General features: G+C 41.0%; 1 protein-coding gene across 1 annotated transcript; it reads left to right on the forward strand.

Moving 5' to 3' along the window:
• The first annotated feature begins 7,102 nt into the window (after window positions 1–7,102).
• LOC139375983 (phospholipid phosphatase related 5a) lies at window positions 7,103–49,764 on the forward strand. Its single transcript, XM_071117988.1, has 6 exons — window positions 7,103–7,553; window positions 20,580–20,712; window positions 23,203–23,453; window positions 32,389–32,565; window positions 37,954–38,094; window positions 47,489–49,764. The coding sequence occupies exons 1-6, from the start codon at window positions 7,350–7,352 to the stop codon at window positions 47,516–47,518; spliced, it is 936 nt and encodes a 311-aa protein (XP_070974089.1). The 5' UTR covers window positions 7,103–7,349; the 3' UTR covers window positions 47,519–49,764.
• The last annotated feature ends 22,325 nt before the right edge of the window (window positions 49,765–72,089 follow it).

A 72,089-nucleotide genomic window follows, 5' to 3' on the forward strand; every position in this document is an offset into this window, starting at 1 on the left:
TAGCTGGTTTTCACAATCTCAAACTCCAGCTTGTGTTTGCGTCCCTGAATAACACATTCGGTCTCAAAGGTGCCCATAGAGCTCATTAGCTCTCCTGAGTAGAGCTTTAGTTTAGTATCGCTGGGCAATAGTTGTGTGTCAGGTGCCAGATTGATTTTGTCTTTGTAGCTCATTACGTTGCATGTAGCACTGGAATCCAGTTGACATTGTTGTTGCTTGTTGTGTAATCGTAGTGTCACAAACCATTTCTTTCCTCTTGAGTGTACAGCCCCAATTGATTCATGCATGTAAATGTCACTTTCAGTGTTCTGCTCTGAACATTGAGTGACATCATCAACAGTGAATCTTGCCCTCACTCACCCTTCTTTTGCTTTTGAGACACACAAAGTGATTATTAGTTCCACAAGCACTGCATGGTGTTCCGTAGGCAGGGCAGTGCTCTTTGCCACGGTTGTGTGTATTCCCAAAGTATTTACATGCTACGGGGCTCTCTGTGTTCACCGTTCGTGGTGTATTACTCTGCCTCGATTGGTTTTGTCTGAATGTCTGCCTAGCAACAGCGTGAACAGTATCAACGTCGGAGCGTGGGGTTTCCATTTCCATTGCTCTCATTCTCATGTCAGTGACTTCAGCAGTGCAGCACATTTCAATGGCAGTTACTAATGTTAAGCCTCTCTCTCTCAGTAGACGCCGGCGCGTATTCTCATTTGCAATTCCCAGTACTATTTTGTCATGAATCAATTCATCTTTCAATCCCCCGTATTCACAAGTGGCGGATTTTTCTCTCAAACGGGTTACAAAGTTGTGTACGGACTCACCCTCTTCCTGTTTGCAGCTTCAGAAAACGAACCACTCGTAAATGACGTTTCTGGCGGGTTTGAAGTTCTTTAATCAGCTGTGCTAACATAATTGCAAAAGGGTTTTCTCATGATCAATTAGCCTTTTAAAATTATAAACTTGGATTAGCTAACCCAACGTGCCATTGGAACACAGGAGTGATGGTTGCTGATAATGTGCCTCTGTACGCCTATGTAGATATTCCATTAAAAATCAGCCGTTTCCAGCTACAATAGTCATTTACAACATTTACAATGTCTACACTTTATTTCTGATCAATTTGATGTTAGTTTAAATGGACAAGAAATGTGCTTGTCTTTAAAAAACAAGGAAACGTCGAAGTTTCATGCCTGTTTTGCATGTTATTTTAGCATTAATATCAGTATGCAAACAATGTAAAAAAATATATATATATCATTCAGTTAATAAAGCCGCATACAAACAGGCAGCTCCAAGATGCAGGTGTTTCACCCTAGCTCAGTGCTTTCTGTGGTGGTGGGACAGGCCAGCAGAAAATAGGAGCATTGCACCATGATTGGCTCAGCATTGCACCGTGATCGGCTCAGCATTGCACCGTGATCGGCTCAGCATTGCACCGTGATTGGCTCAGCATTGCACCATGATTGGCTCAGCATTGCACCGTGATCGGCTCAGTGTTAAGTCACCTTTGGGGACATTGCGTCACCCGCCTTTAGTAAGGGTAGACATAAAAAATGTGAGCCCTTTTGGTGCTGCCGTAGAGTTACATAACAAGTTCCCTTCCAAGATGGCTCAAGGTCATTGGCCACAGAAATTACATCAAATCACGCTATATGTACAGTAGCTTTGACTGGGCTGATCATGTCAATATCTTACTTTCACAATCTTAGCTAGTAGTCATCATCATGAATCAAGTCTACTGGCAAATCATTTTTAATCCTTGTCATATGAAGAGAAATAATGAAGAGAAAATATAGATAAAACATATCAGTGCTCATCGGCCATTGGACATAAACATTACACAACAGTTTGGATATCTCAAATTCAACTGAGTGCTTTGTAATTAATCAGTGACAGTGGCTAACTGCAAGCATTGCAACTGGGAAGTCTGGAATAAACAGCTCAAACTGGGAAAATATGTTTTGAGTGGTCATTCAACTCGGAATTGTAAATCCGGCATCTTTCTTTTTGATTACAAATTTGCCCAAAAAGGACCGCCGCGCCACTTTCCTGTTCAAGCACATCATAACAATGTTGTCAAAATATGTCTTATGGTGCTTCATAAATTATGTAGGATGCCAGAGAGATATGTATACTGTCGCTAAGAAAGCAATACTAAGTGTATGTTGTGTATGTTAAACAAAGTAAGCTGTTAGTAGCCCATGTGCCTCACCCTAATAATTTTGGTCTATTTTTACCAATGTGGTATCGTTCGTGTCCCGGTGTGTGCTCGTTTGCAAACTTTTTTTGTACAGCTTTGATAGTTCTACTGATAGCAGTACACTGTAAGAATGGCACATGTTCTGAATTCTGTTGCTTTACATTTCAAAATTGCTGAACAAATAGTTATATTGACTATGTCCGTTGTCGCTCGGTCATTAATGGCTTAATCAAAATGACGGATTGCCTCTTATCCGCCTGTCGTCCCCTTATGCCGTAGTTTGTACATCTCAATTGTCAGTAGGAACCACATTTGGTTAAGCAAGTCTGCCATATCAGCAATGTTTTTTAAAGGCAATAAATTAGGCTAAATTAACTGTTTTTCTGCCATACAAGGCTCTGCTGAAAGCCAAGTGTTTGGACTGCTGTTGGGACTCTGCTGTTGGGACAGATTTAGGTAGGCCCTAACAGTTTGTGGGCACCGTTTGTCACCAATATAATGTAATTAATGTATTGCTTAGTGTTGTGTTGTGTGGCTTTGCTGCATCCCACATTTTGTTTTGTTTGCCCCACCAAGATTTACATGTTAAAATCGCCACTGGTTTTCACAAAAGAGGTTTGCAGGATCAAGGTCAATGTGTAATTCAATTGTTAAATGCTTAGTATATGATTTAACAACAAACAACAGTATCATAAATGTAAGGAAAGAAAGTTAGTGTTTTAAGTCATACGATTTTTGCCAAATCTGTGAAGACTCAAAGAATGAGAAACGGTTTAAACATAGGTTTTGATTCAACTCATGAATTATGTTGAATGTATCTACAGTATGTTCCCACTTTATATCTTAATGAATGTATTCACATGGGGGAAAAAGTGAATTATTATTAATGATTTTGTAACAGTGTCAAACAGTTGTCCAGTACAAGAAATGCTCAAGGGGTACATCCCGTCCTGGACCAGCTTCCAATATGGTGACCTGGTACATTTCACACACAGGGCATCATGTTGGAACAAACTGATGAGTAGGTAAAAGTTGCCCCTAACCACTCTCATAATTGTTATGATGCAACATTGTGTAGCAGTGAATCTCAACCAAGGGGACTAGGACCCCAATATTTGGAAGTTATGGCTGGGATTTTTTTAAACAACGGAGTTGTCTATTTTCCTTTGGTTCCAATTTATTCCCTATTATTTACAGTTCGAAAGTTTGGATTGAAAAAGTCAATATGGCTGCACAGGCAAGAAAATGTGAGTTCGCATAGGACAGCCTTCCCCTTACAGGATTTTGGGCTTCTTATGTTTTGGTTAGGCCTTCGTGATTCTCCAGTGGGAAGTGGCTGCTCCTGATAAGGTCGCTGTACAGTACACTGTCCTGTAGTAGTGAACTTTGGAGTTGTGATTCTGCTGTCGTCCGCCTCAGTCGTTCTGAATCGCAGATTGTTGCGGTTACACCTTGTTGATTTAACATCTGACCTTTTGCATTGTGACAACAAGGTGACCACAGGAGTATCACTAAGTTGGTAAAGTTTGATAACCCCTGAAAAAGAGAACATAATTAGCAGTAGGGAGGTGTCTGAAAATCCAATTTCACCACTGCAACCTTCTCACTCAGTGTCTAGACTGCAAGTCTAACCACACAGAAGGGTAGACGGCGGGATTGTGTAGTTCCCTTGGGTCTAGCTAACTCTAGGTCTATGTGAAGATGAAGAATAAGACTGTCGGAAACAATGTTTCCTCTAGATAAAGACCAGACTAAACCTTAAACCAGTCCCATAGCTGCTAATCAGAAGTGTTTGCCTTCATATTAACACAACCTCATTTTTATGTAAAGGCTTCCTAGTTAAATTACTCATCAGTAGGATGAGACCTTTAGGAAGAGAAAGGAGGAGAATGTGTTTGCTGTCTCTTCTTATTATTAGATAGTTTTGTCAAAGCAATTATTCACAGTTCTCTGTCCCTAAATTGTCTCCAATTCAGTCCTGTCTGGGCCACCACCTAAACATTAGTCACTAAGCAACCGCAAAAAAACTAAGCAAAATAAATTATTATCACACCAAGAGTGTCCATAGAGGACAAATACAGTAACTGAACCAAGATGACTGTTTAGTTTCGCTCGCTGACTGAGCTACCCTGCGTTATTTTAGGGCCTGTGACAAATCCATTTGTAGGCTACTCTCTGTCTCAACTCCACATGCCTGATTGGGATGGCAAGTCTCACCATCTTATATTCAGATTTAGGTTACCCTGTCTCATTGCAAATGGTCTAGGGGGATTGTATGTATTTTGTTGTCTATTGCTGTTGTGCCGACCTGAGAAAGATTCATTTAGCAAAGATGTTCAGGTGTATGGCAGTGGATCTTTACTGAAAAGGTGACATTGATTTGATGTTATGAAATAGGACTTGTTTGACTGGATATGAAAAAACAGCAGTTCATCTAGTGTGTCATTCACTGACAACGAGGTCATCAGGTTGTTAGTACTAGGAGACAAATATTTTCCTGTTCGTCATATTCCACTAGAGGGTGCACGGACATGCCACAATATTGTTAAAATGAGGGAACTAAAACAAATCACGATTAATTCATGTTATCAAGAGGGAAATGCTCTTAGTTAACCATTTCTACAATATAAAGTGTTACTGAATATGTCTAAGATCTCCCTTCTATTAAATCTACCTGATTGTCAAGGTGATCTGAATTTGAGTAGTGTCAGCTTTTCTTGGTGAATACGACAGTAGTAAATACTAGGAAAACAAGACACCTTATCAGTCTTGATGTTATTGTAGCATACTGTATTTCATTCCCCATATACATTCAATTAATTCACAGTAAACACATTCCATATTCACTGTACAATGTTTCTGTGCTGTACTATCATCACAAGAACCTTTTGTTCTCGATGATGAGGGGAACGACATAACAGTATCAACATCTGATTTTCGTAATCCATAATCTGATATTCATCATCTACAAAAATATGTGGCTACTGTAGGATACTTCCAATCTGCTCCCTTTTACTTAGAAAGGGTGCCATGTTTATTATGCAATACACCAAAAGATTAAAGAAATTCAGGGTTGCCACTGGAACAATACTTGGTTTCCTTTGAAATAATCATGAGGTTGCTGAATAAATTATGGAGCACCCACCTTGTTTAGCTGAGCCACAACTTTTAGAAAGAGGGATTGTGACAGTCACAGCACATTTGGCACATTTTAGGTTGGACTATTAGGAACCAAACTCTCATCAGATCACCATCAGAAACCCTCTCTACATCAGTGGTTACAAGGATAACACTGTTAAAGATGATGACATCAACAGGATTTATGAGGACGGTGGGGAGGACAGTGGCAATAACAGTGGCAACAGAAATGCTGCTGCTGCTGAAAAAGAAGAAGAAGACAGACATAAACACAAGATTGGATACACAGTTAAAGTCAGAAGTTTACAAACACTTAGGTTGTAGTCATTAAAACTTGTTTTTCAACCACTCCACAAATTATGCGTCAGATCACACTGGGCAAACGTTGCCTTATTATTCTACAGGCATCTTATTAGTGTAGGATTTGCATTCATTGAGCACTATTACAATGATTTTCATATTATCTCTCTAATGATTTTCATATTATCTCTCTAATGATTTTCATATTATCTCTCTAATGATTTTCATATTATCTCTCTAATGATTTTCATATTATCTCTCTAATGATTTTCAGATTATCTCTCTAATTATTTTCATATTATCTCTCTAACGATTTTCATATTATCTCTCTAATGATTTTCTGTCCATGGATGTAAAGGAAGGAAGTATGCTGTTCGGAAGGAGTAACTACAGTCACATTTAGTCTTAGCATTATTTTCTGAAATCGTTCTCTTTTCAAGATACAGTATCTGTAGTTATCTAGCTAGTAATCAAGTGCTTGAGCTTGAGGTTACATAGCAAACCATAGCAAACCAAAAGTGGTTCTGTCAACATTCCCAGAACATTCATTGGGTTGCCCCGAAACGTCTAATTACACAGAAACTGTCCAGTTGTGCTGATTCGACTGATGTTGCAAGAACATTCCCAGAACACATGTTGTTATTGCATTACCTGGAAACCTAATAAGAACCTCAGGGGAATGTTCTGTGGTGGTTGTTAAAGATGTTGTGCACAACATTTTAGTGAATTTTAGGAGAACATTTCAAGAATTTTTAGTATGATCTGAAAATAAAAAAAACATTTGATCATGTTATCATCCTAATGTTAGACTCCAGATGACCAGGTGTGTGTGTGTGTGTGTGTGTGTGTGTGTGTGTGTGTGTGTGTGTGTGTGTGTGTGTGTGTGTGTGTGTGTGTGTGTGTGTGTGTGTGTGTGTGTGTGTGTGTGTGTGAAGGACATTCTCCATTCAATTTATTTTGGCTGACAGGATAATTTATCTAAGTCAAAGAACTCATGGCCTGAAATGCACAGTATAGTAGATCATCAACATCAGGACCTTTGGTCTAGCAAAACACTAACAAACATACATTCACATACACATTCACACACACACACACACACTTGTAGATTACCTAGAGCATATCATAGCCTATTAACTAACATCTGAAGAGCATGAGTCATTGGTGAGGATTTGGCTGCTACTGACCTGTATACTTTTATGATATGCATAAAACATCAAACTGATGTCAAACAATATGTTTGTTTTTTTTTCAAGAATTGTGTTTTTAACCCTTAGCCTAGTATTTAGCTCACACATTAACGTTAACAAGTGTTTGGGACTTCAATAAACGCAATATTGGCTCATGGTTGGCGCGCGCTGTCCCTCATCATCGCTCGAGGCGGGAGGAGGGCTGCACGCCACGCATATCTCTCGCGCCATCGAGTCCATTCCATTCCACGCGTGCATTTTCTAACCCCCTCCCCTCACTTTTGCGCGGAGCTATTGAGTGGGGTCATGACTGAAAACTCGCCAGTTCACTCAACACAATGTTTTATGGATTATCTTCCCTTGTAGTAACGAGAGATAGATGTGGAAGGAACGCGGAGCGAGACGGAGCACTGCCCGGGTTACAGCAGTAGCCTAAAAACCGGGAGACTGGGGGGTTCCATTCAACCGGGCTTTTCTAATGCCCGTCGTTTTCGTGGGGCTCGGTTCGCTTCACCTCTGTGATCATGCTTTACTTCCAGCTGGTGATCATGGCAGGGACTGTCATGTTGGCTTACTACTTTGAGTACACCGACACTTTCAACGTGCACGTCCAAGGATTTTTCTGCTATGACAATGCATACACGAAGCCCTACCTTGGACCAGAGGCGTCCAGCGCTGTTCCTCCTGCCATACTCTATGCAGTGGTCTGCGGAGTGCCGTCGCTTCTGGTGAGTTTTGGGAAATGGACAAATGTATGGATAAGTAAGGCATAAGTTAATGGACACACCGATTGTATAGAGATGAACAACACACATGTCAAACTTTAGGTTACAGCAGTTGCACAGCTATCCCTTTGGAAAGAGACACTCTAACCTCAATGAGGTTACCTGGTCAATTTTTGTTTTTGCTACGTTGGTAAAGAATCGATGGAGATTGGTTGTGCCAGCCATATATTATTGATAAGCCATTCAATATTTCCCTTGCTTTTACACGTCTGATACTGTGGAGCAGTCACTACTGCATCCCTTTGACAGTCCCCATGGATGTATTCAGGTGTTTCATAATTTTGTAATTAATAAATAGATGTCTTTCTTCAAGCTGCTGATGCCTGACAATGGCGAACTCACCATACAGCCAACTAGAACCACGAGGTATAATGTCACGTTTAACGTAGTCTTACAGGTGCTGTACTCTACTTGTATGGGGTTAGGCTTAAACAACAGCTAGATAAATGCATTGGGTTACAAGAAAACAACAATTTGTGATTATTAATGGAATTATTTTCCATTATGGGTACTTCCATTTGCCAAACCTACTTAGTTTATTTGTGCAAAACAGCCAAAACCTGTCTGTGAATTGTTATTAATACTTCTCTCTTCTCAGCTGTCAAGGTATGGTCCATTTGTCGAGATGTCGTCATCTTAAGTGGTCCTCAGAGGCTGTTAGTCTGCAGTGATGTTACAGCAAAATGCATTCATTCAAATGTATTCATTCATTGTAGTCCTGCTACCATTTTTAACTTCTGACATGGGAAATCATTAACAGTAAGAACACGCCTCAGGCTGCAACATGTTTCTCAAGGAGTCTGTGTGGGTGGGTGTATCTGTGTGCTTGTGTGTCCTCCTAGACTAAACAGCCTACACTCTTAGAAAAAAAGGTTCCAAAGGGGTTCCTCGACTGTCTCCATAGGAGAACCCTTTTGGGTTCCATGTAGAATCCTCTTTGGGAATTGTTCTATATTGAACCCAAAAGCATTCTACCTGGAACCAAAAAGGTTCTACTTGGAAACAAAAAGAGTTCTTCAAAGGGTTCTCCTATGGGGACAGCCAAATAACCATTTTAGGTTCTAGATGGCACCTTTTTTTCTAAGAGTGTAGAATAAAAATGTAGCAACAGAACTCTGAATTTATGATCGACTGAGTCAGGGCAGGCCTCGCCTCCCCCATCCCAAACTGAGTAAGTAACCGCTGCTATCCAACCTTCTCATTGCCATCCATTTCCCCAGAGTTGTTACCTTTGAGACTGGAGGTAAGATAGTGAGAGAAAAAAATCTAGCAATACCAGTTTTTATTGCAGATAGATAGGGAGCAGCTAGGAGGATCATTCAAAAATACCTTTTACTCAGCTGCTCTAAGCTGCTCTAGAGAGCTAGATTAAAAAGCCTGACTTGACACCTCAGTGTAGTATTGCAGATGTTAACTAGCTAGTGAGAGCTAGCCATGCTTGTTCAGTGACCTCACCTTTTTTTGAGACCTGAAGTACTGCCATGGTTTAGTAGGCTACCACGTGTCAGTAGCTTTGTGGGTTTTACGTATTGTTGGGAATGCAAATCCTTTTCAACCATGCGCCCAAAGGCGTATGTCTGAGGACCTTTGAGTTGAGTACAGAAATCCTTGGCTCTGTCAGTTCCTGGGCTGTACAGGGATGGATTCCATTTTATCCTTAGATGGGGTAAATATCTTACACAGTCCAACCCCCAAATCCTAGGAAGATTAGAATCAGAAACATCCACTGAAATCTCTCACCGGCTTAGCCTTGCCCTAGAGTTCGCTGGACCTCCCTTATGGCCCTATATCATGTTGAGGGGGAATTTGTGATGAGCGAGATATTGACAGACCCAGCTATCAATAAAAGAGTAGCAGCAGAAGCATCACCATCGAGACACACGCGCGCGCGTTTGCACGAACGCACACACACACACACACACACACACACACACACACACAAGACAATTCAAACACTGACTTCTCAAGCTAAATCAAAGAAGATGGCACAGTTTTCCACTGTGCTGTCTTTAAATTAAATCAAAATGTATTTGCCACATGCACAGGATACAGCAGGTGTAAACAGTACAGTGAAATGCTTACTTGCAAGCTCTTCCTCAACAATGCAGTATTCCTTGTGGAATTGACAAGAGAGCAGGAACAGACTGGCACCCAGGCTAGGATGAGCTAGCTTTATACAGTATCTATGTTGTCAAGATTAGGGATGTTGCGGTGACTCTATTACCGCCAAACCAGCGGTCACCAGTTATGACCCTTTAGTCACGGTAATTAGGCTTCTCCAAGCTCTGATGCTGGTCATTAGTAGCCTACCAAACTTTCTAACTGCCTGGTAATCAGCACTCTATTGTCCCTCTAATCACTCTGACATCAATGCAAATGTAATCGGAAATCTAATCAAACACTTCATGAGAGCCCATGAGCTCATGTTGCGCAACATTTCTATAGGCTATGCAGTTGCGTGAGAAAATAGAGTGATGGCCTTTACTAAAAACAGGAGCATCCCATCAGCTTTCTATAGGCTAGGCATATTATATGTATTTCTCAACTTTCCTAATATTAAGCAAATTGATTATATTTACAACAGGAGTTTAGCCTACCTGGCTGACATGAAAAGGAACCACGTGAAAAACGTTATCCATCCTCTATTTAAGTGCATAGATGACATGTATTTTTTCACACTGCTCTTGTTTTGAGACAGGTGCATCATAATGGTCCATTCTAAGTCAAAACAAATTTCAAACTTATTATTTTGTATATGTAAAGACAAGATTAAATCAAGAATAGTCTGATGGGTGACAATATTAGCCTATCACTTGGGAATTATATATTATCACTTGTGATTGATGCCCAGCATAAGAAACAATGCCTTTTTTGCTACTTTTTCTAATCATAGTTGCACCCCTCATGTAGCCTAGCCCATAGGCCTATATGTTTTGATACGGTTTGTATCACAACTAAAGTAGCCAAATAACTTCTTAAAATTAAGCACATTAATCCGCTTTACAATGAGTGTAGATCCTAACTGGCATACATAAGCAGTGCGTGAGTTTCAAGTTTGGAGAAGATAATTTTCACCATAAAAATGCACCTTTATAATAAAAGCATTACATGCATAATTGCATTTGCAGTCATTTTTGATAATGGTGTTTTCTGCTAATGGAACATTCGTACTGATAGCCTACTACCAGGTGTGCATTGCTGCAATTATAATGTGAAGAAATAGCCTAATAGTTGGTCAACATTTTAAGCTAAACGTTCTCATCTGTTGCGTCAGCCACATTGCGTAAAAAATCTAGCGCATCCCACAACTGTCCCAGACTATGTTTGGAATATTTATTTCTCACACAGAATAGAATAGGTAGGCTTTTGTACTATGGGGGATAGTAGATTGACATAGGCTAGTGCTTTTGCTGTTCGTTATGTCTACTCATCTTCTTGGATGACGAAAAGTAAATGTGGACAGTTCTTCCAATATCGTCAATATGTACCTTGGAATTGGATAAGGATGCGCGCAGTTGCATCCTCGACGTATCTGTCTTCACTTGTAGCCTGTGAGAAAGACCCAATCACATGACGGAGAGCCATGTGAGAGGTGATTCTGAGTGCTTAGCACTCGGAGAAGGGCACAACGGCCACTGGCCGCAAAAGGCATGGATTTTTTAGGGTGCGTTATGGCCACACAAGGGGATGCCGCTGTGAAATGTTAGGCATTATCAAGAGCTTGTCAAATTGTGAATGAGTGACTGATGTAGTGTGTACAGCCCGCATGAAAAACAAAGCAGAGCTCCTTCCTTTCAATAATTTTTTTTCAAATCATCATTAGAGTCGCATAATGCAGTCTTTCAATGTATTACAAATCAAAACACATAGACCAACATTTGTAGTAGGGATGCACGATATATCGGTAAGCATGTCGGAATCGGAAGATATTAGCTAAAAATGCCAACATCGGTATCGGCCCGATGTCTAATTTAACGCCGATGTGCAAAACCGATGTCAAGCTGAAGTACATACCTATATAACGTAGGTAGATGATTAATGACGCCAGGAAAAATATAGCGCTACACGTACAACACAGCTGTGGGGATCGAGCAGTCAACAAGTCGAGCTGTCATTTGAAAGAGTAAGAACGTTTCAGCGAGACAACTAAAAGGCAAAATCCATTAACGCCAAGATAATGGAATGTATTGCCCTTGACAATCAACCGTTCTCTGTCGTGGATGATGTTGGCTTTCGCCGACTGGTCGAGCACCTTGAGCCCTGGTACACACTACCAAGTAGGCACTATTTTTCAGATGTTGCCCTACTGGAGTTACACAGTATTGTTGAAATGCACATCCATGAGCTACTTGCTATGGGCGTCACTGCTATTAGCTTCACGACTGACATATGGACCTGTGATGTCAGCCCCATGAGCATACTGAGTCTGACAACACAGTGGGTCGATTTTGCACTGAGGAAAGCTGTATTGCACGCTTAAGAATGTGCTGGTTCTCATACCGCTGCTGCCATTTCAATGGCATTTGAGAACATGTTTGAAACCTGGAGACATGAACACACTTCTAGCTCCATTTCGAACAACTGACTCGAGAAATAATCTCATCAACTGCATCTGCAGCAGACGTGATACCCTCTGTCATGGCATTGAAACACCTGCTCAACAAAACTGTCGACACAGACCATGGGGTTAACTTAAAAGTACTCTACTAGACGCTGTGAACAAGCGATTCGGTGGCATTCTCTCTGAGCCTCTTTACTGTGTCACCACCATGCTTGATGCTAGGAACTAGACCCGCTACTTCGATGCAGACAAGAAACAGGGTTTATGTGAAATGTTACAGACACAGCTGGACAAGATGGAAATGGACACAGTGACCATGCGCACCGAGGAAGAGAGGCCACGGACAGACAGAGCTGAAACTTCACTGCTTGACATGTATGATGGAATCCTGGTTGAGAATGAAACGACTGAACAAATGAACAATGAAACAGCACAGCAAGTAAGTGACAGAAATAGGTTTTGATTATGTTTTACTGGTAATAGGGACATACGTAAATGTCAACAAAATAACTAAACTAATGACTAATTATTGACTAATGTCAATAATAAAACAACTAAAGTTACATTATTAACTCTAAATTAAGCATATAGGAATACCTATTTCTTTATTAACTGCTCAACACAGAATAGCCGTATGTGCGCACTCCCTCATTGTTTGGAGAAAATATTATATTCAGCTTTGTTCAATTCTATTCTTCATACTATAAAATAATGCCACGGAATTCTAAGCAAATCTTGTCCGCTAAAGATTTGCTAAATGAACTAGTGTAGGCCACAGCCATTTGGCATAGCCAGGTCAGGACCTAACATGAGGACAACTCAGAGTATGCTATTCTGTTCTTCTGAAATAGACAACATTCTCTTCATATCATGCTTCTTTAGACCTGTCTAAAATAAATCATGGATTTATTGTAAAGGTGTAGGCTATATGACATGGATTTATTAGACTTTTTAAAATGTAGATGTTCCAAAGGTCTGTATCAGTGGCGTGTTGGAAGCCAGGAGATGCTAAATGTGTTTATGTTAATTAATGGTCAATTACCCTGAGACTGACAGTTATTTGCTTGACAATCACCGGCTGATGAAATTTCGTGACCGCCACAGCCCTAGTCAAGACTTCTATTTTTGACAACACATGTTAGTAATGTGTACATTACTAATTTGATGCAGGAAAATTACTGCACTGGGCTGTATCAGGGTCACCCAGAGTGTTTCTTGGTAGTCTTAAACAAATCTACTTTGAAATGGAAGTATACACCTCACATACATGTTATGGGCTTAAACAAAAGAAAACACCTGTACCATGTCAGATATACAGTTGAAATGTATTACATTTTGAGTTTGCAACCCAATATTACACTTAATATACATCACAGAAGACTGAAATAGAACAAAAGCGTTATACTTTTTAAAAAAAAGTAATGTTTAGTAATGATGAAATTTTGAAAAATATTAATAACATTCTACCCATGAGGACCACTAGTGGGCGATTTGGTCATTTGAATGCAGGAAAGGTCTACGATCCTACATATATATAGCCTCAAAACATGGTTAAAACTATAATTTTGATACAATGGATGGTCAGTCCTTGCATCCATAGCTCGGTAAATGAATTTGAGAGGGGTTACATTTCTCCAGCCCCATCACTCAGCTTTATACCGAAACAGGAACGGGGAGAACACTTTGGTATTGTTTCAGCTGATGATCGCCACTTTTAGGTTAATTAATATCAGAAAAGGTCAGCTCATAAACAGTTATGTTTATGTTATGTATGAAAACTGTATACATTTTCTGTAGCTGTGTGTTACTATGTTTAGTAGCATCAAGCATCCTGACAGGTACCGCTCCCCAACTACCCAACTCCACAACCAAGGTATTAGTTGAATCCACTTGACTAGTAACCGAAAGGTTGCAAGATCGAATCCCCGAGCTGACAAGGTAAAAATCTGTCATTCTGCCCCTTCACAAGGCAGTTAACCCACTGTTCCTAGGCCGTCATTGAAAATAAGAATTTGTTCTGAAACTGACTTGCCTAGTTACATAAAGGTAAAAAAATAAATACAAATTGTAGTAGTGATAGGACCAGGAACAACACAGGGCCCTCCTAACCATTGTAATGATCATTATTGATCAGTGATTTGACATCCTTATCCATTATACACAATATGAAATAGTCAATACCTGCAATTTCATTATTGTCCTGAGCTATGTTTCCATCCAATTGGTGACAGATTTTCATGCAAATATTCAAAAATCTGCATAAAAACATTTCCCCACTTCACTGCAGAGATGTTTCCATCACATTGACTTGTTGTGGATAAAAATACAAAAGTTAAATTGGTTTCCGTCGCATTTTCCACTCTACCGATGATTTTGTGACAAACTGTTGCGTTAAATAGCAAATGTGCCCACACTGGTCTTGGTACGTGTGCTCTGCCAACAGCTTGCAGACACAGTGAGGATAGGCTAACCTACATGATGAGATTATTATAGACAAGAGCAAGATTATTTTTATTTGTCAAATGGCAGCCAAGCATCAATCATCATGTCACCAGAATAAGACTCTTGATATTTATTGGAAAGGAGCATCAAGCTCATCACTGTGCACATTCACCACCCTGTGAAGTTCATCATAATTTATTTAATATGTAGCCTAATAAACTGCATACTTTCCCCAAGTCGTAGTGGGAAGACCACACAACATGTGACTGCAACTTTACTACAATATAATGGTTATTATATCAGTATTTGCGCATAAAGGCATTTCCACTGCCATTTCTCGCATTATTCATTTTACAGACACAAAAACATTCCACCTTGTCCAGCGTATTTTGTTTTGTCAAAATTTGGAAACTTAACCGATTAAGGCCTGTCGTGACATTTTTTTATCCAACATGTACATAAACTCGCATAAAAATGTTGGATGGAAACTTTGTTTTCATACCATGACATACATTGCATTAATGTTCATGGGAAAGGACACATTAGCTCTATACATTGTGCACTGCTATTGACATTGCCTTAACCAGGAACTCATTCTCTCTCCATGTCCATTAGAGTAAGTCTACATTGATTTTAAACTGCCCATATAAAACACATGAACACGTCCATGCATTCACACACACACGTGTAGACACAATCATTTGGACACACTTTTTACTCCCCTTGGTTGTTGGACAACAACGCCCTTTTTTCTTCTGATGGATGATTTCATTAAAACCGGAACTATGTGACCTGCCATTAGTAGTACAGTCACCACACGTTTAACGAACTCGCTTTTCCCTTCAGCTTTACTTATGTCTTTTAAAGCACTTCTGGCCCCTGCGATTGGATGTCAGGATGCTTAATGATAACACTGTTTGAGATCTAGGCCACTTATTAATCCATAGTGCTGTTTTGTGAGATGTTCCACTCAACGCCGGGCTTTAAAAGAGATCATGAATAATTTCATTCCAGGAGGTAGACTCGGTGTGATTTTCACACGTGAGTTTAGGGGGAGTTCTCACTCTCTAATCTCAAAACTGTTAAAGAGTGAGTTTGGTTCATTGGTAGTCACATAACTTATTTTATTAAGTGGATATGTTTATTTGTGATTCGTGGAATAGATCAGCTATCTTTCTCCATAATTCTCCAAGGCATTAGATATTTATTTATTAATATAGTCATTCATTTTTTCATAAAAAAAAAAATCTTAGCAGTTGTATGCAGATTTGTCTTTCAGGCTTTCATGTCACTGTTCTGCTGCTTTGTTCAGTTCTTCAATGTCTTCATTAAGTTATACAGCAGTTTAGGATATTCCAAAATGTAAAGTTGTCCAGTATCATGTATCATGTATCAGTATCATGCTAGCACATAATTTTTGCCTAGCTCTGATTGTCCAGTCCAGCTCCCATTGACCACTAGCCGCACAGTTTGAGTAACCTCTAACTAATAATCACCTCATTTCAATTTCACTTGACGCTTTAAATGAGCAGTGTAAACTGCAAAGTTTAAAGTCAACTATGACGTACACGCAGAACCCTGCTGATCCCTTTTCATTTGGATGAGATGGATGATGAGATTAAAGTTTCACCCAATCAAATGTGTATTTGTGACCGACCGACTCGATTCGGTCTTATGTAGCAAAATTTGAAATGTTTTTTTAAAAATTGGATAAAAGTAAAGACTCAGAGCTACGAAATGGTATATCCTACACTACAGTTGAGGAACAATGGGAAAGTTATTCTGCTTTGAAACTTGTAACCCCGCTTGAATGTTTTGGTACACCTACTGGAGAGCTCTTCTTTGTCTAAACCCATTCAGCATCATTCACAGCCTCTTAAGCCTTAGCCCCACCCATCTCTTTATGGATTCACATGCGAGGAGGCCATGTGGTAAACACACTATCAAATAAGTTTATTGTCACACGCACAGGATACAGGTGTATTTATTGTTGTTGTTTTCTGATTCGAATAATATTACTGAATCATACACATAAGGTTTGCTAGCTAACTAACAGTACACTTTAACTTGCAATAAAAACAGCTTTTTGACCAAATTAGAAACTTATATTTGAAAATGTAGCTAGACTCTTACCCGTATACATGGATGAACGCTTCACAATTTAACTCCATTTTGTTTGCAGCTATATCTTGTTTGGCCAGCGTTGTGTCAAGTCACTCCGGTTCACACTGACACTTGTGCAGAAAGTAGCCCATCACTTTTTTCAACTGATTTGTTGATAGCACCTGCTAAATACAGGGCATCAATGTTGTTGAGAAAAGTAGCAAAACTTTTGTAGTTCTTGATGGCTAACGTTATATCTTTCAAAAACAGTGCTTTACAAAGGACTGTCAACACATACTGAACAGCTCACGTTATAGACAGAAGCATGCTACATGGCAGACCAATCCAAACTCATCTCCCAGCATGTCCAGCCCATTCCGTGGCTAAATCAACTAATTTAACAATTGTATGCTTATTGATCATGAAAGCATATGTCCCCTAAGCGGGATTTGGTTAAGAGCCCCCCCCCCCCCCCCTCCCAGAAAAACAACAACAACATTTTAGTGGCTCCCCTCTTCACGATGGAGAGAAACATTTAAGTTTTAAAGTACATTTCCTGCAATTCTACACATTTTGGGGTGTAGAGAATGTGTTACTGTTTTAAAACAAGTTTTCATGCCATGTGGTGGAGAGAAATCTTTGCAGTTTAAAGCAATTCTACACATTATGTCATGATTTATGTCATGTTAATATAATATCTGAGTGAGAGTGACTAACAAAATCAATGGCGGGCCCTGGAGGTCTGGGCCCCTGGGCACGTGCCCTGCGTGCTCTGTCGTTATTTGGCCAAGAATAAAATAATTGCCCACTGTAGTCCTTGTAAAGCGGCCAGAGGAACAGTCCCACTCATCAGGGTTATACTGTTTGACATTTATGGGCCAAAGATGACATGATTGCTATTATTAGTGAGCAGTGAGTAAGGCTCAGGCTCGATCTTGTTCACAGTACAGGACCAGGGAATAGGGGATGGGTTTGCAGTGAGACGTGAATACACTGCACAGGGTTTAGGCCCCTGTGCTCTGCGAAGGGAAAGGGGGGAGCATATTAGAGTTTAATTAATGACTATTAATAACTTCCTTTATGAACAGTCGTTTATATGTTTTTATTGAAAAGACAGGTGACTTGTCATGAAGCAGATTGGCCAACACTTGTCTTATTTACAGTAGGTTTCTAAAGCCTAAATAATGAGTGCTCTACAACATTAAAAGAAAAGTGGGAATAGATGAAATTGATGGTTTGTTCATGGAAAGCAAGTCTAAGGCTACTCTGGGCACATCATGTCCAAAGGCTTGATTCAAGTAGGCTGATTCAATGGTTTCCTTCATATCATTTTTTTATCAGCTGATATTAGTCGTCACCGTGTTTTGAACGGCTTCTCAATGGATTGGGGGCTTGGGACTATTTGATAGAGATTTCTTTTTCACATTCTTTGTCTTTGTCTTTGTCTGTCTATCTGTCTGTCTGTCTGTCTGTCTGTCTCACTCTCACTCTCTGAGCCAGTCAGGTGTTTGTTTGTAATTAGCACAACAGGAAGTGAGCTGGTGAGTCCACAGTGTTCTATATCTATCAGTGAGTGTCTGTTTTGCGGCGCACATGAGGTGATGAAGTTACACCTGTATGCAATTCACTACTAAATGTTTGCCATCAGATATCTTATGACTTTTTGCCAGAAGTCAAAGAGCTCTGGATGAGTTATGTACAGTTGCCATTTTTTCCCTGTGCTTCCTACTAGAGTATTTTTCCTCCTCTGTTCTTCTCACCTCTGCTCCGTGTATACATGCTGCTCTTCCTTCAGAAAACATGAAAACATGCATCACAACTTTGTTCATTTGCACAATTTATTTAGTTTACTTTTATTGTAAATGTCCACACTCACTGAAAATGACATTCAGTTGCTACTAGAAATACTTGTATAACTTTATGAGCTGGATTTGCCTCTCTTTGCAATTCGGTTTCGCTCGTTAGCATTTATGTGATTTCACTATTAGTTTGTGCAAATTTGATTAGCATTCTGGTTATAGAGGCCCAATGGGCTTTACTTGTATTTTTAGCGCCCTCTTGTGTGCTATGCCGGTAATACGGTAATACCGTAAATCCCGGGATGAGAAAAGGATGGTATGACGATATGAAAATCTGGATACCGCCCAATCCTAGAAACAACGTTGATTCAACCAGTGGGTCTTTCTTGTTCTCTCTCCCACTTTCTCTCACTGGAATGTGAGGTCCAGCTGCAAAGAGTGCCAGTAGTAGAGAGAGAGAGAGAGAGAGAGATGGTCCCACTGATTTCTCATTGTAACGTCAGCTGCACTAATGCCTACTGTGCTGTACTTTGAAGACACCCTGGTTTGAGTGGATAGCTGTGTCACATGTTGTGGTCGAGTTCACAAGTTCGAACAGTCCCTCCATGTGCTTTTTCACATGGTGACAAGAACAGAGACATGGGCGATAATGGAGCAGAAATCTGTTCGCACAAGGTCACACTGTCACAAGGAGAAACAGGGTGGCTAGAGAGAAGAATGCACAAAAAGAATACAGGTTTGTTGGTGCTCCACAGCAGGCCTACCTATGAGAAGGGCCTAATGTTATGTTATGCATTGGGCTGAAGTGCTAATGGGTTAAAAGATATATCTGATCCATATTTGATCAAAGAGATAATGTTGCATTTATTAATAAGTAGATGTATTGATGATGACAGATCAGAAGGGAAGAGTAAAGGTAGCTGAAGCAACTTCTTTGAAGAAGACAGAAATGCTCAAACAGTTTTATGCACAATTGATTTCATGAACTTGCCAAACCTTTGACATTTAACTATGGAAAAGTTCTAGAACAAGACTATATAATTGAAAGTGACAAAGTTAGGATGGCACACTCAAAATCATCAGACAGAAAATAAATAATGAAAAGTGATCTGGCTTCATTCCAGATGGAAACAAAGGAAGTTATTACTGGATTTCTGTCTGTTTTTTTGTGTGCTTCAGAACTGTGCCATTATGACTTGTAAAATGAATGTTAACAACTTACAAAGTCCTGAACATCTAAGTATTTAGAAGGCATAGTTGGCATACTTTTCTGGTGTGATTTCGTCATGATTCTGTTTTTGATTGTTCCATGCTCAATAGATCTGGTAAGGATAGTGTCTAGAGTCTAGGGACACTAGGGAGAGAGAACAGAACCCATTTTTGACTAAGAGATGTGCTGTTACAGAAGGTTATGAACATGTCTGCTCTCTCTGCTGCATTATGAATGGTCAAACTGGTCTAGACTGCAGCTTTACTGTTCCACACTCTTAAAGCTGATGGCTTAAGTCACAAACCTATCATGATTGCCAACCACCCGTGTCACACACAATGGTTTAACGTTCTACCACCACAAAATGTTTAGTTGCCTGTTTCAGGAAATGATTGCACACATCAACTAGGCATCTGCACAGTTCATTGTGTCTTTTCCTGAAAGCGCTTATCAGTGTTTCAACCCATTGACCTCTGGCGATTGAGCTAAACGGGCCAATCAAGGCCAACAGCTGTAGTGGAACACTGGCATTACAGCTGAACTGAATCAGAACCCAAATCAACTCCATTGTTCATTGGTGCAGTATTCTTCCGCCTTAGGTTTATATACTGGACTCTATTCTTGGTTGCAGCGAGACAACAAGAATAGGTCTTAATTTGTGCCTTCAAGGGAATATTTGGTTCAAGTGGTACAAAGGCATCGCTATATCAAAGAAATGTCCCGAAAATCAGCTGCATTTGTTAGCATAACGGACCATGATTTGAATGAATGGCATTTTCTGCAAAAAAAGGTCACAATATTCAGATCCTGTTATCAGTGATTAGAGTCTATCTCTCTCTCTCCCTGTATGTTAGATCACAGCCATAGAGTCGTTGTTGTTTCTGCTCCAGTATGTGTCAGAGGACCTGGACAATCGGGAGAAGATCATTGTCATGGGAGACTGCTGTTACCTCAACCCTCTGGTGCGCAGGACCTTCCGCTTCCTGGGTACGTATTTTGGCAGTAACCTACCTCCATACCATTTGCCGAATGCTTACTGTCCCCATGTAAAATGGCTGCCCTAACTCATGATGTGGTAGCAAGGACCTTGGGTGCAATATAATTTCAAAGGTCTGCAATTCAAATTAAACAACGATTGTTGGTATAAGTGGTGAACAGGAAAGGTCTGACCTAAAATAAGATGATAAGTGATGCATAGCTATATTTAATGCTGCTAGTAAAATACAATGTAGAAACATCTTCTAAGCTATCATCAGTGTCAACAAAGTTGAACCTATCCTATGTCTGGCTGCAGTCAACAGTAAACGTGAATGGAATGTTTGTCTTTGCCGTGGGCTTGCTTGAAGCAATGCTCTGTTGTGTTTACCCTTGCTGAATGAAAATAAATTACCAAACGCTCTAGAAATGACATGTAGAAATGACACGGAGTGGAATTGATTGGATAAAATCAGTTTGAGTAGCTGTACTATGGTGACTGTCGACTGTCACCGACTAAAATACATTTTGGTCGACCAAGAGGAACCCTGTTCTTTCAACCAGTCGATTGTTTGAAATGTTTCAACTTATTTTTTCCATATGTAGACAGACAGTGTTTGAATAAAATCAACTACATATGCACTGAGATTGTCTGATGCTTTAAGCATACTGTTTGATTAAATAATTAAAACACAAAAAATGACTCAAGAAAGAGCCTGATGACAGCGAGAGCCTGTGTGACTGGCACACGTTGTCTCTCTCTCCTCCCTGCTGCAGTGAAAAGGCACCATTTAGTTTCTTACTTGTTTCTGACTGAAAAGCTCTGTTACTAAAATGCCTCAAGAAAAATTAGGGTATAGGAGCATGCGTTGTGAGAGTATTATGTGTGACAAACAGTTGCTGTTAGATTTGAATAATATATTTTTTTCAGACCATTTTTAACATTGTAAACAACACACACATTTATTTAGTATCAGAGTCTGTTCTAACAAAAAAAAAGAAATATATAAAGCAGTCTAAAAACAGTTGCAAGCATTCATGAATTGCGGTTTATTTATTGTTTAGGCTAATTATTCATGCTCCTTTTGTTATTTAATTTTATAACTAAAATGCTTGATTGCATTTCAAAGTATGAATGTTTCATATGCTGTGTGATGGCATGAACAAATTAATGATTGGTTGACTGATACAGTAGCTTATTTATTGAAATATAGGCGTAAGTAGGTTATGATATTAAGACTTAACAGGTGGTTATACAAGGCTACTATATAAAACCTACTAATGATAATGATGATCATAATAATAATTGAAATAATAACAATAAGGAGGGTATAGGAGCTGCGTGCATAGACAGTAGGGGGGCTGCGTGCATAGACAGTAGGGGGGCTGCGTGCATAGACAGTAGGGGGGCTGCGTGCATAGACAGTAGGGGGGCTGCGTGCATAGACAGTAGGGGGGCTGCGTGCATAGACTGTAGGGGGGCTGCGTGCATAGGCTGAGACAGACGCAAATCAGACAGGTATCTTGTGCACCATGCAACACAAAAAAAGATTGCGACTACTCGACTTAATAAATCTCGGTCGACCAACAGCCTATCGACCAAACAATCGTGGAGTCAGCCCTAAAATGAACAGTAGTGCTATGTTTTACCAGAGGATGCTGGTGGGAGGAGCTGTAGGAGGATGGGCTCGGGCTCATTGTAATGGCTGGAATGTAATAATGGGAATAGAGTCAAACATGTGGATTCCATGTTTGATGTGTTTGTTACTGTTTTTATTCCATTCCTAATGAGCCCATCCTCATATAGCTCCTCCTACCAGCCTCCTCTGGTTTTTGCAGTGACTGTGAGACTCTGAGTATTTCCTCAGAGAGACCCTGTAGTCTTGGCCAGTGGCAGCTTATAGGACAGGAAGCACATTTCCAGTGTAACCCTCTGGGCTTAAGTGTGTCCAACCTGATCTTCTTGCTATGGCAGGCTTAGAAGTAAATGTGTCAGACCTAGTAGTAAATGGAAACCCACTACCGTCCTGTCTTGTTCTTACCACTCGTTTAGAGATTTTAAAGGTCTTTGGGTAATTAAGTTAAATAGATTCTCAGCTCAATGACTAGTAGTTTGTCATCTCACTTTTGAGAATAATCAGAAACTGTAGTCAAGCATTTAGCAATTGTTTGTTTATTTTCTCTGGATTAGTGTTGCACCATCAACGCATCAAAGGTCACATTCAAGGTGAAGGACTATAGTCTAGACAAGATAATTACATGGTGCTCATCAGTAGTCTGTGACTCATAAGACACAGTGGTTGATCACTCTGTCTCTTCACTTCCTCACCTCTGACCTTTTGTTGATGTCCTCATCAATCTCCCTCTTTCTGCCCCTCCTTTCTCTCTCTCTCCCGCCTTTGACTCTCTTTCTCTCGCTGTCTCTACCCCCGTTCTTTCTCACTCTCGCTCTCTCTCTCTCGCTCTCTCTCGCTTTCTCTATTTCTCCCCCTCCCTCTCCAGGTGTGTACGCTTTTGGCCTTTTCTCCACTGACATATTTGTGAACGCGGGCCAAGTGGTGACGGGGAACCTGTCCCCCCACTTCCTGACGGTGTGTAAGCCCAACTACACAGCCCTGGGCTGCGTGCAGACCGCCCGCTTCGTCAACCAACAGGGGGCGTGCACGGGCAACGAGGACGACATCATGCACGCCCGCAAATCCTTCCCCTCCAAAGAGGCGGCGCTCAGTGTCTATGCCGCACTCTACACAGCGGTAAATCAGGGATGCAATTTGGAGAAGTGACCATTTTTGTTTGTTTGTTATTAGGGATGATGTATGATGGTATTATTACACCACAGTTTGCTATTATACAGTACATAGTGTGAAGTGGGGGATGTCACGCTAACTATATGTTTCTCATCCTGCAGACTACGCCAAATGTACTACTAAAGACAGTTTGTAGCCAATCTACATCGGCTCTCAATCTACACTGAGCACTGCATCCAGGACCTATATAATAGGCGGTGTCAGAGGAAAGCCTATAAATTGTCAGAGACACCAGTCACCCAAGTTATAGACTGTTTTCTCTGCTACCACACGGCAAGCGGTACCGAAGTGCCAAGTCTAGGACCAAAAGGCTCCTCAACAGCTTCTATCCCCAAGCCATTAGACTGCTGAACAATTCATAAAGATCACCACCGGACAATTTACATTAGCCTCATTATTGTTATTCTTATTGTGTTACTTTTTATTATTACTTTTTATTTTAGTCTACTTAGTAAATATTTTCTTCTTCTTGAACTGTACTGTAGGTTAAGGGCTTGTAAGTAAGCGTTTCACGGTAAAGTCTACACTTGTTGTATTCGGCGCATGTGGCAAATAAAATTTGATTTGTTTAAAGGGGCTATTATACATAGTTCATTTCTATTGGTGGTCCTACTTCAGTAGCTTGATGTTGACTCTGCTGGTACCTCTAACATTTGATAATAGAAAATGTCCCCTGATTTGACCAAAGCGAGGTCATTGCTATGAAATTCTGAACGGATTTCAGAATGTTAATGTTTGCCTATTAATTTGATGTTAATGAGACTGAGATAAGTTTCATTGGAAAGATGTTTGGCTTGACTACTTTTTGAACAGCTAAATTATATTCATTTAAAGGGAGATCTGAGTAGACCGTTGTGCAATATCTCTATGGTGACTACCTGTTTAGTACAGATTTAGAACCTAATTGTATCCAGTTGTTGTTCAGAAAGGTAGGCCCATGGCTTTTTACCCTGGGCCTACATTGTACTGCTGCTATGATATTGAATGAAAGGTTGGATGTAGGCTGAGCAGAATGCTCTGCTTGGATTCTGCTCTGCTCAGAATGCCCTGTTGATGTTTTGAGGGGTTGCTGCTGTTGTTGATGTCGCTGGTATTGAGCGCTTTGATTAAATTAGTTCTTATTGAAGAGCTTCTCTGAAGACGGTGGGAGAAGGATGCTGCAAAATCAGTAGCATCACCACCCGGTCCTCTTCTGTGCTCCCTCATTTCCAAATTCAGCTCAAGTGGTGAGTTTTCTAAGATTTGGATGTTTCTAAGGAGGAGAAGAAATGGAAATGGATTGTATGTGAAGTCTGAGGGTAGAGGCTAGACACAGCAGTTTGGTGGGCATGCTTTTCAGAAACGATAACAGTTAATGATAATGGAACCTTGGAGATTAGTGGAAAATGGTCTGATCTGTGTGGCTCAGTTGGTAAGAGTATGGCAATGGTGGCACTAGCAGACTAACATCAAGGTTTCAGGTCTATTTTCCGCAGGAATCACAGCCACACACATAGCAAAAATGCATGCCCTCACTGTACTGTAAGTTGCTTGGGAAGTGTCATATTTAACTAGTCTCAGTTGGATAGACATGTTACTGTAGTGTTGCCACAATATATACAGTGCATTCGGAAAGTCTTTTTCCACATTCTGTTACGTTACGGCTTTATTATCAAATCTATACACAGTACCCCATAATGACAAAGCGAAAACAGGTTTTTTAAATAAACATACCTTATTTATAGGGATGCACGATATATCGGTGAACATATCGGAATCGGCCGATATTAGCTAAAATGCCAACATCGGGATCGGCCCGATGCTTAGTTTAACGCCTATGTGCTAAACCGATATACCTATATAACGTAGGTACATGAAGTAATGATGCCACATATATTGTTGCGCTACACGTGCAACACAGCATTTCTAACCTAGCCCACAATATCTGCTGTGTGGATCGAGCAGTCAACAAGTCGAGCAGTCAGTTGAAGGAGTAAGCAAATTTCAGCGAGACAACTCAATGGCAAATCCATTAATGCCAAGATAATGGAATTCATCACTCTTGACAATCAACCGTTCTCTGTCGTGGGTGATGTTGGCTTTTGCGACTGGTCGAGCACCGGTACTCACTATGAAGTGCGCTATTTTTCAGATGTTGCCTTACCGGAGTTACACAGTAATAGCGTCACTGCAATTAGCTTCACGACATACTGCCGTTTGGGTCTTTGCGTGTCAAAATATGCACGTCAAATAACACTATTTGACAATAACACTATTTGACACATTAAATAAGCTTTTAATTTAACATGTAAAATATCACAGTTCTATTATAGAATGTTGTGTGTTCTGAATTTGCACGTGGAAGCCAAGCGCCACCACTACTATCAGTAGCACTGTCAAAGCTGTACAAAAAAAGTCTACAAACTAGCAAACACTGGCCACGAACGATGTGTTTACAATACCGCGTTAGTAATAAAGCATTATTTGTTTGACCGCAACTTCTAGGGTAGCTAGCTAGCGTTAGCTTGGTACCTAGCTAGCACCAATTACAACCAGCCTGAAAACAATAACCAGTAGAAACTGCAGTCATGCTCATTATTCTTAGCAATTATTTAGGAAGTATTAGCTAGGTAGCCACTTGTTGTTCCCATATTGAAATTGAACTTCCGTTCATGAAAATAAATAGCTAGCTGGCTACTTAACCCGTTTGCCCAAAGCTAACGTAAGCAGCCAGCTAGCTTCATCTGGCTAGTGAGGCTCGACCAGACCGTGTTATGTGTTGTGAAGCTAGCCACAATAAGGATTAGGCACAATAGTGGAATTTGCAGTTTTCCTTCAAAATGAAGGTACCTCTTTGAAAGTGATGCAGAAGGTTACAATTGGTGGAATCATGCCATATTTAGACTAGATCATTTTAAACAAGGTTTACAATGTGAAGCAGTGAAATGGGGTATCAGTCTACTCGGTGACACTCACATAACACAACTGTGAAGAGTTACGCAAATATTAGAGTTGTAGCTCTTATCACGCTCTTATCACGGGACTGTGACTGTGAAATCAGCTCCCCAGTCAGCCTATGGTGTGTATTGACATTCATATTGCACTGTACAGCTTTACCTAAGGATTTGGGATCAATGAAATGGGATATCAGCCTACTCAATACCCAAGCTATTTTTTCCCAACGTCCTCCACAGAGTTAACAGACTCCAAAACATCCATGCAGAGTCCCACAATAAGAGCTATGTCGAGCAATCGGGGGAGAAGAGTCTTGGTCAGGGAGGTCACGTCGTAGCTCTTATTGTGGGACTCTGAAACAACTGTGAATTGAGCCACATTTATTGTCACCCTATGTGTATTGAACACTATTCCAAAGGAAAAACAATACTGCGTGGATATTTTGGAGTCTGATAACTCTGTGGAGGACGTTGGGAAAGAAATAGCTTGGGTATTGAGTAGACTGATATCCCATGTTCTCTGGGTGTCACGGAGTAGTAGACTGATACGCCATGTCATTGATCCACAATCCATAGGAAAGGCTGTACAGTGAAATAAGTACGCCCCCAATGCAATTCCAAAGTCTAATACAGCCAGTGTGATTTCAACAGATTTTTGTCAAATTAACAAATTATTGTCTTTTGTTGATTTTATAACAACATTCCAACCTCGTTTAGCATGATCTATTCAATTATGGCATAATTCTACTATTTGTATTCATTTTTTAAATGAATTTTTATGACCAGCACTGTAGGTGCGCGAGACAACTTTACCAGCATCATAGCATACGTATCGATGAATCGTTGTGACATATGAAATACGAGTGATAGTGTAATCAATGTGTAATAACTACGTAAAAAATGTATGTCATTAATTTATTATGTGACGTGCAGTCATATTCAGGTCCTGATTGGTCAACAAGCTTATTTGACACATCAAATAGTGTAATTTGACACATATCTTTTTGACACACAAAGACCCAAACGGCATTCCACCGAAATCCTGGTTAAGTATGAAATGACTGAACAAATGAACAACAAAACAGCACAGTAAGTAAGTGAAAGAAATAGGTTTTGATTATGTTTTACTGGTAATGCCAACAAAATAACTTTTTGGTCAGTGTGGTGTGTGTGTGTCCAACCTTTATTTATCTAGGCAAGTCAGTTAAGAACAAATTCTTATTTACAATGACGGCCTACCGCGGCCAAACCCAGACAACGGTGGGCCAATTGTGCGCCGCCCTATGGGACTCCCAATCACGGCCTGATGTGATACAGCCTGGATTGGAACCAGGGCTGTAGTGACGCCTCTTGCACTGAAATACAGTGCCTTAGACCGCTGCGTCCATGTGTGTGTGTTAACTATTTAATTGTACTAGAATGCTTTGAAGGCCGTTAAAATGTTAAATATCGGTTATCTGTATCGGTATTTTGGCAAGGAAAATATTGGATATCGGTATCGGGCAAAAATGTCATATCGGTGCATCACTGCTTATTTACATAGGTATTCAGACCCTTTGCTATGAGACTTGAAATTGAGCTGAGGTGCATCCTGTTTCCTCTGATCATCCTTTAGGTGTTTCTACAACTTGATTGGAGTCCACCTGTGGTAAATTCAATTGATTGGACATGATTTTGAAAGGCACACCCCTGTTTATATAAGGTCTCACAGTTGACAGTGCACGTCAGAGCAAAAACCAAGCCATGGGGTTGAAGGAATTGTCCGTAGAGCTCCGAGACAGGAGTGTTTCGAGGCACAGATCTGGGGAAGGGTACCAAAACATTTCTGCAGCATTGAAGTTCCCCAAGAACACAGTGGCCTCCATCATTCTTAAATGGAAGAAGTTTGGAACCACCAAGACTGTTCCTAGAGCTGGCCGCCCGGCCAAACTGAGCAATCGGGGGAGAAGAGTCTTGGTCAGGGAGGTCACCAAGAATCCGATGGTCACTCTGACAGAGCTCCAGAGTTCCTCTGTGGAGATGGGAGAACCTTCGAGAAGGACAACCATCTCTGCAGCACTCCACCAAAGGTCTTTATGGTAGAGTGGCCAGACGGAAGCCACTCCTAAGTAAAAGGCACATGACAGCCCTGTTGAAGTTTGCTAAAAGGCGCCTAAACAATTCTCAGACCATGAGAAACAAGATTCTTTGGTCTGATGAAACCAAGATTGAACTGTTTGGCCTGAATGCCAGATGAGTGGCTGATGTGTCCAGAACAACATTGGAATGCCTAGAAGACAGTATTTCTATTCGCTTACTTATTTCCAATGTTATTGCTAGAGTCGTGCTGGTTGCTAAAGGAGCAAAGGACTGGAGGTGAGCTGGAAGAGCAGAAACAATGACGCAGGAAGTCGTTTCCAAATGTTTCTGGAGCAAAAGTTTCCTCTCATCTCCAACTAAATTGAAACTGCAAAATCATTTAAAATGTAAATGTAATTAACCTTTAGTGGCAGATTCAGCAATTGTACCTTTCTTTCAGCAAATGAACTACAGAGACAATGGGCTTGTTCGACATTGCAGCCGGCATTGCAGGCAAGTCGGAACTGACTGATCAACAAATCACCTTGCTTCGTTAATAACTACTCATTATTATTTGTAGGTCAGTCACAATTTATCCACAATGCATCACTGATTTGAGGATCTTGAACGCGACCAATTATCTTGTATTTGAAAATTATAAGCCCTCCCAAAAATGTGATGAACTCTTAATAATTCATGCTCATTGCAAATTACCCTTAAGCATCTACCCCTTACACACTGTTGTGTCTCTTTGGCTATGCCGGATTAAGTGATATGACTTGCTATTCTATAAAATAATTTCTCTGTAATTAATATTACCTGATTAAGCTAATCGGGTGAACGTAATTAACTAGAAAGTCAGGGCACCACAAAATAATGTTTATAGAGCTGTTATCTTCCGAATAAACTCTTAAAGACCTAGTAATCTTTTACATCAATAGCAGTCAATATTTAATCGTGACTTTATTCAGTCTCATCTGAAAGTTGTAAATTCTTGGTTATCTTCACAAACCCAGCAATACAAAATTTGGTTTAATTCTTTATTTACTAAATACCTTAAATAATCACACAGAATGGATCATACATTGATTACAAATGATGTCATAAAGAAAACGTCCCTGGTGGACGTTACACAAAGAGAGGGGATTGGGTTTGAGTGAAAGAGCGGGAAAACTGAGTAACAAAGGGAGAAGCTATGCTATCGTAAATACAGAATCTTATGCATTCTAAATAACCGCCCATTTGAAAAAGGAGAATGCAATAAATATTTACTCTGATCTGTGCTTCGGTAGATTGGTCGTCGATGGAAGGCCGGGTTTGTCCTTTATGGATCTCTGGTCCTCTGAAGAATGTCTAGTGGTGAATTGGAGCGTGGTAGATGGATACTTGGTAGTACCGTTGTCATGTGGTAGAACAGATACTCTGTCCGTCCTCTCCTAGCCCATGTCTACAGTTGCTGCGCTAACGCGACGGCTAGGAGGTATCACTTCTTTAGTGAATAAGAGTTCAAAGTTCATACCAAGTTGCCATGCTACAGTGGGGCAAAAAAGTATTTAGTCAGCCACCAATTGTGCAAGTTCTCCCACTTAAAAAGATGAGAGAGGCCTGTAATTTTCATCATAGGTACACTTCAACTATGACAGAAAAAAATTGGGGAAAAAATCCAGAAAATCACATTGTAGGATTTTTTTATGAATTTATTTGCAAATTATGGTGGAAAATAAGTATTTGGTCACCTACAAACAAGCAAGATTTCTGGCACTCACAGACCTGTAACTTCTTCTTTAAGAGGCTGCTTTGTCCTCCACTCGTTACCTGTATTAATGGCACCTGTTTGAACTTGTTATCAGTATAAAAGACACCTGTCCACAACCTCAAACAGTCACACTCCAAACTCCACTATGGCCAAGACCAAAGAGCTGTCAAAGGACACCAGAAACAAAATTGTAGACCTGCACCAGGCTGGGAAGACTGAATCTGCAATAGGGAAGCAGCTTGGTTTGAAGAAATCAACTGTGGGAACAATTATTAGGAAATGGAAGACATACAAGACCACTGATAATCTCCCTCGATCTGGGGCTCCACGCAAGATCTCACCCCGTGGGGTCAAAATGATCACAAGAACGGTGAGCAAAAATCCCAGAACCACACGGGGGGGCCTAGTGAATGACCTGCAGAGAGCTGGGACCAAAGTAGCAAAGCCTACCATCAGTAACACACTACGCCGCCAGGGATTCAAATCCTCCAGTGCCAGACGTGTCCCTCTGCTTAAGCCAGTACATGTCCAGGCCCGTCTAAAGTTTGCTAGAGAGCATTTGGATGATCCAGAAGAAGATTGGGAGAATGTCATATGGTCAGATGAAACCAAAATATTATATTTGGTAAAAACTCAACTCGTCGTGTTTGGAGGACAAAGAATGCTGAGTTGTATCCAAAGAACACCATACCTACTGTGAAGCATGGGGTGGAAACATCATGCTTTGGGGCTGTTTTTATGCAAAGGGACCAGGACGACTGATCTGTGTAAAGATCCGTGTAAAGGAAAGAATGAATGGGGCCATGTATCGTGAGATTTTGAGTGAAAACCTCCTTCCATCAGCAAGGGCATTGAAGATGAAACGTGGCTGGGTCTTTCAGCGTGACAATGATCCCAAACACACCACCTGGGCAACGAAGGAGTGGCTTCGTAAGAAGCATTTCAAGGTCCTGGAGTGGCCTAGCCATTCTCCAGATCTCAACCCCATAGAAAATCTTTGGAGAGAGTTAAAAGTCCGTTTTGCCCAGCAACATTCCCAAAACATCACTGCTCTAGAGGAGATCTGCATGGAGGATTGGGCCAAAATACCAGCAACAGTGTGTGAAAACCTTGTGAAGACTTACAGAAAACGTTTGACCTCTGTCATTGCCAACAAAGGGTATATAACAAAGTATTGAGAAACTTTTGTTATTGACCAAATACTTATTTTCCACCATAATTTGCAAATACATTCATTAAAAATCCTACAATGTGATTTTCTGGAATTTTTGTTCTCATTTTGTCTGTCATAGTTGAAGTGTACCTGTGATGAAAATTACAGGCCTCTCTCATCTTTTTAAGTGGGAGAACTTGCACAATTGGTGGCTGACTAAATACTTTTTTGCCCCACAGTATATGCTCATGCTATATTCTTGCTGGTATAGTTCAAATTCATTCTTCCGGCGTGTAGGTTGTCACCTTCACATCAAAATTCGATGCAAATTTTGTTCGATTCTTGCTGAGGTTGGCTTAGTTCTGTAGGTGGTCTTTGTCCTTTCAACGTGGGGACCTCAAGTCCACACGTCCTTCGGACAGTAAGTTACATTTTCATCAAGTGCATATATAGGAGGGGAGAGAAGGGCGTGTTTCATAGTTTATAACCAATGTCTGTTCACATGGGCAGGGCCACTGAGTTGAGCATAGTTCACTCATGAAAACCCAATTCTCTCATTTGGAATCTAAAATTACATTGAATCTTTTCACAAATAGTTTCACATTTAAACATTTAAATTGCACAACAATTCCATGTGAATCTGATAACTAGAATGTGTAGGCTTTCCAAGATACAGTTTGTCGTCCTGTCATCAGTAATAATGTTTCAGACGCCAACTGATCTGGCATCATATTCATTTAGTACCAACGCATATTGTCAGCTGGTTGGATTACCGAAATATGGTTCCGTTCCCATCTTTTGATGTCACCAGACTCTCTCTCAATGTTAACAAAGGGATTTTCAATTGTCAAATCGGTAGAGTAGAGAGAGGAAAAAGGGGAAAGGTATTTAAACCTCCCCCACACAGGCCAACGTCATGACAACACTTAACATACTATCAAACTGAGTACTGTTGTGTGTGTGTTTGTCTCCCTGCTGCAGATGTACATCACGTTAAAAGTGAAGGCCAAGGGGACCAAGCTGGCCAAGCCACTCCTATCTCTGGGACTCATGTGTCTGGCCTTCCTCACAGGAATCAACAGGGTAGTGGAGTACCGCAACCACTGGTGTGACGTCATCGCCGGGTTTATCATCGGAGGGGCCATAGCAGTCTTCATGGTGAGTGAACCAATGTCTTTATACGAGAGACTTCTGTTTAAAGATAGAAGGATCAGTTCTGTGAATGTGTTTGTTAAATCCTGTTACGTGCTCATTACATACTCTTGTTTATTACATTCTTATAACTTACGTATTACATGTTTAGTCCATGTGTATTACTGCTTATTACATGTTTATTACATGTTTATTACACATTTGTTCCATGCTTATAACATGCTTATTACATATTACGTTTTTTACATATACTCTTCATGATGAGGCCCTCGCCATTTTCAAATGTATATGCTTGTTGTTTGAACTCTGTACAAGTGTTGTACAAGTGTTTGTTTTGTATTTGCTACATGTGTAAAATCATGTTATGCAGTCTCACTGTCAGCTCTTCAATTTCTTTCATTTTAATCTAAAATATGATCACGCCGTCATTACTTTTTTCTGGTCCAAGTCAAGTCATCTACATACTGTATATTCATTTACATGATAAAGTGAAGAGTAATTCTGTTCTTGAACTTACATTGGTGAGGCAATAGAAAAGAAGGCTCTATGAATATTTTATATGAGATGAATGGGAACTTGTTATCTGCCCCTTTGACCGACAGACTTGTTTGGACCAGTGTTTTTCTCTGTGTGTTGTGAGGCCGTGTCAAACCCCTGTCCAAGTCTTTCAAAAGCCACAGACGGTGCAAAATCATTTTCCCATGCTGCCAACATCAAGGGAAAACTCATTTGGATAGATGATGGGGGGCATCAGGTGTTTTCAGTGTTGATATGTCGAACAACAACCACAACAACTACCAAACATCAGAGTACCGGTGCATACCCAATGGATTTATGGGGTTTCATATTCATTCTGAACAATCCAGAAGGGAACATAATGGAAAGATGTGCTTTATATTTGAGTCTTGATGAATTTATGAACTTAATAGGTTCCCCAGGTATCACTGAGTCAGACAAGTATATGTGTGTGTCTGCCTGGGGTGTATTCAATTTGAAAGTAAATGATTATTACCCTGTGCTTGCCTGTGTCCCTTCTCTCTCACCATCTCCTAGGTGGCACAGGTTACTCATGTTGTTTCATATTGCCACAAGGCTCCTATTTTAGAGGAGAATGGCCAGGGATAACAACAAGATGTAGGATGAAGTTGCCCCGAAGCACTAATCTAAGGCCTGTTTTACTGCTTCCTTCCAATGATGGAGATTAAGACATGGATTAGTTTGATCTGGTTTCCACTAGCTAGACACAAAGTCAAAATGGGCTATATTCATGAAAACAAAAAATCGCTTTTTGGTCTTTGTTTGTTAGGCATGAAGTTAGCATTGTGGTTAAGGTTATGGTTAAAGTTAGGGTTAGGTTAATAATCACATTCTAAGAAGAGAAATTGTCGAAATAGTCAGGGTTTATGACTTTGTGGCTATGGTAACTTGTGACGACCATCTGATCCTGAATCTGCTACCGTGATCCTTATTTAACTGTCTAGATGTTGATGGAAACCCTGCATATCCCTGGCAATGGCTCAGTCCTGCGAGAGTTTTCTTCCTCGTATGGCTGGCTAATTGGGTCAGATGAATGCAGTGGGGCCATGTGGAGCTGTTTAGGACAGTTCAAGTGAGCTCCTGTATGAGTGGATTCCTGTGATATCTCTGCAATACAACGTTATTCTGTGGTGTGTTTCTTAATAGAGTGAGTGTGAACAAGAGTTTCTCAGAATGCAAAGCACTATTCTGTGGAGAAATCTATCTGAACTGTTTGTGGATAACAAAGTGGGTGTGGATACATAAGCGCTAGATTGTTGCTCATACTGTAGCTAACATGTTTATCCTCAAAAACGTCAAATTACTACTAGCACATACTTATCTTCAAAGACGAGCAAATCATTAAAAGAAATTCCAGCATAGATGGAGAGTTGTAGTGTAGTTTTTCCCTGGGTAGAAGAGAGGTGGAGGGTTGTGTTAGGTTCTGTCCCAAGTGATAAACTACACTATGGGCCCTGGTCAGACGTAGTAGTGCACAATGTAGAGCATAGGGTTCCATTCGGGACACTAACCTAGTATGACCTAGTTAACTAGACTGGATGGGGAAAGGGGATACGTGGCTATGGACCAGCATGGGATTTCTGAGATCAAATCACAGGCTAGCAGACGCATATCACACATTATCAGCAAGAAAGCACAGATGTAAAGAGAACTTGAAAAAATAAATATATGGTTTTCGTGTGAACAATTCCCATAAATGTTTCTGTGATTGAAAGTCAGACAGTTTTCCCTTGTAAAAATGTTTTGATCCCTCGTTTATTTTCACCAGTTCCAGCTACATCTGGCCTCCCATCTAGGGACTGACCAGGACCGACCCTGCTTAGCATCAGAGGTAAACCAGCAGTGGGATGCAGGGTGGAATGCTGCTGGAATGAATGTGCCAAAACATGCCACTGGAAAAAAGGCAGAGAAAGCAAAGGCCAGGGTAACATAACCAAAGATAGGGAACATTGCAGGAAAGAGGGAGGTGTTTTATATAATCACGTTATCAGATTATTATTTTTTAGCTCAAAACGATTTAAATTGAACCTGCTCTAAAACAATATATTCTCTCCTCTGTTTCCGCGAATGTCCCGTAAAATCGTTCCCTTGTCCTGCATTTGGGATTTTTAGATGTGGTCACCCAAATTCCACCAGTAAAAACATTGCAACTGCAACATGTTAACACTATCTTTTCACGTGTGGAGAATAACATTATTTCAACTCCATATGTGAACTTGCAATTCCACATGTGAAAGTGAGATTTTCTTACATATGGAAATGCAAATTAGAGTTTCATCTTTACATCTGGAATTGCAAGTTGTGGCGGAAGAATCAGAATTAGTTGGGTAACATAGATAATTAAGATGTCTTATCTGCATAATATGCTTATATGATGTACTTGTTATTAGAATGTATCCCTTCGGACTCTGGTGTTGGCAGTTGCACGTCTTTCCTCAGCTGGGGCTCAGTCACCTGGGGCCCAGTCACCTGGGGCTCAGAGAGGGGAGAGGTCAGGCTTGTCTTTCACATGTCCCTGGTGCTATGCATAATATCAGAAAGGGAAGAGGACAGGAGGGAACATTGTCTTCATATGTGAATATATCTTTACCTATTCTTAAACCGTGAAGGGATGGCGTGATTAATGGGGAACCAATTACTTGTCTCCACAATGTCTGTGCGCCAGTCACTCCCTCCTTTGGCATTGGGGGATGTGTGTGGTAGTGTCTGGAACCATTGTATGTCATCTCTGATGTTGCACTTGTCCTGGGGTAGTGTATGACCTAGAGGCTCACTCCCCTCAGTGAGCTTGTCCAGGTGTGTGGTCAAGAAGGGATTTAACTTGAGATGGGAGTATCTGAAGTTGACAAATGATTTATGCCATTGGATGAGTTGGTGTTTTTGTGCTATGAAGTACCAGGAACTAGATCGGAACCTCGTCTTAGTGGCCAAACTGAACGATAATTTATAGTGAATGCTATCTGGCTACGGGATACTCCTTTCTCATTTAAAAAGTCTCACCTTCTGACACGTTCTAAACATCTGTGGTTTATGTCGACTAGGGGATCTTTGCTATTAAAGATCTCAGTAGCCTTTGTGTTGTGGCTCTCAATGAATCATCACTATTGCAAAGCTCTCACTAATAAAGATTCAGTTTAAGTGTAACTCTGACTTGTGTGATAAGTTTGTCTCTCCTCATTTGATAATACAGAAATTAATCACCACAAAGTTAACGTGTAAAAAACAATCACAAGTGGAAGTTATTCACATGTGAAACTGTAAATGTGATTTTTACATGTGAGTGTTTTTCACATCTGTGGAGTTTTCTTACATTTGAACCTGTGAATTTGATTTTCAAATGTGATTGAATTTCACATGTGAACTTGCAATTCCACATGTGAAAGGTGAGATTTTCACTTGTGAAACTTCATAACCGATTTCACGTGAATGTTTTTAACATGTAAAACCGCTAATTTCATATCTGAGGTGAAAATGTTATTCTTCTCCCATGTGAATAGGTGGCGTTAACATGTGAACTATAATTATGGTTTCACGTCTGAAATGTAAACTGAACATGTGAAAACAGCTATTTCACGTGAAAATGGGATTAGCAGATTTGATGTGTTTATATGTAGAATGTGTTCTTTCTGGGTGTGTACACAACATACTGTATGTATCTCACATTACCGCACACATGTCTTTTACCTCTGATGTGCACTATATTTGTTCACTGGCTATGTGCTTGTACCCTGCTTTTGTTAATCCACTCTCACATGCAATGTTCAGTCACGCCTGTGTCTGGAGAATTTAGTGCCGTGGTGTGAGATCGCAATTTGCGCACAAACAGTTATTACCACATTTGAAGTTTTATAACATGTCATATCTCAAGCTGAGGCAGGTTTTTATGCTGCATGCTACAGCAACCTGCTGAGATAATGGAAGTGTGCTGAACACGTACTGAAAATAACTACCACGTATACAGTATTATTTATTTATTTGGGATGTAATTCAACAAATGACTGCGGGGCTCTTTGGCCTGTAATGGTAATGGAAGAGTCCCTTTAGATGATATTGTTCTCTGAGTTGCATTTCTCCTCTGTCTGAACATTGCCTTAGATAGTAGTCAAATACAAAAAGCTTGTTTGGGCTCTGGTAATGGATGGAACTCCTTGAGGACACACACATACATGCATGCATGCATGCACACACACACACACACACACACACACACACACACACACACACACACACACACAGACTCAGGCGCGCATGCATTCAAACACACACACACACACAGCTCTGATTGAATTCATATTTTTGGGCAAGTCATGCGAATCCTTCATCTTAGGAAAAAGGACTTATATAACCCTTGTTACGAGAAGAGAAAGGAAATCTGCTCTGTAAAAAACGCCACAGGGTCTCTCTATCTCCATATCCGCCTAACTAACTTACTTATTAACTACAGATGTAGGAGCCAGTTTGCTACAGCAGGAAAATAATCCTTCAGCAGGCCAGTAACAGGAAATGTGAATTAATGGACATGTTTGTAGGGGTTGATACATTTTTTGTAAGGGAAAATCAAGTCTGACATTTTAAAATGGAAGTTAAAACATCAGAAGCCTTTTTAAACCTCATACTACACGTAAAATATGTTCTGCAACAGGGTGATCAAATTAAGATCCTATATCTGTACAGTATCTCTTTTCCTTATCTCTTTGTCCTGTCTTTTCTTTTTCTTTCCCTCTCTCTCCCTCTGTCTCTCGGTCTCGGTCTCTCTATCTCTCTTTTGCTCTTTCTCTCTCTCTTCCTCACCCTCTCTCTCTCACTCTCTATCTCTCTCTCTATTTTCCTTTGTCTCTGCCGTGGCTGTGAGTGTAGGTTCTAGGGGTGGTGCAGAACTTCAAAGGGAAGAACCTGCTGAATGAGATCCCGCCGGAGGAGAGCGTGGTCAGCAGTATTCCTATGATGGGCCAGCCCAGGATCATGGACAACACAATGGAGAAGTACATAGCCTCACAGGTACTGGCAGACACATTTAAATGTAGTAGGCTAAGTACAACATACAGTGCTCCCGGCTCTGCTAGGTACACTTTCCTAGTGTACTTTGCATTTTAGCCTCAGCCAATTCTCCTGTGCCCACCATACAGAAAGACACATCAGATGCATTCTATCCTCCATTCTCTGTATAGAAATATCAACACTTCCACCATTTCCAAGGTGTGAGGGTGTATGAAAATGGATTAAAAAAATATACCTATGTGTTTGGAATACAAAGTACTGTGTCTAACTTGAGAGTCCTATATATTGTACAGGTACAATTATTTTAAGCTCTTTCAATGTCTCAGCCAAGAGTCCACAATCCCGGTCCCTGAGGGAGATAGTGTCTGTCTGCTAATGTCTATTTCCTAAATAGATTCATACAGGTGATTAGCTACAGTATATACTGTACCATACACATTGTTACATTGGGATCAACCACACACAGTGTTACTTTGGGATCAACCACACACATTGTTACATTGGGATCAACCACACACAGTGTTACTTTGGGATCAACCACACACAGTGTTACTTTGGGATCAACCACACACAGTGTTACTTTGGGATCAACCACACACAGTGTTACATTGGGATCAACCACAGACAGTGTTACTTTGGGATCAACCACACACAGTGTTACTTTGGGATTAACCACACACATTGTTACATTGGGATCAACCATACACATTGTTACATTGGGATAAACCACACACATTGTTACATTGGGATCAACCATACACATTGTTACATTGGGATAAACCACACACGGTGTTACATTGGGATAAACCACACGGTGTTACATTGGGATAAACCACACACAGTGTAAACAGATAAGGTAAGAGTAATAACCTGGCTCTGTTACCTGTCTGTACAAAGTGTTTTGATAACTACAAAGCCGTGTGTGTGTGTGTCTGTGTCTGTGTCTGTGTCTGTCTGTGTGTGTGTGTAATTGGGCTAAGTTGCCCATTTGCGGTTTATTGATTTGAAGCTAGAGTAACCCTATAACTGACAGGAGATCACTGTTCAGACCACTGTAAGCTAGAGTAACCCTATAACTGACAGGAGATCACTGTACCGACCATTGGAAGCTAGAGTAACCCTATAACGGACAGGAGATCACTGTACCGACCATTGGAAGCTAGAGTAACCCTATAACTGGCAGGAGATCACTGTTCAGACCATTGGAAGCTAGAGTAACCCTATAACTGACAGGAGATCACTGTTCAGACCATTGGAAGCTAGAGTAACCTTATAAATGGCAGGAGATCACTGTTCAGACCATTGGAAGTTGGAGTAACCCTATAACTGACAGGAGAGAAGAACACTACTGGAATACACCATGTTTGTAGATGGATGGGGATACATGTTTCGCAACATCAAGTTTTTGTCTAATGACAAAGTTCTGTTTTGTTTATTGTTTTCAGTTGAATATATATATCCCATATGCAACCATAGTTTCATCCAGGAAAAACTATAATGCCCTTTAAAATACACATGTTGCCTTGTCAATACTATTATTACTTTTTGTATTAGAAGTAAGACATGATATCCTTCATTACTAACAACTGGCTTGATTATGGGATCTTTATTAATGAACTCTGTTCAAATCTCTGAATGCTGTAGCAGGCAACCAGGAAGTCAGGCAGTCAGGCAGTCAGGCAGTCTGGGGAGCAGTGAGCCTGTCTCTAAAGGGTTTTCTAAAACATCCTAATGTGTCAGATGTATTTGGGTCACCTTCTGTACTCTGTTTCCAGATGGCCTATGGCCATGGTGATGTTGAGTGTGGCAATGCATTCAGTGTGGAAATGCATTTAGATATATCCTCCTTGCCGCAACGCTACATTGTACACTGAGTGAAACTGCTTTCCATTGGATGTTTGATTTCTATAGTACACCTAAAGTACATCTTGTCCCTCAAGCCTAACCTACTACAAATTTGATCATTCTTGCCATTAAGGCTTTGTTCATCGTACGCATGCACGCACACGCACACACACACACCTCTCCACATATCCGCCTCCTTATTCACCTCACACACCTCATGTTAGCAAGATGAGGGCATCCTCTTTTGCTTTGACGAATGGCCCAATGTAACTTCCCCTGGACTCATTGTGGATTCATATAGGTGGAGCACCTGGTCTCCACAAGGCACTTCATCAAGATTACCAAGGAGGTCAGCGACTTTATTTTCCTGCAATGCATGGCCTAGCATTCCCTACCACTATAGAGCCTCCAAAGACTAAATCATTAATCTCCAGGAGCTTTGCTATATGCTTAGAGGCAAACCAGAAGCTGTACAGTGTGTTAGCTTCAACTTCATGCAGGCCGTGTGTGTGTGTGTGTGTGTGTGTGTGTGTGTGTGTGTGTGTGTGTGTGTGTGTGTGTGTGTGTGTGTGTGTGTGTGTGTGTGTGTGTGTGTGTGTGTGTGTGTGTGTGTGTGTGTGTGTGTGTGTGTGTGTGTGTGTGTGTGTGTGTGTGGGGGTGGGTGGGTGGGTGGGTGGGTGGGTGGGTCGGTCGGTCGGTCGGTCCGGGAAGATTTTAATTTACTGGCCATTTGAGAAATTTTACGGACCCATATGCATTGGGTGCATGATAATGCATCTTAACAGAACATGCAACTAATTGCCAAAATGCTATTCATTTTCCAATGCCTTGCAAAGAAGGGCACCTATTGGTAGATGGGTAAAAAAAATTAAGCAGACATTAATATCCCTTTCTGCATGGTGAAGTTATTAATTACACCTTGGATGGTGTAACCCAGTCACTACAAAGCTACAGGCTTTCTTCTTAACTCAGTTGCCGGAGAGGAAGGAAACCGCTCAGGGATTTCACCTTGAGGCCAATGGTGACTTCAAAACAGTTACAGAGTTTAATGGCTGAGTGAAAAGAAGTATAGAATAAATATTCCAAAACATGCATCCTGTTTGCAACAAGGCACTAAAGTAATACTGCAAAAAATGTGGCAAAGAAATTCACTTTTTGTTCTGAATACAACATTTTATGTTTGGGGCAAATCCAATACAAAGTGTTACTGAGTACCACTCTCCATATTTCAAGTGGTGGCTGCGTCATGTTTTGGGTATGCTTGTAATAGTTAAGGACTTGGGAGCTTTTCAGGATAAAAAGTAAATGGAATGGTACTAAGCACAGGCAAAGTCCTAGAGGAATACCTGGTTGTCTGCTTTCCACCAGACACTGGGAGATGAATTGATCTTTCAGCAGGACAATAACCTAAACACAAGGCCAAATCTACACTGGAGTTGCTTACCTAGAAGACAGTGAATGTACCTGAGTGGCTGAGTTACAGTTTTGACTTTAATATGCTAGAAAATCAATGGTCAAGTTTGGTGGTTGTCTAGCAATGATCAACATCCAATTTGACAGAGCTTGAGGAATTCTGAAATGAATAATGGGCAAAAATTGTACAATCCAGGCATGTAAACCTCTTTGAGATTTACCCATAAAGCCTCACAGCTTTAATCCCTGTCAAAGGTGATTCTAACATGTATAGACCCAGGGGTGTGAATAATTATGTACAGTGCCTTGCGAAAGTATTCGGCCCCCTTGAACTTTGCGACCTTTTGCCACATTTCAGGCTTCAAACATAAAGATATAAAACTGTAACTTTTTTTGTGAAGAATCAACAACAAGTGGGACACAATCATGAAGTGGAACGACATTTATTAGATATTTCAAACTTTTTTAACAAATCAAAAACTGAAAAATTGGGCGTGCAAAATTATTCAGCCCCTTTACTTTCAGTGCAGCAAACTCTCTCCAGAAGTTCAGTGAGGATCTCTGAATGATCCAATTATGACCTAAATGAGTAATGATGATAAATACAATCCACCTGTGTGTAATCAAGTCTCCGTATAAATGCACCTGCACTGTGATAGTCTCAGAGGTCCGTCAAAAGTGCAGAGAGCATCATGAAGAACAAGGAACACACCAGGCAGGTCCGAGATACTGTTGTGAAGAAGTTTAAAGCCGGATTTGGATACAAAAAGATTTCCCAAGCTTTAAACATCCCAAGGAGCACTGTGCAAGCGATAATATTGAAATGGAAGGAGTATCAGACCACTGCAAATCTACCAAGACCTGGCCGTCCCTCTAAACTTTCAGCTCATACAAGGAGAAGACTGATCAGAGATGCAGCCAAGAGGCCCATGATCACTCTGGATGAACTGCAGAGATCTACAGCTGAGGTGGGAGACTCTGTCCATAGGACAACAATCAGTCGTATATTGCACAAATCTGGCCTTTATGGAAGAGTGGCAAGAAGAAAGCCATTTCTTAAAGATATCCATAAAAAGTGTCGTTTAAAGTTTGCCACAAGCCACCTGGGAGACACACCAAACATGTGGAAGAAGGTGCTCTGGTCAGATGAAACCAAAATTGAACTTTTTGTCAACAATGCAAAACGTTATGTTTGGCGTAAAAGCAACACAGCTGAACACACCATCCCCATTGTCAAACATGGTGGTGGCAGCCTCATGGTTTGGGCCTGCTTTTCTTCAGCAGGGACAGGGAAGATGGTTAAAATTGATGGGAAGATGGATGGAGCCAAATACAGGACCATTCTGGAAGAAAACCTGATGGAGTCTGCAAAAGACCTGAGACTGGGATGGAGATTTGTCTTCCAACAAGACAATGATCCAAAACATAAAGCAAAATCTACAATGGAATGGTTCAAAAATAAACATATCCAGGTGGATATGGCCAAGTCAAAGTCCAGACCTGAATCCAATCGAGAATCTGTGGAAAGAACTGAAAACTGCTGTTCACAAATGCTCTCCATCCAACCTCACTGAGCTCGAGCTGTTTTGCAAGGAGGAATGTGAAAAAATGTCAGTCTCTCGATGTGCAAAACTGATAGAGACATACCCCAAGCGACTTACAGCTGTAATCGCAGCAAAAGGTGGCGCTACAAAGTATTAACTTAAGGGGGCTGAATAATTTTGCACGCCCAATTTTTCAGTTTTTGATTTGTTTAAAAAGTTTGAAATATCCAATAAATGTCGTTCCACTTCATGATTGTGTCCCACTTGTTGTTGATTCTTCACAAAAAATACAGTTTTATATCTTTATGTTTGAAACCTGAAATGTGGCAAAAGGTCGCAAAGTTCAAGGGGGCCGAATACTTTCGCAAGGCACTTTAAATGAGATATTTCTGTATTTCATTTTCAATACATTTTCAAACATTTCTAAAAGCATGTTTTCACTTTTTCATTATGGGGTGTTTTGTGTAGATGGATGAGAATCTAAATCATTTTAATACATTTTTAATTGAGGCTGCAACAACAAAATGTGGAATATGTCAAGGGGTCAGAATACTTTTTAAAGGCACTGAAAATTTGCCAAAATTATTAAATTACCCCTCTCTATACAGAAATAAAATCAGTAAAAAATAGCTCACCAGAAAGCATGACAGCCACAGAGGAATCGAGGATAATTAACGTATTTTAAATTGCTGTGGATTGTTTCAAATCACAAGTTCCTAGGTTGATGTCTATTTGTTGATCCCTCAATTTGGGCAGCGCACCTGGCAATAGTTTTTGCAACAATTAGCTAGGCCTATCTAAAATATGTGTGAAAAAAGCATCTAAAATATGTGTGAAAATGTGTCTTGAGTATAATTTAAAATGCTCAGACAAGAAGAAGGGGAGGGGTAAGTGACGAAGGTATAGTCAAGTCTGTCTCCTAGAAAATGTAACCCCTTTTTTCTCCACAATTTCGTGATTACGATCTTGTCTCATCGCTGCAACTCCCCAATGGGCTCAGGAAAGGTGAAGGTCGAGTCCTGCGTCCTCGGAAACATGACCCGCCAAGCCGCGCTTCTTAACCTGTCTAGCGGAACCCTCGCCAATGGCCAATGAAATTGCAGGGCGCCAAATACAAATCAATAGAAATCTCATAAATTAAATTTCTCAAACATACAAGTATTAGGCACCATTTTAAAGATACAATTCTTGTTAATCCAGCCACAGTGTCTGATTTCAAAAATGCTTTACAGCGAAAGCTCCACAAACGATTGTTAGGTCACCACCAACTCACAGAAAAACCCAGCCAGAGGAGAGGAGTCACAAAAGGCACAAATAGAGATACAATTAATCACTAACCTTTGATGATCTTCATCAGATGACACCCATAGGACTTCATGTTACACAATACATTTATGTTTTGTTTGATAAAGTTCATATTTATATCAAAAAATCTAATTTTACATTGGCGTGTTACGTTCAGTAGTTCTAAAACATGCGGTGATTGTGCAGAGAGCCACATGAATTCACAGAAATACTGTGAAAATGCTGATGAACTTTAGATACACTTCTCCTTAATGCAACCGCTGTGTCAGATTTCAAAAAAACGTTACGGAAAAAGCATAATCTGAGAACGGCACTCAGAGCCCAAACCAGCCAGAGAAATATCCGCCATGTTGGGTAGTCAACATTAGTCATAAATAGCATTATAAATATTCACTTACTTTTGATGATCTTCATCAGAATGCACTCCCAGGAATCACAGTTCCACAAGAAATGCTTGTTTTGTTCGATAATGTCCATAATTTATGTCCATTTATGTCCAAATGGCCCTTTTTTGTTAGGGCATTTGGTAAACAAATCCAAAAGTGCGTTCTGGTACAGTCGGACGAAAAGTTCAAAAAGTTATATTACCGGTCGAAGAAACTTGTCAAACTAAGTATAGAATCAATCTTTAGGATGTTTTTATCATAAATGTTCAATCATGTTCCAACCGGAGAATTCTCATGAGAGATACCACTCATGAGAAATGCACGTGACTGAGAACGAGGCTGCTGGCAGACCCCTTAGTCAAACAGCTCTCATCCGGCCCCCCTTTACAGAAGCAGCCTGAAACAATGTTCTAAAGACGGTTGACATATAGTGGAAGCCTTAGGAAGTGCAAAATAACCCATATCCCACTGTGTATTCGATAGGGGTGAGTTCAAAAACTACAAACCTCAGATTTCCCACTTCCTTTTTGGACTTTTTACTCAGGTTTTTGCCTGCCATATGAGTTCTGTTATACTCACAGACATCATTCAAACAGTTTTAGAAACGTCAGAGTGTTTTCTATCCAATACTAATAATATGCATATATTAGCATCTGGGACTGAGTAGGAGGCAGTTTACTCTGGGCAAGCTTTTCATCCAAAAGTGAAAATGCAGTCCCCTATCCCAAAGAAGTTTTAACGTCTGCTCGCTTAACCTGGAAGCCAACTGCACCAATGTGTCTGAGAAAACACCGTTCAACTGACGACTGAAGTCAGCCTGCAGGTGCCCAGCCCACCACAAGGAGTCGCTAGAGCGCGATGAGCCAAGTAAAGCCCCCCTGGCCAAACCCTCCCCTAACCCGGATGACGCTGGGACAGTTGTGCGCCGCCATGTAGTGCCTTAGACCGATGTGCCACTCGGGAGATTCATTGTTTTATTGTGTGAATTATTTGCCCTTTTTATGCATAAAAAAAAAATAATCCCCATTACATATGTCACCGGTAGTAAATGTACCATTAATCCCCGTTATTTGGTTACATTCATTTCTGTTAATGCATGTATTAATTACAGTCATTTACTGTTCTCATTCTTGGAGTGGAAATATTGTTTGCAGAGTTCACAACCTGCTAGAAACATGTTTGGGTTTATTTCATAACCATCATTTACGAGTTTTGTCAATTTTTTTCATTGTTAGTTTGTAGTGCTATATGTGAGCAATGAGCATGTGTCTGGTTTCTCTGTACTGATAATGTTGAAGGAGCACTCATTCCTGAGCATGCATAGAAGTACTTGGCCTGCTGCGCAGAAATGCAGGAAATCTTTTTTTTTTTTTTACATCCATTTTGAATGATAGTATATTAAAACTAATACATCCTCACAGTAGGCTATTTGAAAATCTTTCCAACCATCTCCCCCTCGACAATCACCAATCCTCGATGTGAAATAGCAATGGAAGTTATTGGCCTGCTGCTGCATTGGTCTATAGGTTATAAGTTCCATCCTCTCATTTCTTTAGCCGCCAATGGAATCACGGTGTATCAATGTCTCCATATGGCAGAGGCTGGTGATCTCGCATTTTTTGTTTAGTATCATTTTAATTCTTATGATTAACCACATTACAATGATTTTGAGAAACTAAAACATTATTATTGAAATTAAGCTGTTCTAAAAAAATGTGCATAATGAAAATCATAACTGGCACTCAGTACAGAAGAAATGGTATGATAAATTGTAAACTAGCCCAGACTTGAAACTCGCGCTGCCTATAAAGTCTTTATAAAATAATTGCCTTCATTTTTCCATGGTCCCAGTTAGCCTATAGGCTACTTTGAAGAAAGGTAAAACTCATAATTCCTCATAATATGAAATAAAACGTTCAGGTTTCAAACAATTAAGTATGTTTTCAAAATGCATACTGCCTCCAGCTCACATTGTAAAGTGGTGGGTGACACGTTAATATCCTGTTGCCTGCACTTGAATGGTGAATGGGAGGCATGCTTCAATTACCAGTTGAGAAATAAAATAGTAGCTCTTTTTAATCGTGCACCAAAACAGTTTTTAACACAGGATTGTATTTAGAATTGTTGCGAAATGAATGGGCTTTTAAAAGCATATTTTACTCCAGCAGCAACCGGCTGAGTAGCAGCAGGAGAAATCCTGCTCAAGATAGGCTCTGTATGCTGTGTGGTAGTTGTGTTGGATAAATAAGATGCATGATGACTAACGCAAATATACACAGGCCAAGTTAATTCCACTAAATGATGGTAATGAACCTACAGACAAATGAGCATGACGGTCAAATGTATTTCCATCGACTGGTATTTCCATCAATGATAAAAAGCATTATTTTGGCATTTTTTCTCCTAGTCATTTTGGCCAGCAACAGTTTTATTTATCGGCTATAAATATTTTTTAATCAGCCAAAAGCCGGCAATTGCTTAACGGAAACCCTGGTGTGTGTCTACGTGTGTGGACAGCCAGCCCTACAAGCACCTCAGCTGGTCAAATAAAAGCAACCGACTCATTAGCTGATGGTTATGTAAGGGTTGTTACATCATTGAAGAAAGGAAAGGTGGAGATGTTGGGGATGAAGATATAATTGGACCGATACTATGCTGTATCTTGTCAGATGTTTTTTTTTAACTTTGTAGTAAATTGACCAATAATATAAGCAATCTTCTTCTTCCGTTAAATCGAGACCATAATTATCATCATGATACCAAGTAGCCTACTGTTTGATCTGTCTGAATTAGTATACTTAATAAATGCTTCAGTATGGCATTTCTGGTCTAATCCTGGAATGTGTTTAATCATTGAAGATATCTCGCTGTTCTTTACATGTTTTCTTCTTTTCTCTTTAGAATCCTATTACTTTTGCCGAGGTTACATGACAATGAATGTGTCACGTGACACACATTGTTTGGACGTGGTTGCTGCTCGCTTATCAGTCATCATGGTCGCCAGAGGGAGGGAGGGCCACACTCATCCTGATGTTGATGTGTATCTATACTAGGGTTGGGGATCAATTACATTTCAATTCAGGCATAAAACTGAAATTCCGATTCAATAATTTACTTCTCAATAAACTGAAAACCTTTTCAGTTTTTGAATTGTATATTTAAATAACTTCCAGAATTAACTGAGTGACTTTAATTATAATTGACCCCAACCCTGACCTATACAGTATGACACTATTTCCAATCAAACATTATGTTCACCCTGATAATTCCAAAGGAATTGGAGATATTTCTGTGGCTTTACCAGTTTATTTGATTTTTTCCAACCAGTCAACATTTTCTCTCCTTCTTTCTTCTTCTTCATTCCTCTCTCTCTCCTGTTGCAGTTTGACGTTTATTGTCATGAATCTTTCCCTGGCGGCAGAAGTGAGTGATTTCCGCTAGATGGGCCAGCTGCAATGTAAAAATTGGCTATTTAGTAAAAATTCATTGAAACAAACATTTGCTTTTTGGTCTTAATTTAAGGTTAAGGTTAGGCATTAGGGTTAGCAGTGTGGTTAACATCATTGTTAAGTTTAGATTTCAAATCAGATTGTTTGACTTTGTGACTGTGCCAGCAAGTGAGCACTCTGCAGACCTGCCTCCAGAACACGAGTCATCCCAATAAAATGCCAAGCTGCTCCTCTGTCCTGCTGATTACTGGCGTTCATTGAATTCCCCAAAAGTATTCCTTATTTTATATACTGTATCAAACAAACATAATACTGCTGTATATGCACTTTTACTTCCTCAAAGATTAGGAATCCTATAGCCCAACTGTGTAAACCTGTATTATGTTTATTTCTTATTATGTCATATGTGTTGGCTTGACAGTATGATGTATGTATTGTAACCAGTGCAATCCAAACTGTATGTTGTCAGAGCCACTCTGTGGGTTTATTTCTGTTTAGATTTTCTCAACCTGAGAGAACGAAGATCCAAAGATCACTGACATTTTAGTATAGTCTTTATTGGTAGTTTTCAGAGGAGTCCCTCTTGCGTTTAGCTAGAAATACGTGGGTGTGCGACTTTGTGTACGTGTGCGAATGGATCCGTACATGTGTGTGCATGTGTACTGTATGTGTGCTTGGTAAACGTTTCAACATCATTTTCTCTTGTGGATTGAAGGATGTTGCTTAGGGCTTGCCAGACAATCAACAACCATAATATTGCCATGGTCAGGCAACATAGCTATTATGGAAATAAGATGGAAATATAAAGATGTTTTTTTTTAGAGGGTGTGTTTTTATTCCTGAGTTCTATTTTAATGTGTTGCGAAAGCATTGATCTTTTTGTACATTTTCAACATTTCATTAAATTGATATGCTATATGTTTTGTGTATTGATTCATACTGTATGTTGATATGGCAGATACTTGTTTAGTACAATATGGAGTATTGTTTTAAACTCACAGGCCAGCAATGAGATTCATAGTTGATGCACGACTAGACGTCAGTTTCCCGAATGCATTGTGATTGAAGTTGTTTTTATACCACCACAGTTTGATGAAATCTCCTGTTGTATGTTCTTCTCCATGATGACATTTTTATACCCTTATACTGTACTGTTTACCTAAATGTCTTACTGTATGTCCCCTCAATGTCTCATAGATATCATCTGAACATTGAGAGTTTTGGTATTCATGGGCCGTTAGAGGTTTCTATCCATGTACAGTTTGATTATATGGTTTTTATGCATTTAACATTTAATAAAATAATTATTTGTCCTAGTTTTTCTAGAAATGTATGGGACATTTGAATGATTCTGGAGATGTTCACTGTCAACCATTATGGTACTTTCAAAAAGATGTAAAGATATATTAATTATTATATATATTAATTATTATATATCAAATCAAATGTATCATATTAAAGTTGGATTTGTGTATTGTTTTGATTTTAGTTTCTGAGTGTTGTTTTTTTCCTTTGTACAGATTGTGTTACTATTCTAACCTCTATGACTCTTCTGTTTTGCTACTCTTAACTTCTGTTTTGATATTGTCCCATTCTACCTGATCTTTGTTTATTGATCTTGTCACCATGAGTAACAGTAGCCCAGCAGCAGCACATCTTACACTGTAGAAACATGTAAAAGAACCAAACCGTGAGAAAGTTGCGGGGTGAAATGTATTTGAATATAATCTAAATAAATATGTTCTACTCAGGCATGTTTGTTGTGTTGAATATGTATCAGACTGGTGATGATGACAGAGCAAAACATATATTGGAAAGAAAAGGTGTAGGGCCAACTACTGCACCACCCAAAAGGTTAGGCCAATTTAATTCACAACCAAATGGTTACTGGTTAAAATCCTATATGTGGGCTATACAGCAGAGGAACAAATGCCCTTGACAAAGAACATGTACAGTTACCTAAATTGAAACTACTGTGGATGTGACTCATAATTGTGGTTTGGCATCCCATACTAGTTATACGGCATCCATATTAGGACTTCATATATCAAGCAAAACTATCTGATGACTTCCTAATATGGATTCCGTTAAAACAACTTTATATCTTGTATGTAAAATATAGGCCGACTACTCCAGATCATCTAGGACTACTGGAAAGAAAGTCAGTGGCATAGTAAATAGAAGGTGTGTTCAATATTTCAAATTAATATTCAACGAGACATTTACTTTGCAGCTTTGCACGATTTGTTACCATGGCAGCTCCGGTTTATATTGATTAGCTGTAATGAAGCTTCTTTTTATCTGCTCCTAGCAACTGACTGGGAGACATGTAGCATTTCCTTCACTGCTTCTCATCATGGGCTGCTGTGTCATGTTTGGAAAAGGGTATGATGGTTAGTGAGAAATATTTGACTGCTGTTTTAGTTAAATGCTAAAAGTGAAGTTGAATTTCTAATTATTGGACAGAATTATGTATTTTTTATACTTTATATTAACATTTGAGTATTTTTGTTAACACACATTGAGGAAGATAGGTTTTTGTGTGTTTGTTAGTGCTGAGCGATTAGTGCTTTTTGAAGTCCGCTCGGTTTCGGTTTGATAATGAAAAAATAATCACAACTTTCGGTTTCGATTCTTTCTTTTTTTTTTTTTTACATGAAATGCACTATACATTATGTGGGTGGAATGCTGTACCAACACGGAATTATAAATGAATAGAAGTTTCATGATGGTAGTGACTGCCCATTACTGCCTATCACTTATTAACCATCATTTAGTCACATTACTTTAATAAAATATTTGACGTCTTTATTATTTCCTTCCAAGTCATCTCATCTCTATAGAGCTGCTGCATACTGTATGCTGTCTGACAAAATCACTATTTTAGTAGTTCTTCAAAGTAAATAAGGCATACTTTTATGACTACTGAATACCAACTATCAAGATCACTATCAAGATTTTGAGGCTCGCGTAGCAACTGCTTTCTATCCCTGTCGATTGTGCGTTCTCTCTTCTCTGTTCTCTCTTCTCTCAGTCTCCTTGTCTTGCTCCGCACAGAACAGAGAAGTTTAAGCGTGCACGCAATGGATTATGGTAATTGTAGTTAGTTTAGTGCAGAAAATGAGTACAATTTTGTAGAATATTAACCTGTTGGAAACTACAACTCCCTACTACATCACACAGTTCAGGCTTGATCTGGTTTATCTCTACAGAAACTGCACATCGAGCTTACAGAAAAAATATATAACAAAATGGAATTCAAATAATTGAACCAACGTCGGTCAATTAGTTGTTTAAAAAGTGAAAACTAACCAACATTTTGGATAATCGCTCAGCACTAGTGTGTATGTGTGTGTAAATGTGTGCATGCTTGCGTCTGCCTGTTTCTCTCTGTTTCTCTCTCTGCGCAGAACAGTGAGCAAGGTTTTCTCTCAGGTGGTGGGTTTGGACTGGCGGCTCTGCTGCTGTTAGAGATCAGGCCAGGCCACAGATGCTCCCAGCCCTGCTCTGCTCTCTTCTCTGTGTTCCTGTACAGATGTCTCCGTCTCCCTCAGAGCCCTCTGCTCTCATCTCCACCGCTAATGGACAGACTCTGGCTGCAGTCTTGTCAGTCAGCCAACACATCCTACTTTCATCTTTTCTTTTAGCTTTGCTCTTTGGATGGATATGTTGTGTGTGTGTGAGTGTGTGTGTGTGTGTGTGTGTGTGTGTGTGTGTGTGTGTGTGTGTGTGTGTGTGTGTGTGTGTGTGTGTGTGTGTGTGTGTGTGTGTGTGTGTGTGTGTGTGTGTGTGTGTGTGTGTGTGTGTGTGTGTGTGTGTGTGTGTATTGCGTGGTCATGCAGTGTATATACAATATAATAGCCAATGGAAAAGACAACTTTGACCGTATGACACATACATGACACACATATCCCTATGTAGGTAATTCTGCATGGATATTCTAGTCTTCTCATTATAGTTTACTGAGGCTTTCTCTCCTATTATTCTCTGTCCATTAGTTCCTACTGGTCTCCACTTTACAATGGAACTGTATCTAATCACATCAAAATGTACCGGTTATAGATAGGTTTATTTGATCAATTAAAACACAATACGAACCATTTAGAAAACGTATTTCAATTGTGTTCCTCTTAATTTGAAAAACAATATATACATAACACAGTAGGCCTAGGTTACACAGTAAGCCTAGGTTACACAGTAGGCCTAGGTTACACAGTAGGCCTAGGTTACACAGTAGGCCTAGGTTACACAGTAGGCCTAGGTTATGCAGTAGACCTAGCCTACTAGGCATACTTGGGTTACTCATATAATAATAATGAATACATTTTTGAACTTGTATAGCGGTTTTCAAAGAATCTCAAAGCACATCAAAAGTAAAACAACAAACACTTTTATTTTTATTGAGCGTGATTGAAGGTCTCAGTCAGCTTGGGACGAAGTTGATCCAGTTTGGACTGGAAAGGCAGTGTAGGTTCAGTGGAGGGGGCATTGATGGGGTAGCCAAGGAGAAACAACAGTGCACCGCACCTGCTTCTCTGAATGGTCAGTCACTCCACTGATGCCGCTGTTTTGGTACTGGTGCTCCATTGCCAGGAATGTAGCACCCAGCTTTGGTGATGCCACGGCTGCTGAAAAGCCACCACATCTTGGCAGCGGTTAAGAGCATTCCCTGAACAGTCCCTGGACTGACTCTGCTACCCCTGGAAACAGCATGCAGTCCTTGGTGTAATACTTACAAACAGATTATTTGAATCCAAACAGCCAGCTAGCTGCTAGCTAGCTATCAAGCCAAACGATAGATCCTGCAACTCTGACAGTCAAGACCATACAGTAGTGATCAAATCCTAGAGCAGCCAAAACCCTAAAATCTGTTATAGCAAGTGCAGTGAAAGTATTATGTTTCTAGCTCAATGCAGTAAAATGACAAACAAGAACACAAATAATTAACCTGTTGCGACGACCAAACCCGGATCCGGGATTCTATTTATAGACCTAAGCTCATTACCATAACGCAACGTTAACTATTCATGAAAATCGCAAATTAAATGAAATAAATATGCTATCTCTCAAGCTTAGCCTTTTGTTAACAACACTGTCATCTCAGATTTTCAAAATATGCTTTTCAACCATAGGAAAACAATCATTTGTGTAACAGTAGCTAGCTAGCGTAGCATTTAGCGTTAGCATTAGCGTTAGCATTTAGCAGGCAACTATCACAAAAACAAGTAAAGCCTTCAAATAAAATAACTTACCTTTGAAGAACTTCTGATGTTTTCAATGAGGAGACTCTCAGTTAGATAGCAGATGCTCAGTTTTTCCAAAAAGATTCTTTGTGTATTAGAAATAGCTCCGTTTTGTACATCACATTTGGCTACCAAAAAAAAAAAAAAACGAAAATTCAGCCCTCAAAACGCGAACTTTTTTCCAAATTAACTCCATAATATCGACTGAAACATGGCAAACGTGGTTTAGAATCAATCCTCAAGGTGTTTTTCCACATATCTCTTCGATGATATATCCTTCGTGGAAGCCTGGTTTCTCCTTGCTCTCAAATGGAAAAATAATTGGACCTGGCTTTGCGCTCCAATTTCGACGCAGGGACACCAGGCGGACACTTGGAAAATGTAGTCTCTTATGGTCAATCTTCCAATGATATGCCTACAAATACGTCACAATGCTGCAAACACCTTGGGGAAACGACAGAAAGTGTAGGCTCATTCCTTGCGCAATCACAGCCATATAAGGAGACAATGGAAAACAGAGCTTCAGAGATTCTGCTCATTTCCTGGTTGACGTATCATCTTGGTTTCGCCTGTAGAATGAGTTCTGGGGCACTTACAGACAATATCTTTGCAGATTCTGAAACTTCAGAGTGTTTTCTTTCCAAAACGGTCAATAATATGCATAGTCGAGCATCTTTTCGTGACAAAATATTGCGCTTAAAACGGGAACGTTTTTTATCCAAAAATGAAATAGCGCCCCTAGAGATCCAAGAGGTTAAAATGTACAAAAAGTACAACAAAAAAACAAGAAATCAAGAACATCGGGATTAATCCAATTAACAAAGCAAATAGGAACCCAACTATGTTGTTGTTAATTGTACAGTGTTTGTTCAGGTCATGTTGCCAGACCAGTGGTGGATGTATGACCATGTTGCCAGACCAGTGGTGGATGTATGACCATATTGCCAGACCAGTGGTGGATGTATGACCATGTTGCCAGACCAGTGGTGGATGTATGACCATGTTGCCAGACCAGTGGTGGATGTATGACCATGTTGACAGAACAGTGGTGGGTATAAAGATGGCGCCGATAGAGATGGTAGCTTCGCTTCAAGTCCTTAGGAAACTGTGCATTATTTAGTTTTTTTATGTATTATTTCTTACTTTGTTAGTCCAGAAAACCTTAAGTGTTATTACATATAGCCGAAAAGAACTATTGGATATCAGAGAGACGTCAACTTACCAGCACAACCAGCACTACGACCAGGAATACGACTTTCCCAAAGCGGATCCTTTGTCTGCACTTCCCAGGGCATTCGATCTGATTGCAGAGGCCGTCCCAAAACAACGCTTTCGGAGGTGAGGGTGCCAGAGCGGTCTTCTATTTAGGCTTCGGATGCGCGCACACCACCCACCGCATCCGAGTATATTACTCGCTTATGTCCAGTCCCTAGTTAACAAATTCAACGAAATTAGGGCAAGAGTTGCTTTCCAAAGAGATATCCGGGATTGTAACATACTCGGTTTCACAGACACATGGCTAGCTGGGAACATGCTGTCGGAGTGCGTACAGCCAACAGGATTTTCAGTGCATCGGCCGACAGGTATAAACATCTCTCTGGTAAGAAGAAGGGCGGGTTGTATCATGATTAACGACTCATGGTGTAATTGTAGCAACATACAAGAACTCAAGTTATTTTGTTCACCTGACCTAGAATTCCTCACAATCAAATGCCGACCGTATTATTTCCCAAGGGAACTCTCCTCAGTTATCGTCACAGCCGTGTATATCCCCCTGCAAGCAGATACCAAGACAGCCATCAAGGAACTTCACTGGACTTTATGCAAATTGGAAACCATATATCCTGAGGCTGCATTTATTGTAGCTGTGGATTTTAACAAAGCTAATCTGAGAACAAGGCTACCTAAATTCTATCAGCATATCGATTGCAGTACACGAGCGAGTAACACACTCGACCACTGCTACTCTAACTTCTGCAATGCATACAAGGCACTCCCCCACCCTCCTTTTGGCAAATCTGACCCTGACTCCATCTTGTTGCTCCCCTCCTATAGGCAGCAACTAAAACAGGAAGCGCCTGTGCTTAGGTCTATCCAACGCTGGTCTGACCAATCGGATTCCACGCTTCAAGATTGCTTCGATCACGTGGACTGGGATATGTTCCGGGTAGCCTCAGACAATAACATTGACGTATACGCTGACTCTGTGAGCGAGTTTATAAGGAAGTGTATAGGATATGTTGTACCCACTGTGACTGTTAAAACCTTCCCTAACCAAAAACCGTGGATTGGTGGCAGCAAAACTGAAAGCACGTACCACTGCATTTAATCATGGCAAGGCGACTGGAAACATGACAGAATACAAACAGTGTAGTCATTCCCTCCATAAGGCATTCAAACAAGTACTGTAAGTATAGAGACAAAGTGGAGTCGCAATTCAACGGCTCGAACATGAGACGTATGTGGTAGGGTCTACAGACAATCATGAATTACAAAAAGAAAACCAGCCCCGTCGCAGACATGGACGTCTTGCTCCCAGACAAATTAAACAACTTCTTTGTGCACTTTGAGAACAATACAGTGCTACCGACAAGGCTTGCTACCAAAAACTGTGGGCTCTCCTTCTCCATGGCCGACGTGAGTAAAACATTTAAAAATGTTAACCCTTGCAAGGTTGAGGATGACCAGACGGCATCCCTAGCCACGTCCTCAGAGCATGCACAGACCAGCTGGCTGGTGTGTTTACGGACCTATTCAATCAAATCAAATCAAATCAAATTTATTTATATAGCCCTTCGTACATCAGCTGATATCTCAAAGTGCTGTACAGAAGCCCAGCCTAAAACCCCAAACAGCAAGCAATGCAGGTGTAGAAGCACGGTGGCTAGGAAAAACTCCCTAGAAAGGCCAAAACCTAGGAAGAAACCTAGAGAGGAACCAGGCTATGTGGGGTGGCCAGTCCTCTTCTGGCTGTGCCGGGTGGAGATTATAACAAAACATGGTCAAGATGTTCAAATGTTCATAAATGACCAGCATGGTCGAATAATAATAAGGCAGAACAGTTGAAACTGGAGCAGCAGCACGGTCAGGTGGACTGGGACAGCAAGGAGTCATCATGTCAGGTAGTCCTGGGGCATGGTCCTAGGGCTCAGGTCAGTTGAAACTGGAACAGCAGCACGGCCAGGTGGACTGGGGACAGCAAGGAGTCATCATGTCAGGTAGTCCTGGGGCATGGTCCTAGGGCTCAGGTCCTCCGAGAGAGAGAAAGAACGAGAGAAGGAGAGAATTAGAGAACGCACACTTAGATTCACACAGGACACCGAATAGGACAGGAGAAGTACTCCAGATATAACAAACTGACCCTAGCCCCCCCGACACATAAACTACTGCAGCATAAATACTGGAGGCTGAGACAGGAGGGGTCAGCAAATTTTCAGTTTTCCACTCGCCAATCAGACCATTCCTATACAGTCTAATAAAATTCTTGCTTGAGAAATTTGCTAAGAAGCTATTTAAAAAATCAGTTTGAGGCTCGGAATCAGAAGAATACTCTTCAGATATGTCATCATGATTAATTTCTTCCCCACCATCGGAGTCGTTTTTATTCAAATTCTGTAGTAACGCTCCATTCGTCTTGGTCTTCTTGCCATTGTAAATGACGCACGCTCTCACTGTGTACTCCAAGATGGTCAGAGTAGACTAATAGAATGCAATACATTTTGAGATTATAATTAGAATAGATCAGTACAATAGAATGGCCCTGTTCTTCATTCACAATGGGTGATTACATAACTATGCATCCTTCGCTTCCCCTCGCAATTCATTAATTTCCCCCATCATACACTGAACAAAAATATAAACACACATTTTCTGCATAGATTTGTTTATATTGCTGATAGTGAACATTTCTCCTTTTCCAGGATAATCCATCCACCTGTCAGGTGTAGCATATCAGGAAGCTGAACAGAGTGGTTATAGTATGGGCAGGTATAAGCTATGGACAATGAACACAATTGCAATTCATCGATGGGAATTTGAATGAACAGAGATTCCGTGACGAGATGCTCAGGCTCATTGTCGTGTCATTCATCCTTCACCATCACCTCATGTTTCAGATTCCTGAAAATGTCTGTTCTTCAATGACCTGCATACTCACCAGACATATCACTCATTGAGCATGTTTGGGATGCTCTGGATTGACGTGTACAACAGCATGTTCCGGTTTCCGCCAATATCCAGCAACTTCGAACAGCCGTTGAAGAGGAGCGGGACAACATTCCACAGGCCACAATCAACAGCCTGATCAACTCTATGTGAAGAATAAGTGTTGCATGAGGCAAATGGTGGTCACACCAGATACTGACTGGTTTTCTGATCCACACCCCTACTTTTTTTTAGGTATAGTATCTGTGACCAACAGATTCATATCTGTATTCCCAGTCATGTAAAATCCATAGATTAGGGTTTAAGGAATTTATTTGACTGAAATCATTTGACTGATTTCCTTATATGACCTGTAACTCAGTAAAATCTTTGAAAATGGTCCATGTTGCGTTTATATTTTGGTTCTGTATAATTTTGCCTCCTTCATTTATTTAATATTTTATTGTATGTGTGAAATTAGTTTCTGTATAGTTTAGGTTAACCTTTGAGGCAATTATCAGGTTCATTTTCAACTGGGCACGGCATCTTCAACCATCGGGAGAAGGAGGGGAGCAGGCCCTACTATCTAGAGGAGGGGCCAAGGGGAAATCCATAAAAGAAAATGACATGCCCTCCTAAAACTGTCTGTAACACCAGTTGTTTATGATATTAAGATTCTAACAATAACAGTGTATAGTATAGACTTATTTAGGAAAAGTCAAAGACGGAGGGGGGAAATGACTTCAAAAATGGCAGTTATACATTTTTAAAATTCATGAGCAGTCCAAATGACTGCTTTAGTTGTGGATTTTTTTATAACAACATTTAATTTAACAGTAACAATGTATTAGCCTATATTTTAATGTGGCATGAATACAACCAGTCATGATGTTTTGTAAAATAAATCACTTTAAATGTAAAATAAATCACTTTAAAAAGTAGGTTACCTTTGCACGTTAGTCCAAAATAGCATCCAATCAGCTGAAACAGCACTCTTCTGTCTTACAATATGTAGCCCCATGTATCTGATGTGGTCTGGCAAAAGAAACATGTCATGCTGTACTCTTTTAGTCCAGACAGCATCAGATACATGGGCTACACATACTGAGGCAGAGAGGGGCTGTTTTGCTTGCTCTGATGCCTTATCTGACAATGATGGGTCTTACTGTCAGCGTGTGTTTCGGTCAAAGAAATTATCAATATTTAAATATTTTATTTGGATGAGCAAGGAGGTACAGTAGGGCGTGCCAGGAGGTACGTCAGGGTGGGCTAGGCCCTCGAAGGTCTGCCCATACCGCCGGCCCTGGTTGACAGTCTTGTCTCGTACCCTCTGACCCTGTGAATATGCTCAGCCAAAAGAAAGAAGGGAAAAAAAATATTTAATTTCTCCAGTGGCAAGAAGGATGATGATATGCGTATTCATTTTCTAGCTGTTGATCTGACTCTATTAATCCTTTAGCTCCAGCCTCTGCCACTCTGCCCAAGGAGAATACATTTCCATTAATTTATTCAGAAACTGGGTAGGGTACGTATTAATGCTGGGCCTCCAGCACAGCAAGTCTGCTGGTAAGAAGTCCACATTCATCTATTGGAGATAGTGGATGAATACATTGTCTGACTACACCACATTCTGAGAGACAAATTGACAATGTAAGCTAAGAAGTAAACAACGGGGGCTATCAAACTTCATATAGAGTTTAGCTCAAAACGAATGCCATGTTAAGACTGGAATATCTCTTTTAAGAAGGGTAAGAAATTCCTCCTGATTAAGTGACCTGACAAGGAAAACTCTGGGCCCTAGTATGATACAGGTCACAAGCTGATGATGATGATGATGATGGTGCAGTAAGTGGGATAAAAAGAGCTATGACTTTCCATGACCACCTGGCCTGAACGGGAAAAACTCCAGGTCCTAGATAAAGATTTATTTGAAGTGCATGACCTTGAATAACCAAACCTAATGACCTTGAACAAAGAAAGTAATTCCATTTCAGGATTTTAAATTCATCCCAACTCAGAGGGAGATGACTGAGTTGACACTGCATTTTACTTCAGGGAAATTCCACGGTATCAGAGTGATGCTGAGACTCAGATTTTTCTCTTTAAAATGTAAGCCAAACAAAAAACATACAATTCAATGCACAAGGACTACTTTAAAAATTCTCCACAGAAAATGTTATAACGGAATGACAAAACCAACAGCACAAACAGTCATTCTGTTACCAAACTTTGCATCTGCACTGTGTTTGTGTAAAATGTTTAGTGGAAATTGTTAAAAGTTGTCCTTGTGCATAGAGTTGTATGGTTTGCTTAACTTTGCTTTTTGTTTGACATACATTTTAAAGTGAAAAATCGGAGTCTCAGCATCACTCTGATACCGTGGAATTAGAAGCTTCTGAAAAGGAGAGTGACGACATTAAGAATTGGGTCACTGAGTTTACAAATGGCTGCAATAATGACATTAGGTATAAAAATAGCGCTTTGGAGCTCTGACACAGTGTCTATATTTAATTCTAGATCTTATCAGAGCCAGCCATCTGACCACGTTGTCCTGCTAGCTGAATCATACAGCATTAGAAGGTCACATTCAGGCCTGTCTTTTGTTATGTGAAGGGTTAGGCACAATATACAGTATATTCCATGGTCCATCACATTACTTTATTCAAGGAAATAATGATTGATTATAATGGTATAATGAAATCACTGCGGTTTTCTATCCAATTATTTTCACCGGTAATGTAATATGACGAAGGTTCTGTTGATGATCAAAAGGTACGTCGTTATATTATTTGCGTATGGTCTGTGGAGAAAGTCTTTCTACACCCCAAAAAATGGAGAGTAGAATAATTATGTTTATGAAAGACAATAGACTCAGCATGCAGGAAGAGAAACGGACATTCTTGCTAAACTTTTCTAGTCCCTCGTCTAACAACAAGACGTATAAATCCATTATCTTAATCCAAAAGGTGAAAACTAAGGATATTTAATTCTAGGAATATTCTGTTCTACAGCACGTCCCAACATCCTCGATGCAATCATGCCATAGCCTACAGACAGCGTCTATAAAATCCAGAACAACATGACTGTTGATCCACCTTCATCGCCACTGCACCACTTCGTCTCCGCTCCCTCTCTGTGTCGCAGTGTCCTTCTGACAGCAACCAAAAAAGCCTCCTGTATGATCGATAGTGACAGCCAATAGGACTGACTGACATCACGTTTGACTCCGTCCCCTGTTAGTGTTATCAGTGACAGAGGGTATACAGTTTAACTGGGCTCCATGCTCCAGGGAAGGGCCAGGGGGGAGGTGTGTGTCTGTTACGTGACAGAGATGGAGCTATCAGACAATGGATCTGGACAGAACTGTTGTCTGTTCTCTCTCCCTGTCCTTCCAGACCACCTGGGATAATCTAAAAGCAAAGCTGTTTTAATTTAGGGACTATGATTGCTCAGAGGGATTGTTGTTTAGCTGCTCCTGGTCATGATAGCAACAGGCCAACATGTAGTTGATTCTGCAAATAAAGTTTCCTGCTCCAATCCAGGATTCCAAGAATCATGTTCCAGTGTTGTTATTGGCCAGAAAACCTGTTGGTGGTAATATTGCCATTGTGTCGTATTATTAAATGGTTTAACCATATCAGTTGCTACTGTCAACCACACCAGACAGGCTGCTTGTAAATGCACATTAAAATGTTAAATGATTAACTCAGTAATTCACTTGTGTCAATCAATATGAGATGGGGTTTTGTCATTTACTGTCATTCTGGAAAACAGACGGGCCTATATCTGACACAAACAGATCAAAGACACTGAAATCTCTCTCTTTTCTCCCTCTTTTTCTCAGAAAGCTATATCATTTTTCATTTGATTAAGCCAACTCGTTAACTTAGAATGTGATCACACAGCCATATCACAGTCCTTTATGTGTGCATTATAAACATACACTAGATTAAAATAAAAATGAACATTTAGCTGTTTACACACACACGCACAAAGTAAACACCATTAAAATACATTTTGAAAGGAGTACAGTTTTCTAGTTAGGGTTTTCTTTCCTCTAGCCTCTAGCTTGGATGTTTACTTCCTAGCCTTCAGTAAGTATGACATGGATTGCTTTTGAAGCACAAACTTAACACCATAGTACCCTCCAAACTCGTCATTAAGCTCGAGACCCTGGGTCTCGACCCATCCTGTGCAACTGGGTCCTGGACTTTCTGACGGGCTGCCCCCAGGTGGTGATGGTAAGAAACAACATCTCCACCCCGCATCTCCACCCCGCTGATCCTGAGAACGCACCCACAAGGGTGCGTTCTCAGCCCTCTCCTGTACTCCCTGTTCACCCATGACTGTGTGGCCATGCACACCTCCAACTCAATCATCGAGTTTGCAGACGACACTACAGTGGTAGGCTTGATTACCAACAACGACGAGACGGCCTACAGGGAGGAGGTGAGGGCCCTCGGATTGTGGTGTCAGGAAAATAACCTCACACTCAATGTCAACAAAACAAAGGAGATGATTGTGGACTTCAGGAAACAGCAGAGGGAGCAGCCCCCTATCCACATCGACAGGACAGTAGTGGAGAAGGTGGAAAGTTTTAAGTTCCTCGGCATACATATCACAGACAAACTGAAATGGTACACGCACACAGACAGCGTGGTGAAGAAGGTGCTGCAGAGCCTCTTCAACCTCAGGAGGCTGAAGAAATTCGACTTGTCACCAAAAACCCTTAGTAAGTTTTGCAGATGCACAATCGAGAGCATCCTGTCAGGCTGTATCACCGCCTGGTACGGAAACTGCTCCGCCCACAACCGTAAGTCTCTCCAGAGGGTAGTGTTTGCACAACGCATCACCGGGGGCAAACTACCTGCCCTCCAGGACACCTACACCATCCGATGTCACAGGAAGGCCATAAAGATCATCAAGGACAACAACCACCCGAGCCACTGCCTGTTCACCCCGCTATCATCCAGAAGGCAAGGTCAGTACAGGTGCATCAAAGCTGGAACCAAGAGACTGAAAAACAGCTTCTATCTCAAGGCCATCAGACTGTTAAACAGCCACCACTAACATTGAGTGGCTGCTGCCAACATACTGACTAAAATCTCTAGCCACTTTAATAATCTAAAATTGGATGTAATAAATGTATCACTAGCCACTTTAAACAATGCCACTTTATGTAATGTTTATATACCCTACACTACTCATCTCATATGTATATACTGTACTCTATATCATCTACTGCATCTTGCCTATGCCGTTCGGCCATCGCTCATCCATATATTTATATGTACATATTCTTATTCATTCCTTTACACTTGTGTGTATAAGGTAGTTGTTGTGAAATTGTTAGATTACTTGTTGGATATTACTGCACGGTCGGAACTAGAAGCACAAGCATTTCGCTACACTCGCATTAACATCTGCTATCCATGTGTATGTGACCAATAAAATTTGATTTGAATTTATTTGAATGTGACTTGACTTTGGAAAGGCACGAATTCATACTCAAACACAGGATGAGGCAACCACAGTAACAAACATTAAATACATTTCCAGAGATAGTGTAGGCCTATCTGTACAATCCATCTGCAACAGAAACAGTGGCACCATATTGATCATGTTGTTTTAAGATATCAAAGATCTAGAGAGAGATAATAGCCTTTATCGATAAAGCAATGTTTAGCAACAAAGATTGTCTAATGTGGACACATTACTGTGTGTTATCCTCCTCCTCTGCCTGATCTGTCCTAGACCAATATGTCACAGCCCAGCCCGAGGGCAATTCCACCCACTCACCTGTGATTCCTTCATACAGACGACTCTGTACTGTCCTTTCTATTCTTATTCTGCCTCCACTCACAACAACAAACGGTGAGTGACACAGCCCACTGGGCACAGACATCAATTTAACGTCCATTCCATGTTGTTTCAATGTAATTTCATTGAAATGATGTGGAAACAACATTGATTCAACCACAGTGTGTGCCCAGTGGGATGAGACTGGGCAATCTGCTAGAGGTCTGGATGTCAGGTAAACATCAAGTCCAAGGCCCTGGTGTTGTAGGGAATGCAAACAACACCATGGGTTATAGACGTCCTAACACTTGAATCGGCCATAATTGTCTGTCTTTACACGGTTGTAACAAGTAATGGTAAATAGATAGCTCATCTGATCAAATTTCTGATGAGGATAAAGTACCTGTAGATCATATCGGATACATTAGAATTTTTACACATTCTAGTTGTTACAATGGTAAATGTCAAATGTGAACTAAACACCTTCATGCAGATCACCTCATGTAAGCCATAAGAAGCTCCATGCTCACCCTTTTAAAGACTATCCATTGGCTTGCATCAGACAGTGACTGACAGCATACCAGAGACTCACGTCCTCTGGTGCAAAACTGTCTAAATGACTGAAGCTATGCAGATACTGACGGTATAACCAATTCTATGTATAAACTCTTTGAATAGTCGCAAAATGGTCTCATTAGAATATGTCAAAATAGTGATATTTAACCATTGTAGTTTTGTCACATATTGTATGGTCACATATAGGGTGCGTTTACACATGCATTCCAATTCTGATCTCAAGAGCTGACCAATTAGTGAAAAGACCAATTAGAGAACAATTAGACCAATTAGTGACACACATATCAGAAATGGGCTGCCTGTGTAAACGCAGCCATAGAAACATATTACTTACAGTTAGATCTAGCCTAGTTAAGCTCAAGGTGAACACTCCTGTCCCCCCTTTGGTATAGGTTTGACCCAGACCCAGAGGCCCATGCAGTGAGGGACAGCTCCCTGTCAGAGGAGGTTAGTTCATGTGAGGACTCTGTTGTTCTGTTTCCCCATGACCTTTAGAAAACTGCCTCTCTCAGGCAGCCATCCCGACTGCCCAGCATTGGGAGTAACCAAGACTGCAGGATGTAGGATGACACACTGGCTGATACACTGGTTGCAGCGGTCTAAGGCACTGCATTTTGGTGCTAGAGGTCTCTACAGACCCTGGTTCGATTCCAACCGGCCATGATTGGGAGTCCCATAGGGCGGCGCACAATTGGCCCAGTGTCGTCCGGGTTAGGGTTTGGCCGGGGTAGGCCGTCATTGTCAATACAAATGTGTTCTTAATAACTGACTTGCCTACAGTTGAAGACGGACACTTAGGTTGGAGTCATTAAAACTAGTTTTTCAACCATTCCCCAAATTTCTTGTTAACAAACTATACTTTTGGCAAGTTGGTTAGGACATCTACTTTGTGCATAACACAAGTAATTTTTCCAACAACTGTTTACAAACAAATTATTTCACTTATCACAATTCCACTGTATCACAATTCCAGTGGGTCAAAGGTTTACATACTGTAACGGTCTTCTTCCTCCTCTGACGAGTAGTAGTAGGAAGGGTCGGAGGACCAATGCGCAGCGTGGTAAGTGTCCATATTTTCAATAAAGAAATTGAACACTGAACAAAAACAACAAAGTGAACAAACGAAACCGAAACAGTTCTGTCTGGTGCAGAATACAAATACTCAACAGAAAATAATCACCCACAACTCAAGGGTGAAAACAGGCTGCCTAAGTATGGTTCTCAATCAGGGACAACGATTGACAGCTGCCTCTGATTGAGAACCATACCAGGCCAAACACAGAAATACCAAATCATAGAAAAACGAACATAGGCAACCCACCCACTCCGGCAGCTCCGGAGTGAAGGACGATTCCGGCAGCACCGGAGTAACGGACGGCTCTGGCAGCTCCTGACTGACCGGCGGCTCTGGCAGCTCCTGACTGACCGGCGACTCTGGCAGCTCAGGACGGACGGGCGACTCTGGCAGCTCAGGACAGACGGGCGACTCTGGCAGCTCAGGACAGACGGGCGACTCTGGCAGCTCAGGACAGACGGGCGACTCTGGCAGCTCAGGACAGACGGGCGACTCTGGCAGCTCAGGACAGACAGGCGGCAGACGGGCGACTCTGGCAGCTCAGGACAGACGGGCGACTCTGGCAGCTCAGGACAGACGGGCGACTCTGGCAGCTCAGGACAGACGGGCGACTCTGGCAGCTCAGGACAGACGGGCGACTCTGGCAGCTCAGGACAGACGGGCGACTCTGGCAGCTCAGGACAGAAGGGCGACTCTGGCAGCTCAGGACAGAAGGGCGACTCTGGCAGCTCAGGACAGACGGGCGACAGATGGGCGACTCTGGCAGCTCAGGACAGATGGGCGACTCTGGCAGATCAGGACAGACGGGCGACTCTGGCAGCTCAGGACAGACGGGAGACTCTGGCAGCTCAGGACAGACGGGAGACTCTGGCAGCGCTGAACAGGTGAGAGCACCTGTAGGGAGGAGACGGAGAGACAGCCTGGTGCGGGGAGCTGCCACCAGAGGCCTGGTGTGTGGAGGAGGCACCGGATAGACCGGACCGTGGAGGCGCACTGGAGGTCTCGAGCACCTAACCTGCACAACCCTACCTGACTGGATACTCCCCGTAGCCAGGCCAGTGCGGCGAGTTGGAAAAGACCACACTGGGCTGTGCTGGTGAACCAGGGACACCATGCATAGGGCTGGTGCCATGTACCCCGGCCCGAGGAGACGCACTGGAGACCAGATGCGCTGAGCCGGCTTCATGGCACCTGGCTCGATGCCCACTCTAGCCCGGCCGATACGAGGCACTGCGATGTAACGCACCGGGCTATGCCTGCACACCCGGGACACCGTGCGCCTCACGGCATAACACGGTGTCTGCCGGGTCCACCTCTCTCCACGGTAAGCACGAGGAGTTGGCTCAGGTCTCCTACCTGACTTAGCCACGTGTGCCCCCTCCCAATACATTTTTGGGGCTGCCTCTCGTCCCAGCCGTGCTGCCGTGCTAGCTCCTCATAATGACGCCTCTCGGCTTTCGCTGCCTCCAGCTCTGCTTTGGGGCGGCGATATTCCCCAGCCTGTGCCCAGAGGACCTTGCTGTCCAAAATCTCCTCCCATGTCCAGGAGTCTTGAGATTTCTGCCGCTGCCAGTTAACAAGCTGCTTGGTCCTTGGTTGGATGGTGATTCTGTAACGGTCTTCTTCCTCCTCTGACGGGGAGTAGGAGGAAGGATCGGAGGACCAATGCGCAGCATGGTAAGGGTTCATATTTTTAATAAAGAAATTGAACACTGAACAAAAACAACAAAGTGAACAAACTAAACCGAAACAGTTCTGTCTGGTGCAGAATACAAACACTCAACAGAAAATAATCACCCACAACTCAAGGGTGAAAACAGGCTGCCTAAGTATGGTTCTCAATCAGGGACAACGATTGACAGCTGCCTCTGATTGAGAACCATACCAGGCCAAACACAGAAACACCAAATCATAGAAAAACGAACATAGACAACCCACCCAACTCACGCCCTGACCATACTAAAACAAAGACATAACAAAATAACTTAAGGTCAGAACGTGACACATACACTAAGTTGACTGTGCCTATAAACAGCTTGTAAAATTCCATAAAATTATGTAATAGCTTTAACCTTCTGATAGGCTAATTGACATCATTTGAGTCAATAGGAGGTGTACCTGTGGATGTATTTCAAGGCCTACCTTCAAACTCAGTGATCTTTGCTTGACATCATGGGAAAATAAAAATAAATCAGCAAGGACCTCAGAAAAATAATTGTAGACCTCCACAGTCTGGTACATCCTAGGCAGCAATTTCCAAATGCCTGAAGGTACCACTGAACAAGCAATAGTACGCAAGAATAAACACCGTGGGACCACGCAGCCGTCATACTTCTCAGGAAGGAGACGCGTTCTGTCTCCTAGAGATGAACGTACTTTGGTGCGAAAAGTGCAAGGAAACAGGTACAAAAGTATCTATATTCACAGTAAAACGAGTCCTATATCAACATAACCTGAAAGGCCGCTCAGCAAGGAAGAAGCCACTGCTCCAAAATGTCCTCTGGTCTGATGAAACAAAAATAGAACTGTTTGGCCATAATAACCATCATTATGTTTGGAGGAAAAAGGGGGAGGCTTGCAAGCCGAAGAACACCATCCCAATTGTGAAGCACGGGGGTGGCAGCATCATGTTGTGGGGGTGCTTTGCTGCAGGAGGGACTAGTGTGCTTCACAAAATAGATGGCATCACGAGGAATTGAAAATTATGTGGATATATTAAAGCAACATCTCAAGACATCAGTCAGGACGTTAAAGTTTGGTTGCAAATGGGTTTTCCAAATGGACAATGACCCCAAGCATTCTTCCAAAGTTGTGGAAAAATGGCTTAAGGACAACAAAGTCCAGGTATTGGAGTGGCTATCATAAAGCCCTGACCTCAATCCTATAGAAAATGTGTGGGCAGAACGGAAAAAGCGTGTGCGAGCAAGAAGGCCTACAAACCTGACTCAGTTACACCAGCTCTGTCAGGAAAATTCAAAATTCACCCAACTTATTGTGGGAAGCTTGTGGAAGGCTACCCGAAAAGTTTGACCCAGTTAAACAATTGAAATGCAATGCTACCAAATACTAATTCAGTGTATGTAAACTTCTGACCCACTGGGAATGTGATGAAAGAAATAAGAGCTGAAACAAATAATTCTCTCTACTATTATTCTGACATTTCACATTCTTAAAATAAAGTGGTGATCCTAACTGACCTAAGACAGGGAATTTTTCCTAGTATTAAATGTCAGGAATTGAGAAAAACTGAGTTTAGATGTATTTGGCTAAGGTGTATGTAAACTTCCGACTTTAACTGTAGTTAAATAAGGTTTCAATAAAAACATTTTAAAAAGTAAGCTGGCTGATACTGTGGTCGTTATGCTGGTTGATACGCTGGCTCTGCTAATGACTGAGCCATGTCATCCCCTGATGACTAATACACGGCTGGTGAATGGAGCCACTGTTAATGTTGGGTAATGTATGGTTGTACAGACCTATGACTGCATTAGCAGTTAAAGGGGTGTAAAATAGAGTGTGTCTATTTTAGGAAGACCACCTGGTAGACACATTGCACTTCGGTAAACAACATTAGCATTCAATAGGTGTAGGAGTAGGAGTGTTTCCGTTATTAATGTTATTTTTCATGGCAATACTTTTTGTACCCTTTTTGTACCCTTCACCTTAAAAGTGACTCCCAAACATCTGAAAGGATTTGGATGTGCTAACACGCTAAATCAATGTCTTGAATCTGAAAACAGACTACAGAGATCATTGTTGCAGACCTTGTTCTTCCATCACTATAAGTAATAATCCTTGTTGCCATGGCATCACCATGGCAATCCCCTGAAAGTTGCAGTAGCCAAAAGTTACTAACAGTGCTGTTGATGAAAAATGAGAGAAAAACATATTTTCATAGTAGTGTATATGTTCTCCAGGCACCACCCACCTGCCACCACCGATAGACTCAGTGGGAGTGAAATGAATAATATCTCAAAAGGTTTTTTTAGACATGAGCGACAGTCGTCTTGGGTCATTCACAACATTAAGAAAAACAGCGAGAAAAAGACAAGTGCTATTCCCTTCAGTGAAAAGCATTGATAGTCAGGCAATCCCATCTTGACATCTTCAAGGAAATACACCACTCAGTCCTTTCCTAGAAAACACTTCCATGACTGTATATGGTGAGAGACCAAAGATAAAGCTGACACTAGAGACCGTATTACTCCCATTGCAGTGTAGCCTGAACGGTATTTTGTTATAACAGGGGTCTGATAGGACAGCCATAGCTCAGAGGAATTTGTGCAACTCTTCTTCTCTCCATCCTTAAATGTGTCTTCAATTTTCATTGCTATGGTGGTGCAGTGGCGGTGGAATGAGGCTGACCCCAAAGTGCCGCTCTGCCACTGCTTTTCTCGTCATGCTCACAGGGCTGCATTATCGCCCTGACAGTGTCACTGCCAAGAGAGAGAGGGAGAGAAATAGAGAGGGACTCCGTGTCCCCACAACCCACAACATCCATAAACCACAATGAATGAACACACCCCATACGGTTCCATGTATCGCCGCTCACACATTCACCTCAATCACTCAGTTAACATCTGCCAGGAAGGCCCTGGAACAAAAACAAACCAAGCAACAGCGTAGAAAATGGGATGGGGAAGAAAACTCCCATCCTGGAGCGTCGCTTGGCTCGTCTGTTCACGACCCTGGAATCAACACTAATTATCACGCATTAGTGACAATTCACACAGCTGCGAGTGCTGCCGCTTCACCACATCTGTGATCACACAAGGCTTTCAAAGCAGGGGACGCTTTATTAATAAGACAAGGGGCTGCACTTCCTGTAACGAGGGGCTGCACTTACCCGACAAGGGGCTGCACTTTCCCGAAGACAACAGTGAAAACGCAAGGAAGCGTCGGGGGTGGAGGGCGGCCATGTTTGTTTGTTTGAAGAGGAAGACTTGAAGAGGAAGAAAAACATCACAGTGGTAATGAATGGGTAGGATAAGGATAGGAGCCATGATCATGGCCTTATTCTACCATGAAGATTGATTGGTTGAACTGATTCCATGAATCTGTTTTGTGCTTCATTGTTGCAGAAAACTGCTCCAGTTCCATATGGTGTCATGTTTACCAGTTCAACATGTCTGGGAGCTCATAGAGGCTTTCTGGAGAGGTGTGTGTTGAGAAAATACTGCATCCAAAAGTGAGGACAGCCTTGAGCACCTGATGAACTCTCTGAAATGTTAATAGATGCAGCTATAGCTACAGAGGTCTCTTGTGAGGATTCATTGAACGGTAGGCCTATTCCATTACTTACTGCTGGCGCTCTCTTGAACAAAATTACTATAGCTCCAGCCTCCATGAATAAAGTAATGTAAATGAAAAACATCATTTACAATTTGGGTTTGATCCAATATTTCCAACAGCACCAAAATGATGTCGCTCCAATTAGCCAAAGAGTACACTTCTGATGAGAAAGCTTGATGAAAGATATTTATAGGCTCTATCTGAAGTGTTGGAACCATATTGAAATTAGCCTCTTGCATATCATAAGGGCTCTTTGGCTGCCTGTAATCAAGCGTTTTGTTCCTGGTGAATGAGAGTAGCTCTTAGCCTCTGCTTTCTCTCATCCAGAGTGGTCTTTAATCAGAGAGACAATATGGTACTCTTATAATATAGTGTGTGTACGTGCGTGTGTGCATGCCAGTATTTGTGCGTGCATACGTGTCTCTCTGTGTCTCACAGGTTTGCTCATTCGAAAGCTTGCATGTGGACATGTCCATATGTGTGTGTACACAGTATAATGTATTGTTCAGTTTAGATGTGTGTATGGTATCCATATTAGGAAGTCTCTTAGTTGTCAGATGAAATTGAGGGACTTCCTAATATGGATGCCGTATTTGTGTACACGTTAAATCCTTTGAATATCTTTGCTGTGCTGTGTACATGGCTGTTCCAGCCCATGGCCCAAAAGAATGAGACTCCACTGAACACAGCTGGGGCACTGACGTCATCATCTCAGTTCTCAAGTGTCCGACTGGATGTGGAGGCCTGTGGGGTTCTGTTTTGTGTTCTGCATACTTTGTGTTCAATGTTCTTGTTCTATATTCAGGCTTCCCTGCTGTTCATTGTTTAACTATTCTGTGTTCTATATTTCACTCTGTTCTGTGTCCAGTGATCTATGTTCTATGGTCATTATTCTTTGTAGACTAAAAATGTGCTGGTTTTCAGTACAAACTATTCTGTGTTTTGTATTTCTGTGTTCTATGTGCAAAGTGCTGTCTTTAATGTAGCACGTTTGTCACGGCAGATTTCCTCCTCTTCCTCTGAAGAGGTGAAACAAGGATCGGACCAATACGCAGCGTGGTAGGTGTCCATGGTTTTTAATAAGAAAAACTAAACATGAACACAAATACAAAATAATAATGTGAACTGGCAACGAAACAGTCCCGTGTGGCACAAACACTGACACAGGAAACAATCACCCACAAAATACCCAAAGAATATGGCTGCCTAAATATGGTTCCCAATCAGAGACAACGATAAACACCTGCTTCTGATTGAGAACCAATCTAGGCAACCATAGACTTACTTAAACACCTAGAATGAACACAACCCCATAAATCTACAAAAAACCCTAGACAGTACAAACACCCTAGATGAGACAAAAACCATACATAACCCATGTCACACCCTGGCCTAATCAAAATAATAAAGAAAACAAAGATAACTAAGGCCAGGGCGTGACAACGTTCTGTTTGTCTGTGTACTGTTTTGTTCCATAGTTCTGGAGTTTGCATCAGGGACAGACTGGGACAAAAAAATCAGCTCAGGCATTTCCAACACATCGGCCCATTTCGTCTTTGAGGCCCACACACTGGCTATTTTCTTCCCTCAAGGCCCTCGTCATGCGCCAATAAAATCTTAATTCAGACAGGCTCACTGGACTAAAAACGGACTAGCCCATCTGGCATTCGCTTGAACTGCCCTATGGCCAGTCTATTTCTGGTTTGCATTGTGTGTTCAGTGTTCTCTGTTCTATGTTCGATATTCTATAAACTTCTTGCTGTTTTCAGCTTTCTATTTTCTGCATTCTATTCTCAGATCTCTGTGGTCTGTATTCTGTACAGTCTCTCTCTCTCTCTCTCTCTCTCTCTCTCTCTCTCTCTCTCGCCAGGTCATCTCATTAGTCACAATGACTAAGCCTGCTGTTAAAACAACATGGTGAACCT

This window comes from Oncorhynchus clarkii, chromosome 20, assembly GCF_045791955.1.
Source record: "Oncorhynchus clarkii lewisi isolate Uvic-CL-2024 chromosome 20, UVic_Ocla_1.0, whole genome shotgun sequence".
Taxonomy (NCBI): domain Eukaryota; kingdom Metazoa; phylum Chordata; class Actinopteri; order Salmoniformes; family Salmonidae; genus Oncorhynchus; species Oncorhynchus clarkii.

Coding starts and splice junctions, on each gene's coding strand:
- LOC139375983 (XM_071117988.1), top strand. CDS start 7,350: ATGCTTTACTTCCAGCTGGTGATCATGGCAGGGACTGTCATGTTGGCT. Junction 7,554..20,579: donor GCGGAGTGCCGTCGCTTCTG/GTGAGTTTTGGG, acceptor CCTGTATGTTAG/ATCACAGCCATAGAGTCGTT. Junction 38,095..47,488: donor AGAAGTACATAGCCTCACAG/GTACTGGCAGAC, acceptor TTTTCTCTTTAG/AATCCTATTACTTTTGCCGA.